Below are 72,089 nucleotides of genomic sequence, written 5' to 3' on the forward strand. Positions count from 1 at the left end.
TGGGAGTTGATCCCAGGACCCTGGGACCATGCCCTGAGCTGAAGGCAGATGCTCAACCAGTGAGCCACCCAGGTGTCCCAATAGCCTTCTTATAGTAATGAGTAGATGTAGGATATCACTAAAGATATAGATTAGTTGAGAAACATTATCAATCAAATTAACCTACTTGATATTTATAGTTTCTTTCCCCCAACAAATGCAAAATGATTATTTTTTTTCAGGTATATCCAGAGAATTTACCATTATAAATTATATCCTGGGTCATAAAATAAGAGTCAACTAACTTAAAAGATTTAGTATTGTACAAAATATATCACAGATCAAAAAGGAAATTATCTCTTTGGCCTAAGTTAGGTAAAGGTGAGTTTCTGTCACTTGCACCCAAAAAATTCTGGAATAATAAAGTGCCACCCATGGTGTCTCTGAGCTGTGATTGGAACATAGGCTTATTATTCCTTAGGAGCTTACATCTCACTGTGACTACAGATGTTTGATAGTATTATTTAGTTTTCTTACATTGATCTTCCCATCTCAACTTCAGTTTTTTTCTTTTTGTTTTTCAAGTTTTTTAATATTTACTGCTTTTAACAATATTTTACCCACAGTTCAATGTGGGGAGAATTAGGAGAATACCTTTCTCAGTGTTGTGGTGCTAGAAGTCATATAACTATCATTTTTAACTAATCTCATAATATTCCCTCTATTTCACATCCTGAAAGAAGAAAGCAGGTATTGCATAACCTAATTGTTCCAAATTTGTAGAATAATAAACTTCATGCTTGAATGAATTGAATTAAACCTATAGATCTTCCATAGAAATGGTCAGACATACACACACAGCAACACATAATTTTCAGAATTTCATGGATTCCAAGTCAAGAATCTCTCTTATTAGCAGAAAGGTCTCATTCTAATTCAAAATGATTTTATCATCCATTATTGTATTTTTATATTTTATTTATTTTGACAAAATATAATACCAAAACTACTAGGAATTAAGAAATACTTTAATATTTTTATTGTAATGTTTACATAACACCTACATAAATTTTCAAAATACCAAAAGTCTAAGTCCACACTGTTTTGTTTATTCACCTGTTGGTCTTACAAGGTACATACATAGATTCTCTGCTGTAACCAAGTGGCTTTACCAGACATCACTGTGGTAAAATGAGCCACTGAATCACTGGTGTATACCTCTTTCAGATTCCTCTTATGTTTCTAAAATACTGAGTTACAGAATACAGAAGCCTTTCTAACCATCATACTTCTCATTATAAAATGAAACCTGACACCTTCGTTGGGCATCATGAAAAAGAAAAGCCAGATAGGATTAGCTGAACATTGTGAACAACTGTATATGCAAATAATGATGATCACTATGTATGCCAGGCTTCAATATAAAAGAGGAAAATTACAATAAAAATAGTCTTTTCCCATTTTCATATGTTTTCAGTAAGATTTGCTCATTTGACTCACAACAGCCCTAGGAAGAATGTAGAGAGTTAATATTATTATTGTTGTTATATTTAAAAAGTAACAGTGATCCAAAAGAGACAATTAGCTCCCACTGTAGTTATGCAGCTATGATTTGCTCATATAAGCCCTAGTCATAAACCCTCACATTTGAAACAAAAAGCATTTATAAATCTAAATTTTATTTGCTAGTACATAGATGGCATAAAGAATTGTTCAAAAAAAGCCCAAACAGAATTTAGAACATAGAGATCCTTAGATTATTCTTAAAATGATAAATAAAGCAAATGCTCTTGGTAGAAAAGCATATAGACACAATTTTTTTATCAAATAAACTGTCTCCGCTAAGCTATCTGTCTTTTTACTATCACTTGCAGTGAGGGAGTCTTGGCACATCTGAGAAATCATAAAATAAATCCACAAATATAAAATTTAATGAGAAATCAAATAACATAAACCAATCTCATAAAAAACGAATGAGGAAATGAAATAAAAAAACAGTCAGGAAAAAAATTTGACTTTAGTACACTTGATGGTTTGCCAGTTCACAGCCTCCTATAAAAAATCACTATTATTAATGGATACAGGAGCAAAATATCTGGAGAATGGAAGGAGAGATTGCCACAGTTATTATTTTTGCTGAGTTGATTATATAATTTATGACAAGAAGTATATGGAAATACCAGCATCATCACGTAAAGATTGACCAGATTTTCAATTATTTTTGAATTTTTCATTACTGAAAATAAAATGCAATGTAGTAATGATACAAATTCTGACTGAAAGGATGTTTCATGTGATATACCAGAGAAGCCTCTAGATAGCAGTCAGATAGCTTGGGCGTTTATCTCAACTTTTCAGCTGATTAGCCCTGGTGTGATCTCAGCAAGGTCATTTCACCTTTCTGGCCCTGTCTTTCCTTATCTAAATGAAGAAGCTTATACTAATAAACCAAACACACCAAGTAAAAAAATTAGAAGGCAAAATATGAAAAGTTCCTTAAAGAAGTACTTCAAAGAAATATAGTACAAGTTTTGATTGTATGTGAGAGTAATGAGGTAACAATAGTGATGAATATTTATTCAGCGAATCTTTATTGAGAAACTACCATGCTATCTGTGTTAGGGACTAGAGAATATCATCAGATAATCTGAAAAGGGAAAGATATAAAAATACATGTATATGCAATTTACAGAATATTCATTCAGTTTACAACATGGAAATAAATATTGTTATGTCATTTTAAAGTATGGCTCTGACTACATGAGCACTAGAAATTTTGTCCTCATCACAAAAGCAGTAATTATCTCTTTCCAAACTTAAAAATATTCTTAGAAGAAGTATCTGAGATACTGAGACATAGCCCTTATTAACATATTTCCAAAAAGTTATTAATGTGATTCTATATATACCCAGACAATTAAAAGTCAAATAATATTAAAAGTCTTCCAATGAATAGCAGTCATGAGCTCCAGCTAGAACTTCCTATCACCCAAGTTTTGATCTTTTGAGACAGTCACTTTTAACACATTTAATTTGTTTCTGAAATTTATTTCCACATATCTAGATAATAAGATTCGTGGTATTTATTGATTTATCAGTATATTATATATTGATTTTATTTCATTTTACATCAGGATTTAAGTATTTTATACTCACCTTCCCCATCCTTCTTTTTTTCCATACATTGTTGGTTTGCTTTTCTATAGCCACAAAAAATTACAAAACTTAGTGTCTCAAAAAGCACAACTTTAACATTTCACTTTTCTGTGAGTCAAAATCTGGTAGATCAGCTAGTTTCTTTGTCTGGTTCGCAAGACATCAAATCAAGATTTGGTGAGCCCGGGCTCCCATCTGGAGCCTCTTGAGGAGAAACCATTCCTAGGCTCTTTCAGGTGGTTTATACACTCAGCTTATTCAGCTGTAATCTGAGGTCATCATTTCTTTCTTGGATGTCAGCTGGAGGTGTTCTTAACTTCTAAATGCTTTTCTCCGGTCCTTTCACACCGCCCCCTACATCTCAGAACCAGAAAAACAAAGGTGTGAACATTAGGAGGTGGGAGCTATCCTGGGTTACCATGGAAGCTGTCTGCCATAGGCTACCATCCAGCCTCCAGTGATTCACCATCTTCCCACATGCAAAAGATTTACACGCTCCCAAAGTTCTTTACAGGCCCGCCCCCTTAGAACATTCCTCAAAGTCTGTGATCTTGTCATATAGATCACATCCACATTCAGATGAGGTTTCTGGGTATAACCCATTAAGTACAGCTCTTAGGAGACAATACCCCTCCACTGTGGATCTGTGAAACTAAAGAAAAAATATATCTTTCTAACACACCCAATAAATGTTAGAGAAGCAGAGGATAAAAGTTATTGTTTTTCCCCCCTCTGGTCAAAAATAGAGAAATATAAGGTCGAAAAGGAGTCACAGGTCCATAGCAGTTCTGGCATCCAGCCAGCAAACTCCAGCCGTAGTTCCTTGATTAGGTTTGGAAGTCTGGGAATAATTCTTCCCGGCTTCTAGCTCTGTGTGGGCCATCGGTAGTGCCCTCTGAGCCATACTTCCTTTTTAAATGAAAGATGGTATGTGTTTGCAAGGAATTTTATTAGCCTATTCGCTTCCAGTACAATTTGGGGGCTTCAGGATCTTTCTGCACTTTGCACCCTTTCTGTCCAAGTGGCCAGTTTTTGCTGAAATAAAGTTCTCAGAAATTCTGTACGTCTCCCACAGATGTCATTGAGGTTTACTCCATTAGACAAAAGCCATACCTACAATTTTTCTAGGTATTGTCTCTATTTTGGACTTCTGCTGGGATGGCTGAAGAACAGTGCCCCAAAGCTTGCTCAGGGTGCTATCATTTGATTGAGAGGATCTGGGAGATACACACTCAATCTTATGAAAGAGCCCTTTATGTGACAATTCTGACCTTTTTATCTTTTTTAAGGTTTTCATAAAATGCTGTGCAGTTAACATCCTGGCCTTTCCTTTAGAGCATGCTTCCCTAACAGCAAATTTCTTTGTGTTGGCATCTTTCACCATCTGGAGAAACTGAAAATTTTCAAAACTATTGACTCCTATTTCGTTTTTTGTTTAATAGTCTTCCCTCTACTTACCCTAAGCATCGAGGAGAAACCAGGTATTTCCTTCAACAACGTCCGTGGAAATCTCCTTTGCTATATAACCAAATATATCCCGATTAAATGTCCTGATTTTCATATAACTGCAGGAGATAATGTTGCTAAGCTTTCTGCTACCATATAACAAGGATTTCCCCCATACCTTAAATTTCTAATAATCTATCCCTCACTTCCTTCTGAGCCTCCCCCCCCCAACACACACACACACACACACACACACACACACATTGCATTTCCTTTAAGTCTAGATTTCTACTAGAAATCTGGTCAGAGCAATTTAGGCTTTCCAGTATGCTCTCCCAAATTCTTCGGGCCTCAGTTCATCACTTGGTTCCAAAATCATTCACATTTCTAGGGCTTTGTACCATAGCACCTCACTTCTGATACCAAAATCTGTTATTTTTTTTAATCTTGGTGCATAGCAAATTATCACAAACTTAGGGACTTTAAGCAACACGCATTTATTATTTCACAATTTCCATAGGCTTCAGGTATATCTCAGCTAGGTCATCCTCTTCAAATTTCATTAAGACCGCAATCAACATATTAGTCAAAGGTGTTTTTAGCTTTTGGGCACTGATTGCTCAGAATTTTTAAACTACAAAAATTGCTGGGGCACTAATTTGTCTATATTTGAAGTACATGAATCCATGTGGAGTCACTGTTTTATGATGCTATGCTTTTGTTATTAAACCTCTTGATCTGATGACTTGAGAGTAAAGCAAATTGGTTTTGTTTTGTTTTAAGTAGGCTCCAATTCCAGCGTGGAGCCCAGTGTGGGGCATGAACTCACAACCCTGAGATCAAGACCTGTGCTGAAATCAAGAGTTGGACACTTAACCAACTGAGATACTCAGTTGCCCCAAAGCAAATGGTTCTTTAAAATTGACCTTAGAGAGCTTGTATTTAATATTATGGTTGGTAAAGTTTATCTTTTCATGAGTCATACTTCATTCTGAAAGATGTGATTCCTGTCTCATTTTTTAAAATGGGTCAGCATAATATTCTCTGGAATAACAACAAGGTAGGATAAGAATATGATGGAAACCAGGATGATAGTTCTGGCTAAAGAAGCTAAAGCTAAATGGTTGGCTTTTCTATATGACTTCAACTTTTTTATTTTTCTTTGTGATAGGAATCAAAAAGACAAATAAATGTATATTCTAAATCAATATTAGAATACAATGTGTCAGGGACAGTATTGATTTATTTATTTATTTATTTATTTATTTTTCAGTATTGATTTTTTCTGATGAAGTTATACCATATCTAGAACCACCGATATAATTGATATGAACAGCTGCATTAGTTTTTTTTCTGCTATTATTTTCCATATCCTTTTTTTTAGACTGACCAAACAGGCAAGTTAAATATGAATATGGTAGGAATCACCCCATTTCTTAGGTTATAGGCAATAGTCTCAGGGATGCACTATTGCTTTTAGTTTACCATCTTGGCAGGGTACGCTCATATTGAATGCTTTCATATCCTTCTCACCATAGTAACAATTTCCTGCTCTTCCCATCCTGACTATAATGCTTAATGACAAGGGCAGAGTTCTGCCAGTAACTAAGTTCATTTATTCCCCACTTTCTGGGACTGGACAAATAACCTCAGGATGCATCCATGACCCATGTAAACTTCAGCTAGACTGACTTAGGTCAATTCTTCCATTGTCACTTGACTACACTTACTCATGGCTTGTGGCATCTGGGGTCTACGAAGTTAAGCATGAAAGCAATGTCAATAATAAGTAATTCCAAGAATACCTGGCAATTTTCTTTCACCAGTGCATAACCAGTATCCCCTTGGGAAAGTTTTGGATGAAGATTAATGGCCTAATCCTGTGGCTATATACTAGGGTCCTTCCATAAAGGAACTCTGCCTCCTTCTCTATGTAGCACCAGACCTGTGAACTGTCATGTGCCTAAACAAAAATAAGAGTATTCCTACAGTATTAGCTACATTTGATTTCTGAACAAAAGAGCTAGCTTTATCACCTTGTATATGTTAGGTACAACCATATATAGCTGCTCATTTATTTTATCTTAAGGATGCCAATCCATTAGTAGTTGTCATCAATCTCTGTGTCAGAATAACCTAGTTCCCATGGAGTCCTTGTGGCTTATTTTATTACTTGCTTCTACCTTGTCTATGGTATTTAAGCAATTACATTAAGGTCTGGTCTGTATCATTCAGCTCTATTATTCTCTTTTTTCCCATTGAAATCATATAATTCAGTTCCAATATAGCACCATTTTTACTTTCTTCCTCACTTTATTTCTGACCTACATATGAAAACCACCAGAGATCTCCTTTAGTGTTGTTGATACTCCCTGATCAATATATTTCTGAATTCTTAAATGAAGAGCATGGCCTTGCTTATTGACAGAAAGTACGGTTTAGGAGTAGCTGAACAGATTTCTTATAATAGGTCCATTTCAATGTGCTTATTTCTGAGAGTTCTCAGACACCTTCCTCTACAGTTATGACAAGAAACTTCTGGCATTATGGCTTCATTAACTAAAGACCACCATTCCATTCCATCCAGGCTTCAATTATCCAACCAAGTTAACCATTAATGCTAGTCCCCAGTGCTGAAGCTGCCAATTAAATACAAATCCTTGGTGGATGCTGTCCTGTCAGTGATGGGCCTAGAGGTAATGTGAAGTACTGAGCTGGGTCTTATGGAGAAATGCTTGCTCTCACATGCAATGTATCTATTAAAATGCTTTTTAAATATAAAAAACATTCCTTCACAGAGAGATGTTGTCTGCAATGACCAAAGACATTCAAGGAAACACTGAGGTTCAAAGTTCTTAGCCTCATTCATGAATGTACATGTGTAACAATTCCATGTCTCAAGTTCCTGCTATTCTAGTCATACATGAGTATAAGAGACTTGGTGGGATTAAGCATTTAATTGGTATTGCAGAGTCTTTAGCATTTCAATCATTTCTTGGACATGGTCTTCATGTGAGTGAGAACAGATTCGTTTAAAGCTGCCATTGAGGCATTCCGATTTTTGACACATACTCTTAATTACATGTTAATAGTTTTTTACTTGTATTTGTACTTCTATGTGATCTCTAAGACCAATCCAGTAAGTGATGTGATTGCATAATTTTTATAATCACTAATATTGCCACTATGTTTAATTGCTACAGCCATGTGATTTCCCAAAGCCTGCCCCTTTACTTGTACTTTGTACCTTTACTTATACTTCATGCCATGTTATAAGCAGAAATAAAGATTAGACATGCCTCATTTTTTCTAGGCAAGACAATTATTCTTCTGTTACTAGAAAGTATGGACTAGTATAATCTCCAAATACGTATTCAATTAATTATTTTTTCTGGTCACTTGCAGGACCAATTACTTAACAATTAGGATTCCATTAAGAAACAGATGGGACACTTAAAACAAAATCATTTGTGGAGGGTTTTCTTGTACATTTATAAAAGTAGCAATGTAAGGAAACCAGAAGGGATAGTAGGTTAATCAGAAGTATAGCTGTTACCACTCTTGGGCCCAAAGAGATATGGGAAGGAAGAAGTTACTGAAATTCTGATGGAGATAGTGGTTGCATTAGTTTTCTAGGGTTGACAAAAAAGCATGAACTGGATGACATAAAACAACAGAAGTATATATTTTCTCACAGTTTGGGAGGCAAGATGTCTAAAATCAAGATGTCAGCAGAGCCATGACTTTCTGATGGCTAAAAAAGAGGATCCATCCTTGCCTCTTTCTAGATTTTGGAGTTTACTGGCAATCCTGATGTTCCTTGGTTTAAAGATACATCTCTCTAATTTTTGTCTCCATCTTCACATGCCCATCTTCTCTGTGTATCTTTCTGTCTTTATGTCACTTTACCTCTTCTTAAAGGACACTAGTCATTAGATTTAAGGTGCACTCTACTCCAGTATGACCTCATCTTAACTGATTACATCTCAAAGACCCTACATGCAAATCAGGGCACATCTGAGGTCCTGGGGATTATGTCAATTTGGGGGGCAACACTGTTGAGCTCAGTACAATTTATATAGAGATATCTTGAGAAAGGCTTTATCTTTAAATAGAGTGAAACAACTAGCTTGAATTCACCTAGTAATGAGAGCTAAGAAAATAAATATGTTGATTCCACTGATTTCTCTCCATCTAAATCTCCTGCTAGGTTCCCCACTGGCCAGCACCAACTGGAATCTAAAAGCCATGGGACAAAAATACTTGGTTGGCTTAGTGGGTAAAGTATCTGACTTGATTTTTGGCTCAGGTCATGATCTCAGGGTCGTGGGTTCAAGCCTGGTATCCGGTTCACAGTGGGCTAGGAACCTGCTTAAGATTCTCCCTCTTCCTCTCCCTCTGTCCCTCCACACCATTTGTGTGCATGCAATGTGTGCATGTGTGCACTCTCTCATTCTCTAAAAAATAATAAATAAATAAATAAATAAATAAATAAATAAATAAATAAAATGGAATATTACTCAATTGCTTATCCAGAGAGCTAGGTGGAAAGAAAACAAACGTTGTAGAGCAAAAAATATTTAGCATGCCCCTTACAGGATTCACAGAAATCTAAATAAGCTTACTAGGTTTTTAAACAGAGTATTATGGAAAGTAGACCAAAAATTAAATATTTGGTGGGATAGAATGATGAAAAAAGAAGGTTATAACCTAACTTTCATAAGCAAAGCAATAAAAAGCTTATGTTGATAGAATTTTTCAATGTTTACTCTGGAGTTTTATTTGTTCTTTAACTTCTCAAGAGTCAGAAACTCTTGGATACATGAGAGAAATTAAAAATGTTTGAAAGAAAACTATTAAATTCAAATATTTTGAAAATCTAATCCTATGGAAGGAAAACCAGTAAGTTTATATGCTGAGCTATATAAAGGCAATTAATTTCCTGAAAATGCTTGGGAATAGAAAAGTACCTATTACTTCACTTTAGAAATAGTAGAGGCCAGGTACTCAAACACTGGTTATGAGAATATCTGCATGAGTTCTGATCTTCCAGTCAAATAAATATGTAAACAAATTTTTTTTGAGATTTTTTTGAAAATTATGATTGATGTAACTAGGAAAAAAACAAAAACAACCTTCCATTACCCAAAGTAAATAAGCATTTTTCATCCAAAAAACTCATTAAATTCATTCTGTTTTTTAAAAAAATGAATTCTTCTTTAAAAGGAAAAATGGTAGAGGCAACTCTGTGGCTCAGTGGTTGAGCATCTGCCTTTGGCTCAATTTGTGGTCCTGGGGTCCTGGGATGGAGTACTGTATAAGGCTTCCCAAGAGAGCCTGCTTTTCCCTCTGCCTATGTCTCTGCCTCTCTCTCTGTGTCTCTCATGAATAAAGAAATAAAATATTAAAAAAAGGAAAAATGACAGTACATCTAGGTTAAGATAATGTAAACACAGCATTCTCAAATGTACCATCTCTGTATGCCATACCAGAATGTTTTAGGTATACTAAACAATGAAATGCATTAGCACTGAAAACTTAGGCTAGCAGTTATTATTTCATTAGTGTCAGTAAAGAATGTTCATTAGAGGCAAGATTTAGTGGCATCTTTTTGTATACTTCAGCTTCTGATCTTGAACACTAATCACGAAAGAGGTAAACTTTGGTTTTACTCGCCTTAACTCTCTTACTCTAGCTAAAACACATGTTTCTATATCAACTAGGTGCTCTGTATAAGAATACTCTTTTCTCAAGCAGTCATTGTCCCACATCCCACCTCATGACCTTTCTACATACAATCTTACACTACCCACCTGATGAGTGGGAGAAAAAGAAAAAGAAAACAAGATATTGAAACTTGGCATTCTCTTGGGGTATCTGGATGGCTCAGTTTGTTAAGCATCTGCCTTCAGCTCTGGTCATGATCTGGAGTCCTAGGGTCCTGGGATTGAGCCCTACATCAGGCTCCCTGCTCAGCTGAGAGTCTGCTTCTCCCTCTCCCTCTGCAACACCCCCCTTGTGTTCTCTTTCCCTTGCAATCGCTCACACACACACTCTCTCTCTCAAGTAAATAAATAAAACACTAAAATAGAAAGGAAGAAAGAGAAAGAAAGAAAGAAAGAAAGAAAGAAAGAAAGAAAGAAAGAAAGAAAGAAGAAAGAAAGAAAGAAAGAAAGAAAGAAAGAAAGAAAGAAAGAAGAAAGAAAGAAAGAAGAAAGAAAGAAAGAAAGAAAGAAAGAAAGAAAGAAAGAAAGAAAGAAAGAAAAAGAAACTTGACATTCTTGTGTAGAATCCTCTCACCTAAAGCACTGCACTGCAGCTGAAAGAGAGACAAGAAGAAAGGTAATTCTTGTAGAAGTCTGTGTGTGTGTCTATGTTCATTTTAATGTTCTGCAAATGATCAAAGAAAACCTATGTTATGAGGGACATTGTTTTTTTTTGTCTTTTTTAGAAACTATGTAATATCCCCAGTTTATAAGGAAACATATCAAACAATTACAAAGGTTGGTGAAATGCATAATTACAGGTTATTTTTAATTTCCTTGTCACAAATTTCTGGATTTTCTATATTTTCTACACCATGTCTATATAATTTTTTGTAATTAATAGGAATAAAACAAATTTTAAAAATAAAGAAAAGGTCAAGAAAGGAAAAAAGGGAAAAGCAAAAGGAAAAATAAAAAGATAAGACCTCTTGTCTGAATGATGTTATCAGTTTTTGTAGCAGTGGCTGAAAAAAAACAATGAATGAAGAACAATGTTCATTGAACAGATGATGATTTTTGAGTTTCTCAGTTTGATTCTTGAGCCTTAATTTAATTTTTTTATATTCGTATCTTAATTCTGTGATGTTTTTCTCACAACATAGTAAGTGGATGTTCCCTAATACACTGGTATAGTTTCCTAGCAACACCACATGGTTATTTTAGCTTGTAGTTGGGTTTTCTCCTCTTGAGTTTTTGTTTTTGTTTATTTGTACCAACCTATTACGAAATACTTACCTACAATTCAGTTGTTTCTTCCATGCCTCAAGATCTAGCTCAAATATTTTAAGAAATTTTCCTGAAATTTATACTCTGTGCTTATCTCTCTTTTCCTTTAATTACTATTAAACTGATCTGGCTTTTAAATAAATATGCTCTTTTTTAGTACATTATTTTTTATGTTAAACTTTATCTTTTCAATAGGCTGGGATAAAAATTAAATTTGGCATTGTATTTGCATCCAGCTGTACCATAGCTGATATATTTTTATTTCTTCAACTCTGAGGAAGAGCCAATAAAAATTTAATCTTCCTGACAAAATTATTCTAGATAGATACAGAGATATATTTAAGCTAAAAAATGACAAGGAATTAATTTGCATGCTGATTATCTTAAAAGTGATCTATTTATAATATGGTTTATGTGACAAAACTAAATTTTCCATTACAAACATATTTTCTTTTAAGATAGTATTTATTTATTTCTGTGTGAGAGAGAAAGAATGCTTGCACATGATGGGGTAGGGGAAAGAAAGGATGAATAAAGGGGGAGGGAGAGGGACAGGCCGACTCCAGGCTGAGCACAGAGCCCAATGTAGGACTCCATCCCAGACCCTGAGATCATGACCTGAGCTAAAACTAAGAGTCCAGTGCTAAACCAACTGAGCCACCCAGGTGCCTCTACAAAAATATTTTTATATTCTCAGTGAAAATTTTTGACTTTTGGTCATCATTAGTATTACAGGAAAGTTTGCATCATTGGGAAATTAAACATACAAATGAACAGTTTCCCTTTTCCTCTGTCGATACATCTAACTACCTAGAACAAAATTGCTAGTAATGAACACTGAATCTATGATCATGTTCATAAAGAATAAATATGTAGATTCAAATTTAATTACAACCTTTGCCTATTTGGCTAGACATTATGTTTACTGCACATGTGTAGTCACTCAGTCATAAATATTCTCTAAATTTCTCTAATATACCTGAGGATGTATTAACCAGTACTTGAGTATTTTTATATCAATAAGCATATTCTTTCAAAGATTTTTAGTATTGTTGAAACATACATTTTAAAAACAATTTTCTTTCAAGTTTCCAGAATGCTTCTAAGTATCAGGTCAACAGATATTACACCTTACTAGAAGTGCTTTCTAAATGCTTATTGATTGAACATTTTTTTCCTACTTGAACTACTTAAGAGGAATTTCTCTCAGAGATGAGATACATATGAATATAAATAAGTCAAGAGTACCCACTCTTAAGGAATTTATAATCTAGATGAAGGAGACTAGTTTATAGTTTATCAATACAAGGTAATGAATACTATTCTGGATATATGAACTATGATCAACAAAAACACAGATAAAGAAATGTTTAACCCTGCCTCTGAAGGGAAAAGAAAGATTTAACCAATGAAATACTATTAAATTTGAAGAATTTATCCACTCATTTATTTATATATCCACCCTTTTGTTGTCGTTCTTGAGAAACTTTATGTTCCAGGCACTGGCCTAGGTAATAGTGATGTAATTTTTAGCAATATATTCAACCCCAGATATATTATAACTAATACAGGATACAGAAATGATTTAAATAATTTCCTTAATGGATATATAATTGCAAACTGAAGTGTATTATATAAAGACAAAGAATAAGGGTCTGTAAAAGCATATAAGACAGTACTCAAATTTACCCTAAGGAAATGTGGCTTAAGCTTGGTGGAATTGATTAGGCAAAGTAAAGAATGAGATCAAGAAAGATCATTGCATACACAAAGATCATCTAAAAGAAAATAGAACACATGGGAAGTGATTTTTAAAACACACAACCACAACCACCAAAAACCTTGTAGTAAAGCAGAGTATTGAAGAAGGATAAAGTAAGATGGCATGAAACCCTAGTCAGGGTCACATAGGCAAGACTCCTAGGCCATGTTTAAGACTGTATACTAATGCTTAAGAGCAGTGAAAACCAATGGAAAATTTTGAATAGAATTCTACCATTCAAAGAAAAGGATTTGGTACAATGCCAGCATTAAAATAAGAGAGCATTTGGCATACTCAGAAAATGGTAACTTGTTGAGTTTAATTAATGCAAAATGGATATAGAGAGCTCTCCATGACAGCCTTAATAGCCCCTGACCTCCTTTTTCTTAGAGTACTTTTTTTTTTTTTTTTAGTGGAGAGATTGAATGTTTGTTTATTAAAAGATTTGGACTCCATTATAATTGGCAACTATTTTTGTTTGATTTCTATTCTTGTTTTAAAGTTTTTATTTGAATTCCTATTAGTTAACACAGTATAATATTAGTTTCAGGTGTACAATATGGTGATTCAACACTTCTGTGCAACACTTGGTGCTCATCACAAGTGCGCTCCTTTATCCCCATCAAGTATTTCACCATACACCTCCCCTCTGGTAACCATCAGTTTGTGCTCTATAGTGAAGAGCCTGTTTCTTGGTTTGCCAGTTTCTTATTTTTCCCTCCTTTGCTCATTTTCTTTGCTTCTTAAATTCCACATATGAGTGAAATCATATGGTATCTGTCTTTCTCTGACTTACTTCACCTAGCATAATACTTTCTAGCTCCATCCATGTCACTGCAAATGGCAAGATTTCATTCCTTTTTATGGCTGAGTAATATTTCATTTTATATATATATATAAAGTAATATTTCATTTTATAATCACATCTTCTTTATCCATTCATCAGTCAGTCAATGGACACCTGAGCTGTTTCCATAATTTGACTATTGTACATAATGCCACTGTGAACATCAAGGTGCATGTATCCCTTTCAGTATTTTTATATTCTTTGGGTAAATAATCTAGTAGTGCAATTGCTTGATTGTAGGGTGGTTAGTTCTATTTTTAATTTTTTAAGGAACCTCCATATTGCTTTCCAGAGTAGCTGTACCAGTTTGCATTACCACCAGTATAAGAGGGTTCTTTTTTCTCCACATCCAATACCTGTTGCTTCCTGTGTTGTTGATTTTGACCATTCTGACTGATGTTAGGTGATATCTTACTGTAGTTTTGATTCGCATTTCCCTGAAGATCAGTGATGTTGAGCATATTTTTATGTGTATGTTGGCCATCTGGATATCCTCTTTGGAAAAATGTCTATTCATGTGTTCCGCCCATTTCTTAATTGGATTATTCATTTTTATAAGTTTTTCGTACGTTTTGGATATTAATCCTTCATCAGAAACGTTATTTGTACCTTCTCCCATTTCACAGGTTGCTTTTTAGTTTTGTTGATTATTTCCTTACCTCTGCAGAAGTTTTTATCTTGATGAAGTTCTAATACTTTATTTTTGCTTTTGTTTCCCTTGTATCCAAAGACAAATTTAGGAAGAAGTTGCTATGGCCAATGTCTAACTACTTGTGTTCTCCTCTGGGATTTTTGTGGTTTCAGGTCTCACCTTTAGGTCCTTAGTACATTTTGAATTTATTTTTGTGTTTTGTGTAAGAAAGGGGTCCAGTTTCATTCTTTTGCATATTGCCGTCCAGTTTTCCCAACACCGTTTGTTGAAGAGATTGTCTTTTTTCCATTGGTTATTCTTTATTGCTTTGTCAAGGATGAATTGATCATACAGCTGGGGGTTTATTTCTGGTTTTCTATTCTGTTCTACTGATCTACGTGCCTATTTCTGGGCCAGTACCATACTGTTTTGATCATGACAGCTTGTAATATAATTTGAAGTCTCTAATTGTGATGCTTCTCACTTTGCTTTTGTTTTTCAAGGTTGCTTTGGCTACTCAGGATCTTTTATAGTTCCCTAAAATTTTAGGAGTGTTTTCTCCCAATCCATAAGTATGAAATGTATTTCCATTTCTCCGTGTTATCTTCTAATTTCTATCATCATTGTAGAGCATTCACTTTACAAACCTGTAATTACAAATTCTTTCTCTACTCATTTGATGTATAACTATTTTTAAAGGCTTTTTGCCAATTTTTCTTAGAGACTGAGAGATGTATCCACCGAGGACCTAGGAGCTATGTCTTTCAAATGTAATCATCAGGGAAGATAGCACCCCTATTTCCCACTCTCTGTGGGAGGGCTGATAGGAGTCTAATTTGGGCAGGTGTCTTATTTTTTTTTTAAGATTTATTTATTTATTTATTCATGAGAAATACACACAGAGAGAGATAGGCAGAGACACAGGCAGAACCAGGCTCCATGCACCGGGAGCCCGACATGGGACTCGATTCCGGGTTTCCAGGATTGCACCCTGGGCCAAAGGCAGGCGCCAAACCGCTGCACCACCCAGGGATCCCCTGGGCAGATGTCTTATTCCAACTTGTAAAAATATTTCCTGTCATGAAGATAAAAGAAACTTTACTTTTCCTTTGTGCCAATTAGTAAACATAGATGGTCAATGACTCCCCACCTAACCCCAGCTCATAAAAACCAGAGTCTTTGCTTCAGTGGAATTGAGCTAAGACTAGCCTTTCTCCCCTATTGAAATGACCTTTGGTACAATTGTTACTTCCACAAAGATCTGACCATAAAACAGGAAACAGTATGCTCAGGAGTTTGCATTCCATTATTAGGCAACGTGGAACCATCAAAGGAAATTGAGGGGAGAAAAATTAGATAATTTACAAAGATGTCTTTTGGGGTAGTGTAGATGAAAACTTGAAGATTAGGTAAGAGATATTTTAAAAGAGCAGCAAGGATCTGATAATAGATTATATGTGAAAGATAAATTAGAGGAATTTTCAAGTCTGAAATCAAGATCTATAATTTAGCTGAATGGATAGATATTAATCCCAATTATTAATTGTCTCAGTTCATGCTTTTCTTGCTTGAAATATTCCATTCCTAACTCTCTATGTGGTAGATTGCTTTAAAAGCTTCTGTATGTGTCAACTTACTTTTGTGTTTTCCTGGTAGAGCTCCCAAGTGGCAACAAGTTATTTCTTCCTATGGATTCTAGAGTACATTTGATGTCATTCTACATTGTGGAGTCTATAACCTTGTTATTTATTTGTTTGTTTGCCACATTTTACAGAGAAGAAAAAGTCTTATTCAGGGTTGAATGTCTACCATTGTACCTGTTACATAAAAGTTAAGGCTCATAGAAATGGGGAAGTAGAAATGATGAGAAAACCCCAAGTGTATATGAGTGAAGATAAAAGGAGGTAGGTTGTCAGGGTGCGTTGTGAGAGAAAGAGCACTGTTGATCATACAAAGTGGACCTAAGGTTTCTATTTAATGTACTAATATAAAGTTTCAAATTATAGAAGTTGCAGAATTTGAGCAAAATCAAACAGAAGCAGGGAAGAGGAAAAGCTAATATAACTAAGAGTTGCACTGTAACTAAGTACAGCAACAAAGCATGCCTCCAGAGAACTGCAAAAATGAGTGGATACACAGATTCCCAGGAGTACATGGAAACAACCCAACTTTTGGAGAAGCGACTATTACAGCCTGGCTTCAGAGTTGCACTAAGAAGCAAGGATATTAAAGGACTTTTAGAGAACGTCGCCTTAGGATAGGAACATTTCTTTTGTTTGGAGTCAGAAACTGGGGTAGAAAGAAGGGCTGCATGAATGGAAGCTCCAACTCCAAAGATGTACTTGAAAAGAGGTGACTTCAACTGCCTATTAAAAAGAAGAAAACCGATTTTTGTGATGGAAGTCTAAGGTTCTTAAATAAATATATCTTAAGATTTACTTGACAATCCTTCCTTACCATACCCTGGAATCCCAAATTATCACTATGTGGGATTTACCTCACTAGAAGGTACTCAATATTGTTTGTTGATTGGAATTGAATTGGTACATAGTCTGTATGTTAGTGTTTTCTATACAGAACTTTAGTCTTGGTAGTATTGTCTAGCTTAATCAACTATCAAAGTAAAATATTTCCTATGAAATTTACTAATTAAACAATTAAAGAATCTGAATATCTATATCCATTAGGAGGCAATTAACTATCATAGTATCTGGTACTTAATAGGTACCCAAAATTTTAGTTTCATTTTCCCGTGTCTTTTCTTTCCCTATCAAAAGCACATAAGGAAACAACCAACATGCTGTAATACTTTAATAAATATTGAAATGGAGGGGTGCTGAATTAATAATTCAGGCATCTGACTCTTGGTTTTAGCTCAGGTCATGGTCTCAGAGTCATGAGATCAAGCCCCATATTGGGCTACATGCTCAGCAGGGAGTCTGCTTAAGATTCTCTTTCTCCCTCTCCCTCTGACCCTCCCCCCATATGCATACACACTCTCTCTAAAATAAATAAATCTAAATAAATAAATAAATATTGAATTGGTATATAGAACTTCTGTTGATATTGTAACTGTATCAACTATAAATGATACCTAATTCAGAGATAAATATTCCTTAAGTAGGTTGAAGTTTTATAAATCTAATTAAATATATGTGAATGTTAAATGACCTCTGAAGTAATATATTTAATAAAAAATTTCTAAATGTATATTTTAAATAATAGATTTTGCAACATTTAAATTTTGTAGACATTTGTAATTAAAAATCATTAGAAATTCTGGGTGGCTGGTACCATAATTGACCTGTCAGAAGAATTGATGCCTGCTCTTCCATGAGTTAGCAGAATCATTTACTCACTCATAAAAAATAAGATGATTTTCTTTAATGACTTGAGACCATGCCTTTATTACTTTGGTGACTTTGCTTTAGTAAAAGGAATTCCATGAAATTTGTTAAGTCATTTAAAGTTGTTTATTTGCCTCTTTGATTTCCTTTTATGAAAATAAAATAGTCATGGTACACAATAAATATCTCAAGTATTTTAGTTGAAAAGATACCATAAAATAAAAGTTCTTTTCATTACCCTATAGGTGTAGGGCAATAGATAATGAAGACTAATGATGTATTTAATGATATTGTACTTATGCTGAACATGTCCACTGTTATAAATTCAGCACAGTAGGAGATATTTCAGTATGTGTATAGTGACAATTAGGATATGAGAATTTTGAAATTGAAATGGTACCTCAAAGTGACTCAATTAAATTATTCTTGTCAAAGATCCGTGTATTGTAACCTTTAGAGATTAAGTGATAAGTGCAAATTTTCAAAGCTAGTAAGGGACATATCCACACTATACCACGGGATACCATCCTACCCAACAAGCTTATTACCATCACTGAGCTCTAATTTTCTCAACTATAAAAATAGGATAAAAATACCTTAAAGTATTCTTTAAAAGGATGAAATGAGATAATGCCGTAAGTACTCAATAGATTATTGTTGTTGCCAATGCTATTATGCCACCTGTCTCAAGTTAATATTATTGCTTCCCAACCTCAACTAGGAAATATTAACAATAATAGAGTGTAATAATCTGAATTTAAGAGCAATCTATCTTAATAATGATTAAATGAAGGTAATCAAGGCATTTCTCATAAACGTATTTTTTCTAAAAGCTGCAATAAAGGCTGAGTACAATTACCTTTTGTAATATGATAAAATTGGGACACTAAGGCTGCAATTTCTTACCTCATAACAAATTAGTATGCAAGATGAAACCAAAGTTATTATCTATGCCAGAATTTCCTGAATTTTCAACACATTAGGTAGTTCTATTTGTCTAAGGAGCAGAGTAGGTGAAAATACTAAAATATTTCTTTAATATTAAAACTGATTTTACCTTTTGCTATTTTTACTTCTTTATTTCTATGTTAAATACTTTCCAGGAAGGAAGAAGAAAAATAGATGCCAAAATCAAATTTGTTCTGCCATAATGGATTAAAACTCTGAAAACCCCACAAAGGATGAGACTCATGTTTGAAAATACTCATCTCAATTGGTCAATCATATATACAACATTTAAGTTTAATAATTCTCTTTACCATCAGAAAATTATAAAATTCAAGAAGTTACACTTTAATAGCCCTAATCTTGAAAGAAGAAAATGATTTAAGTGAAACACCAGTTACATTCTAGCTTCTTCTTTTTGGTCAGACTGACCAAGGATCTCCTCTGTCCAGACCAAGAATCAGGTCCTCAAAAAGCTCAAAATGCTACCACAGGATTAGTGGAAATCACTAGGTCCAACAGGGTGATGTTATCAGCAAATCTAGGAAAAGCCAATGGAAATGTTGGGGGTGGGGGGGAGTGGGTGAAATAAGATGATTTTATTTTTTTTTTTTGTTTTTTGTTTTTTTTTTGTTTTTTTTTGTTTTTTTTTTTAATAATAAGATGATTTTAAAAATGAAAGTAGAATAATTGGAAAAGAAAGAAAGGAAAGAATCAAACAGATGACCTAGTACACTGAGCAACCACTCAGTCATGCCCAGAAATTGTCTTCTCTTTAGTTCTTATTAGTGGTGCATTCTCTCCTTCCAAATGCATTTAAAAGAAATGGAAAAAGACTGAAAAATTGTGCCATAAGTAAGACCTTATTCTAAATTTAATTTCTTTCTAATTTTTAAAATTTTAATTTGAGCTCAAAGGGTTGAAAAAGTGTATTAGTTGTATGAACAAACAAAATCACTTTGAAGAAACTTCAACTTTCCTTAATTGCTTGCTAGTTTTACTTTATAAATATTGATAAATTACTCACTGAGAGTCTGGGCAGAATGGAATTGGCACACCTAAACAAAATACTGTGTACAGGGTTTGATATGGAAACTATTTGTAAAACTATAGGTGCAATTAGAAAATTTAGTAAGGTATAGCAATAACAGGGAGCTATTACTACCAACAGACTTTAGTGGGCAAGGGTGGTAGTTACCCAACAAATGATAAAAGACACTATTTTGTGGGTTACAATGACAACAAATAAGGTATTTTGTAAGTCCACAAGGGGTGGTGCTGGCACAACCAGAGAGGATAATAAGGAAATTCTATATAGTAAGAATATAGGTGTATTTTGAAGAAAATTGATTTCTATCTTTTCTCCATCTGCTACTTGTGAAAGATGGGCTCGAACAATCTGCCTATTGGCTGTTCATTCCTCCAGGGAATGATGGGGCATTAGTATAGGCCTCTGCTGTTGGCAAGTTGAGCACTCAACACTGTTAAAAATCAGATCACCCTTAATAAGATGAATTTGATGTTGTCAGCCTACTCCCTGCTATCATAGCACTTTTTAAGTGGACTTATTGAATAAGCATTGGAGTGGCTAGAAGTATTCTGACATCCACAAGATAGGTCATTTCATCTCAGCAAATCACGATGGACATTTATATCGAATGTGAATATTTTGACACTCTATTTCAAGAATCACCAACATACCTCTCATAAAATCATTGTCACCAATATTTGTGGTGGTTAATTTTATGTATCAACTTAACTGGGCTAAGTAATGCCCAGATAGCCAGTAAAACATTATTTCTGGGTATGTCTGTGAGGGTGTTTCCAGAAGAGGTTAGCACTAATTCAGTAGACTGGGTAACGATATTAGCCCTCACCAATGTGGGTGGGGATCATCTAGCCTGTTGAGGGCCTGAATGGAACAAAATGCAAAAGAAGGACAAATTCCCTCTCTCAATTCTTGAGCTGAGACATCAATATTTTCCTCTTCTAAGACATTAGAACTGCTGGGCATTCTCCAGAATTTATACAAGCAGACTGCCCTGGTTCTCATGCCTTCAGACTTGAGTTGAATTATACCACTGCTTTCCTGTTCTCCAACCTGAAGATACCAGATTGTGGAACTTCTCTGTCTCCATAAATATGTGAGCCAATTCCTATAATAAACCTTCTCTTATCCATATCTATATATCTATATCTGTCTATATTCTATTGGTTCTGTTTTTCAGGGGAACAGCAACACAATATTCTAATCCTGTTCTAAATCACTAACAGGATGGCCAATCTATCAGAAACATCTGAATTCATATAGATTAGTACTTAAGTCATGTCTTCTTCATACAAAGTAGATATAGGCATACGATTCACATAATTGCCTTGAACCCCTAAGCAGGTACAGAGGCCATCCGCATCCAGTTGGTGCTGGCATACCAGAAGTTGTAGGGAAATACCCTTGAGGCAATACATATGTGTTGAGATAGAAATAAGCTGCAAGACTATATAGCATGAAAGAATGAGCCCCCTACTTAAGCAGTTTATTTGTACTTTCTGGGCTTGCTGAGCCTAAACTTATATATACAATTTTCTAATTTCCAAGGGAATGCTACTGCATACATCCAATTTTATTATTTAGTAGATAGGATAATGCCTCATATATGATGGATGACTCAGGTCATCTAGTTTCTTGTGTCCTCTGAACAGGCTTTTAGTTATCTGGAGGGCTCAATAGCAAGCCACAAACTGATTTTCAAATGGAATATAGTTATTGGCTAAATAAAGCATAGACTTAAATGGAAAAATTGAAAGATCTGCACTGTGATTATCCTATTCTGGCTTGCTGAATGCTCCCTATAGCATTTCTTTATGCTATAGGCACTTCCAATTTCATTAGGTATGCTGAGTCATAAAGTCCGAGTGGTTGTGCACCTCACATCACAGCTTGACCTGATTCAAGGTTCTTTCTTGCTCTCATCCTACTTAAAGCTAGCAGTCTTTAGGTGACCAGGAAAATGAAGCACAACAAAGAACCCATATGATGTATATTGCTTCCAAAAACCCAGAAAGGCATACCAAAAGAAATTTTCCTCCTCCATTATATTTTGAGGTAGGAGGTTCATCAACATGACTTATTTTAAGATAAATATGCAAATATACACCAGGCCACCAAACCCATTTAAATTATACCAACATAGCTGGCTCCTAAACTTCTGTAGGCTACATCTTAGACCTTAGACGTATATTTTTCTTATTAATACAATGAGGTGGTTAATATTTTCTACTCCTCAGGTTCAATTACTGTTATCAATATAATGGATTAGTATAATCTGTGAAATATCAAGGTGATCAAGATCTCTCTGGAATCTGTTATGACAGAGAAAATGAATGTTGACATGGTCTTGAAACAACGTGTAATACCTTTGCTTTTGCTGTATAAAAGGAAACTGGCTCTGATTATCTTTGTTGATAGATGGGGGAGGGGTGGCATTTTCTAGATCAATACCTGTATCCCAGATACCAGGAGGTTTATTGATTTATTTCAGTAACAAAATCACATTTAAGAGCGCATGGCAATTAGCATCACCACATGTTTAATTTTGTGAAAAATCATTCTTCAGGTGAGTGGAATCTGAATGTTGAAGGATTCCCCAGTCTACAGCTTTCAAATCTTTGAAGGTGGCACAAAATAAAATATATCCCCTTCTCCCCACTGCCACTACAGTTGTGCCAATTCTTTACTACTTTATAGGGGAGGGAACGATTCCAGATGCTTCCACTTGGCCTCCCCTATCATTCTCACTGCATAGACCAGGAAACCAGTGTGAGGGTACTGCCAATTATCCCTATAAGAATTCTGGGAATAAGAAAATAACCAAAGAATGTATTCACAGTCCCACTGAGCCAACTGTAGGATAGACTTGGTCCAGGACTCATCACTGGAACTTTATAAGCATTTACTATGTGGCATTGGGAATTTTCATCAATTCAAAACTAATATTTACTAAGCCCTGAAAATTCTAGAAATTTTAGTTAATTCCAGAATTTTATGAGTACACCGCCACTCTGGTAAATGCAGATTCTTTTGGGGAAACGTTATGTGAAGAGTCATAGTTTACAGTGATTTTCTTCAAATGAACCTATCTTCCACATCAACTGATGCCTCCAATATGTGGAATACCTTAATTTTAAGATACGGGAAGGAGGGACACCTGGGTGGCTGAGAGGTTGAGCATCTGCCTTCAGCTCAGGGCGTCATACCGCTGTCCTGTGATCGAGTACCACATCAGGCTCCCTGCATGGAGCCTGCTTCTCCCTCTGCCTGTGTCTCTGCCTCTCTCTGTGTGTGTCTTTCATGAATAAGTAAATAAAATCTTAAAAAAAAATTATAGGTAGGAGAGCGAATCCCAACTATGACAAAGTGAATTAGGATTCTTCCCATAAGACCTAAAATAGTGTGTGTGTATACATATATACAGTCAATTCTCATTATTCACAGATTCCATACCTTTGAATTCATCTACTTGCTAAAATTTATCTGTAACCTCAAAGTCCATACTCATTGGCTTTCTCAGTAATTTATAAATATGTACAGAGTGAAGAAAATATTGAAATCACCTAAAGCCTGCGTTCCCAGCTGAGTTTGGATGAGGTGATTCCCTGCCTTCGTGTTTCAGCTTACAAGTAAACAAGGGTCATTCAGAGTTATTTAATGCCACACTTTCTACATTTTTATGCTTTGTGTTGGTGATTTTACTGTTTAAAATGTCCCCCAAGCATAGACCTAAGTAATGTTCTTAAGCACGATAAAGCTTAGGGAGAAAACACATGTGTTAGGGAAGTTTCATACAAATTATGTTAGAAATTTCATAGTAATTATGGTGATGTTGGCCAGGTGTCCAATGTTAATAATGAATCAATATGTATTAAATAAAGTGTCTTTAAACAAAAACACACATAAAACAAAGTTAATATATTGATCAGTTGATGAAAATGCTGTGGACAGAGGCTTTGGGGAACGTAGCCCTGTATTTCCCTTTTGGAGTAGTGGTTCAGTGCTTCAGTTTTCCCTAATTGAGTGGTTTGGTAGCTTTGTAGAATATAAATACCACACAAATAATGAGTACAGCCAGAATTGGCTGCCTATATACATATATATCAAGAAGCTTGTTAGTTATCTGCTTATTAATTTCATTCCTAAAGACGGTATGATCAATTCATCAATATGGCAGATCTTTCTGGGTGAAACATTCTAATTACCTGTTCAATGTAGTTATTGTGGTAACTATGCCCACCTATCCCTTTGAGTTAAGTGATACATCTGGTCTCTCCATTCCCAAATCCTATTATTGTCAATGAAATCAGGAAGCCTGATACCATTGTATCAACCCCAGTGACAGCTCCGAATTACAGAGGTCAATCTCAATAGAGGTTTTGAGGAAACTAATGTCACTGGCTGTGTGCACCAGTTTTGATTACTTCAGCCTGATCAAACCTCATATTTCATTTCCCTTGGCCTAACACCCTTACAATCCACTCGTATATATCTTCCTAGACTCGTAGTGATATAAATTGGTAAGGTCCTATAAGTCTTTCAGTGTGTAATGTATCTCTTTCTATACCAGGCCTTGGGTGTCACTACCTGAACTATGTTGGCTCTAACTCTTACATGTGGAGAGTCAGTGAGGAGTGGGGCAAGCTAGATGTCCTGAGGAGTATGAGTATGCCATTGTGAAGTAACCATCCCAGATCAAATCACTGCAAGGCTATTATGAGACTTGAAAAACTGGTTCACTCAAAAACCATCTTTTTCTTTTCTTTTCTTTTTCTTTTTTGGCAGGTTAAGGAGAGAATTGTTGCTTCCCCTACCTAGGAATATTCATTGAAATTTGTGACATAAAATTCATCAGTCTTATCTGTGCTTACCAAAATATGCATTTACCATCTCTCAGGGTCTCTCTACTCCCACATCAGTTCTTTAATCTTTACTTAAGAGGCCTGATTGGGTTGATTAATTAGTGTTTCAATGCTGTAAGGCCCTGGGCTTTATCTTCTCTCATATCTATCTTGTGACTGCAAGAAATAGGAGACCCCTTCAAAGCTTCCATAACAGATTTTTTAAAAAAATTTCCCACTGGTTTCTTCTGATTTGGGCAGTGGAAGTCTGCAACTTATCTTTCTCCCCTCTATGCTCTCAGATTTTCAGCATTAGCTCTGGTACAGCAGTCTTTGCAATCACTGTGGTCACCAAGGTTGGTAAATGCAATAGCCACTTGATATCCCAACACCTTGCTCTCTATCTGCACTTCACCCTCTGCTACCACTGGTGGTAGATCCGTAACTGTGACACCTTCAGGAGACACAGACTTCTACTACCCCATTCTGCTTCAGCAAAATGACATTACAGACCCATTTTAAAGGTCTGTTTCTTGGGGCAACTTCCTGTATCACTTACTGTATGAGTCAGGATCTGAAGAAGTGAGGGCACAATTAAAATGGGGTAACTTGGTATAGTGAAGAAACTGTTTACAGATGCATGAGCATTAAGCAAATGTACAGTGTCCTGAGCTAACAACAGTAGGATGGACATTTTGCCACTGAGTGTGGTGAAGCAAACAGAGGGAGTAGGAAGATATCTGTAATGGAGTCCCAGGCAACATGAGCCATGGCCTTCAATAGCTCATCTACAGTGACACCTACAGGGAAGAAAACACAAAATAAAAACCCATACTTAGGGGCACCCTGAGTGGCTCAGTGGTTTAGCACTGCCTTCAGCCCAGGGCGTGATCCTGGAGACCTGGGATCGAGTCCCATGTCGGGCTTCCTGCATGGAGCCTACTTCTCCCTCTGCCTGTGCCTCTCTCCCTGTGTGTCTCTCATGAATAAATAAATAAAATCTTTAAAAAAGATACCCACACTTACAACTGCTGCCACTATTCTTTCATTAATCAGAGGAAACAATGTTAATGTCAGAAAGCAATGGGGCAAATTGATAAAATAAAAGAAGTTCAAGTTCCTGAGACACAGAGCACAGGGAAGAGTGCTAACACAATACATTCCCTTATTCAACGTAAATTAAGGAAGTAATATATATCAAAAGCAGACTCTGTTGTGATGGAGACCAAAAGAAACTACACACAGCTCTTTCCCTATATTGCAATGAGGGAAACATAGAATTGATCTGTGCATAAAAGAGAAGCATATAAAAGATGATATAAATACATTAAAGGAAAAAATGAATTAATTTTGAGTGAAAAGTAGGAAGGTTTCATAGAGTTGGCTTTTTTTTTTTTTTTTTTTTTTTTTTTTTTTATAGAGTTGGCTCTTAAAGGATTTATAGGACTTCTCCATGGAAAGGATTGAAGAAAAAAGGGCATTCTACGTGGAGGATCCACCAGCGTGGATAAAGGTGAAGAGGTGTGATTTTTTTTTTGTATGATGGGAATGAGGGGATGTTGGATGTAGTGGAATTCAAAACTACATAAGTGGGAATTAGTGGGAATGTGATTGAAACAGGCCTACATCTTAAAAAGAATCTTACAAATACATTAAGGATTTTTAATTTTATAGACAATGAGGAAACAATGAAGATTTCTAAGCAGCATCTGCATTTAGGAATTTTTACTTAGACTTTCTCTCTGAAATGTTACTTTTATTAAATTATAGTGCCCTCTTTCAGAATCCCAAAACTCACAGGTGGAGGCTATAAAAAAAATTCTATAAACTACTTCCTTAAGGACAACATTCTGGCAGTGGATTTGTGGATCATAATTTAGCCCAGGTTTGTTACATTTTCTGATAAATCATCACCTGAGAGATTGATCTGTGAGAAACCAAGAATCACAAAAGTCAGTCTAGTCTATTAATGTAGTCTAGAAACATTTCATTAATGCCAAAGCAAATTCAGAATCTGTCTCTCATTTAATGCATTGAAAAGAAGCCAACTTACACAGTACCACATTGTTATTGCTCCTTGCTTCATGATAAGAAAAGAGGTATTATGTCAATATATTGGCAATGGAAAACTACATGTCATATGATTGCCTTGCAAACTGTTCTCCCTTATTTTTATTTTTTTAGAGAAATATCTTACAACAAACTGACATTAATAATAAATATGAAAGTCAAGAGGTTCTACTCACATTACATCTCTAGTAAAATAATTTTTATGCCAAATACACTTCATAATATCATGTCATGAGAAAATTCTTTCATCTTTTCTTGTGGAGTCAATAGTCATTGTTTCGATTTTATAATAAAAAGACTCAATACATAATGGCTTGCATATTTTACTTAAAATCACAAAGATGAATGAATTTAAAAAAACTGTAAACATCACATTTTTCTTAAGGAGAGGCAAACAAAAAGTTAAAACAATCACAATACGTTTCCATAATGAAAACAAAGTGATAGCAAGGAAATCCTAGAACAGAAAACAAGTTCAGTGACAGATATTAGGCAAACTGTATTTATTATACTAGTAGAAAGAAAAAAACTTACATATTAATAGAAAAAGACACTATTGCATTAAAAAACAGATCAACTACATGCAACAGATGAGACATCTGAAAATAGGGATGTAGAAATGTCAAAAATAAAGGGATGGATGGGTAGGAGTACCTGGGTGGCCAATGTTGGTTAAGCATCTGACTCTTGATCTCAACTCAGGACTTGATCTCAGGATTGTGAGTTCAAGCCCCATGTTGGAGCCTACTTAAAAAAGGCTGAAGAAAGGATGGATAAAGACATATCTGAAAAATATAGATAATAAAATTAATAGGAATAAAACTAAGGTTTAAATATTAAAAAGAATTTGAATTTACATAATACATTATTACATGATACAAATAGACAATTTTATTATAACAGTCATTACTGGGAAAGAGGACATAGCTGTGTGGTAGCATAAATGGCTTAATTGTCAAATCAGATTCACATGAATCATATATCTTTCTAATACTCAATTTTCCTAATAAATGATAAGATACAGCAAACACAAGGCACAGGCAAACATTCTTCCTTGGGAGAAGTTTGATGCTGTCAGACTCAATACCCAATTAAATTCCTTCTCATTATCCTACATTCTGATTTCAGAGTTAATCTGGAGTGTTTTTTGAGAAATGTGTGTGGAGATATTGTTTTGTTTATGGTACTTCTCAATTTTATATCTCATTCTCCAGACAGCGGTGCTCCCACAATTCTGTATGTATTTAAAATTAAGCAACAGAGGCAATCCAGGCATGTTAGTTTTCTATTGCTGCCACAACAAATTACCACACAGATGTCAGTTTCAAACAATACAAATGTATTATGTTACAGTTTCTCTGGGTCAGAAGTCAGAGGGTCTTACAAGGTTAAAATCAAGGTGTCAGATAGATAGATTCCTCTCTTAAGGCTCTAAGGAAGAATCTCTCCCAGGCAGAGGAAGAAACAGGCTCCCCGCAAGGAGCCCAATGTGGGACCCAATCCGGGATCCCAGGATCACGCCCTGAGCCACAGGCAGATGCTCAACCACTAAGCCACTCAGGCGTCCCAAGGTCCCCATTTCTTTGCTGGATGTCAGGTAGGGGAGTCCCTTAGCAACTAAAGGCAACTCTCCAGTCATCACACACAGCCTCCATGTTGCAGAACTCTAGCAATGATTTTTCTCACACTTACAGAATCAGCCTAACCTTCCCTTCTGTTGCATCATTTCTACCTTCTTCTGTTGCATCTCATGCCATCTACAAAAAGTTCTGTTTTTAAGGTCTCTTATGACTAGATTGGGCCCACCTAGCTAATCCAGGATAATTGCCTGATTTTAAGTTCCATAACCTTAATTACGCATGCAGAGTCTTTTTTCTCATGTATCAATAACCAAGACAGATTCCAGACATTGAGTCATGGACATCTTCGGAGAGCCGTTATTTGACCTACCACAACAAGTATATCCACTTAAAATTGTTTCATAGATAAGAACTTTGTTATCTTTTCACTAGTATTAGCATTACTATCTGAATCAGATATGATTATTAGCATGCATACAGAAGACTGGCCTGGATCATTCTTCCTTCCTGAACATCCCTGAGAGAAGAAAGAAAGGAATTTTGGCCTGCTGTTGACCTTTCTTATTTTCCCAAACTGGCATAGTACTTCAGGTGAAAAACAATATTCAATCAAAATATATAAAGCACAATTACCAGAAATTCATAGAATTAATACCTTTAAATATGTAATAAGGGTGAGCAATTTATGCTTATTTAAAGCTTCATTAGTAAAAGACTATACTTGTCTTTGAAGAGTGTATCAAACATTTATAAACATTACCAAATGTGACACAATGAAGAAAAACTCAACAAATCCTAAAAAATAGAAGTAGTAGATTCCAGTTGAATAAAAATGAAGAAAAAGGGAAGAATTACGTAAATATGAAAGAGGAGGAAAAGAAGAGATATTTGTTAATCATTTCCTATGTGCCAGGAACAGTTTTAAGTACACTTTCATCCTCTAAAACCCAGTAAGGTAGGGACTGTTATTTTTTTGTTGACGTATGATTAACATACAGTGTTGTATCAGTTCCAGGTGTACAATATAATGATTTAATAATTCTATAGTCTTGCTCATAATAAGTGTACTCTTGGTTCCCTTTATTTCACCCTCCCCCCATACTCTCCTCTGTTATTTTGCAGTTAAGGAGACCAAATACAGGGGTATTAAGTGAAATGCTCAAGTGAAATTCACAAGCGGGAAGTGGCATCAAAGTAAAGTGACTCAGAGTTTGTCTTTATTTTTTGTAAGATTTTATTTATTTACTCATGAGAGACATAGAGAGAGGGAGAGAGAGAAAGAGAGAGGCAGAGACACAGGCAGAGGGAGAAGGAATCTCCATGCAGGGAGCCTGATGTGGGACTCGATCCTGGGACTCCAGGATCATGCCCTGAGCCGAAGGCAGGCACTAAACCACTGAGCCACCCAGGGATCCCCCAGAATTTGTCTTTTTAACTGCCACACTATGGTTAGCCTGAAAAAAAATCTAGAAATTAATAATAATATAAATTAGAATTTAAAAAATGTTTTGGTTTGAATGTTTATGCCCCTCAAATTCATATGCCAAAGCTCTAACCCCCAATGTAGCTATATTTGGAGATGAGGCCTTTAAGGAAAAAATTAAGTTTAAATGAAGTTATAAGAGTGGGTCCTGATTTAATAGAATTAGTGTCCTCATAAGAAGAGACACCAGAGAGCTCCCTTGTTCTCTTGTTCTCTCCACATGTACCACACACACCAAGGAAAAATCATAGAAGCACAAGAGATAAGGTGGCCATCTGCCACCCAAGGTGAGAGCCTTCACCAGATACCAGTCCTGCTGGTACATTGATCTTCAGTTTCCAATCTCCAGAACAGTAAGAAAATTAATTTTCGTTGTTTTGGCCGCTCAGTCTGTGGTATTTTGTTAGTAATCTAAGCAAACTAATATATACCACTACTTGGATATTTTAAAACTCTATAAATAGTTTTTGTATTATAAGAAACCAAAACCAAAAGTACAGAACATATTGAAAGTAATAAAATTAAAATATAGCTTAATAAAAATGTGTAAGATAGAACCTTCATGAAAAGATGTTCTTTTGGCCATTGAATCTATATTTCTTCTGGCGATTGCCATCATTTTCATATTTTCAGCCAAGGACTTCTGAGGAAATTGTCCTCTACCATGACCCCAGATTTGGGCCCTACTTTATTTATTTATTTATTTATTTAGAAATGTCAGGTTTTTTTTTTAATTTGTTTATTGGAGTTCAATTTGCCAACATATAGCATAACACCCATGCTCATCCCATCAAGTGCCCCCCTCAGTGCCTGTCACCCAGTCACCCCAACCCCCCACTCACCTCCCTTTCCACTACCCCTTGTTCATTTCCCAGAGTTAGGAGTCTCTCATGTTCTGTCACCCTCACTGATATTTTCACTGTGGTTTTGATTTGTATTTCCCTGATGGCCAATGATGCAGAACATTTTCTCATGTGCTTATTGGCCATGTCTATGTCTTCCTCTGTGAAATTTTGGTTCGTGTCCTTTGCCCATTTCATGATTGGATTGTTTGTTTCTTTGCTGTTGAGTTTAAGAAGTTCTTTATAGATCTTGGAGACTAGCCCTTTATCTGATAGGTCATTTGCAAATATCTGGCCCTAGTCAATTTAAACCCATCCATGCTTTGTGTTCTCTTGGCCACAGCAGTTGTTTCAAGGATGTATATATGACCCAGTCAAGAAACCTAAGACCAAGAAGACTTTGGCTGAAACTCATGAGGTAAAAGCACACATTATTTCCTACAGGACTTGAGTGAAGTGGATATAGAGTTGGTGTGACATATGCCACCACTGGCAGAATAAGAAAGTCCACATAAAGAAGTGAGCCAGAGAAGCAACAAAGAAAGGCTAGGTTCTCTGGGAAGATTTTGAGTTCAGTCAGAATCCTTTGATGCAACACCACCCTTGAGACTTAACAGTTACATAAGCCAAAAGACTAACTTTTTGCTTAAAACACTTGCGGTTGGATTTTCTGTCACATTAATACTAAAGAGCTCTAAATAATATAAAACTGAAGTTGTGCTCAGGGAAAATTCTATGACTTTTTGACAAACTATTATGTCATCAGACCTTTCATTCGGCCTTGGTTAAAAGTAAAGTAAAAAACAGAAGTCAGGAGTGTTAGTGAAAGGAAGAGAAATGGTCCAGTATATGTTGGAGAATGCAATTCACACAAGCAACTCCCTTTGGTAAAATGGATGAAAACCTGAGTGAAGTTGATATAGTCCCTTTGGTCTTGAAAAATAAATATATATTTTTATTCAGAAGTCTAAACGTTATGCTAATTATTATTGCTAAGTAATCATGCACAATATATACATTCTGAAGATACAACTATTATTTATGTAATTCTTCACCCACAGGCAAAAGGTAAAGGTGACCTCAAAACCATAGCTAAAATTGAATCAAATATATAAACCAAAATCAAACAAATGATTTTACATTATGAGGAAATTTTTTTTTTTAAATCTGAATGAGTTCCCCAAAGCCTTGGTTTGATTGCCTTAGGGAATGTTCCATGGCAAGACATCCTAAGAGTTTTAAGAACATTAACTCAGAAATATAAAACTCTGACATAAGAAATGCTATTTCAGAGCAAGATTTTGGGTGAATATTTTAAATGTAGACTTTGTAGAAATAACAGTAAGATGAGGAAATACATTTACACTCATCATTCCCTATTTTAACTTTTGATAGGCTACAAAATAGAATAGGCCTTCACTGAGAAGTGCTAAATGTTCTTGGAATATTATCAATGTCTACAGCTCTATTCGTCAGTTATTTTGTACATTAGGCATTTGCTAATTTCAAGTGTAAAGACATATGCTTAAAATTATAACAAGATGAATAAATACTCAAAACTAGGCTCATCTGACATTATTCTTAAATTTATTTTTTAATTTGAAGACCATTTTCAAGATATCCATCTTCATGTTGTACTGTCTCTCTCTCTCTCTTTTTTTTGCTTTAGGCAATCTCCATGTTAAGCAACTCTGAGCATATAAATTTAACTGAAAAAAGTTTCTTACATTCCCCAAAATTGCTGAAAATTGAAACTGCAGATTTGATATACATTTGCAAAGAAACTCATTTTTTATTATGAGCTGAAAAAGCTTGTCTCCTGAATGCTTGAGGCCACTCAGTCAACCAGCTTGCATAATTCAAATACTTGGAAACCCACAAATAATCTAAGGCCAAACTCCCAACTGCAGAAAATAGCACAGGAAAATCCTTTTTTGCATATTTCCAATACCATATGTTGAATTGCATTTTCTCCTGGTGGAGAACATTTTAACTCTGATGAATTTGTAATTTTATCCAACTAATTAGTGTTTGTTGGGTTGTTTTTTTTTAACAATGCTGCCCTTTCTTTTAAGAGGAAGAAAATTTCTGCATCTTCTTGCAGTGATTATCACTTTTACTTTTATGTGTAATTGTTATGGGGGAAGGAATTTAAAGCAGGCAACTAATCAATGTTCATGAAATAGGGATTGAAAAGGGTGGTGCCAAAACTGCTTTAGCCATAGAATCAGAATCCACAAGTTGGTGAAATATTTTCTATTTGACACTTTGGTTGTGCATGGGCTCAAGTCTGTTTCAAAGTTAGTCCAACTCCGGGAGTTTGAATGTGGGGACAAATCAGGGGAGGAGTTGTTTTTCTTTTTCAACTTCTCCTCTATTCTGTCAGTCAATCTGAATTTTAATACATCCCTTGAAAACGAGTTTCTGGGGTTTCTGCTGTTGCATTTCTATTCTCTCAGCAAAGCCAGTGCTGAGTACCTGCATTGTGGAAAGGGCACAATAGACAGGGTGCATCTGCCTACTTCCTGGTTGGGTCTACTGAAAACAGCAGCTAAAACCATTCTGGTTAGTTAATGGCTCTACATCAGTTCTTCAAAATGCATTGACATCACACTGACTAGGCAACAAGCTTCCCTGAATGGTCTCCCTTTTCCTGACCTTGTCTTCTCTGGGGAGTGATGGGCAGGGAGAAGCGGCTGCTACTCTATCCAAGGCATAGTATCCTCATCCTCTGTGCCCTACCTTTCTTCATCAAAATTTGTTCTCAGGAAAAATTCATTATGAATCACTTAGGTGTATCCCTGTGTAATCTCCTTTTAAAAAAAATTATTGGAGTACAATTTGCCAACATATAGCATAACACTCATGCTCATCTGGTCAAGTGTCCCCCCCCCCCCGCCCCCAGCGCCCATCACCCAGTCAGTCCAACCCCCCACCCACCTCCCTTTCCACCACATCTTGTTCATTTCCCAGAGTTAGGAGTCTCTCATGTCCTGTCACCCTCACTGATATTTCCCACTCATTTCCTCTCCTTTCCCCTTTATTCCCTTTAACTAATTTTTATATTCCCCAAATGAATGAGACCATATAATGTTTGTCCTTCTCCGACTGACTTACTTCACTCAGCATAATACCCTCCAGTTCCATCCACGTCAAAGCAAATGGTGGGTATTTGTCGTTTCTAATGGCTGAGTAATATTCCATTGTATACATAGACCACATCTTCTTTATCCATTCATCTTTCGATGGACACCGAGGCTCCTTCCACAGTTTGGCTATTGTGGCCATTGCTGCTATAAACATCGGGGTGCAGGTGTCCCGGCGTTTCACTGCATCTGTATCTTTGGGGTAAATCCCCAGCAGTGCAATTGCTGGGTCATAGGGCAGGTCTATTTTTTAAGTCTTTGAGGAACCTCCACACAGTTTTCCAGAGTGGCTGCACTAGTTCACATTCCCACCAACAGTGCAGGGGGGTTCCCTGTTCTCCACATCCTCTCCAACATTTGTTGTTTACTGTCTTGTTAATTTTCACCATTCTCACTGGTGTGAGGTGGTATTTCACTGTGGTTTTGATTTGTATTTCCCTGATGGCCAGTGATGCGGAGCATTTTCTCATGTGCTTGTTGGCCATGTCTATGTCTTCCTCTGTGAGATTTCAGTTTGTGTCCTTTGCCCATTTCATGATTGGAGATTGTTTGTTTCTTTACTGTTGAGTTTAATAAGTTCTTTATAGATCTTGGATACTAGCCCTATATCTGATATGTCATTTGCAAATATCTTCTCCCATTCTGTAGATTGTCTTTTAGTTTTGTTGACTGTTTCTTTTGCTGTGCAAAAGCTTTTTATCTTGATGAAGTCCCAACAATTCATTTTTGCTTTTGTTTCCCTTGCCTTCATAGATGTATCTTGCAAGAAGTTGCTGTGGCCAAGTCCAAAAAGGGTGTTGCCTGTGTTCTCTAGGATTTTGATGGATTCTTGTCTTAAATTTATATCTTTCATCCATTTTGAGTTTATCTTTGTGTATGGTGTAAGAGAATGGTCTAGTTTCATTCTTCTGCATGTGCTTAATGTGCTTAATTTTCCCAGCACCATTTACTGAAGAGACTGTTCTTTTTCCAGTGGATACTCTTTCCTGATTTGTCAAATATTAATTGACCATAGAGTTGAGGGGTCATTTATGGCTTCTCTTCTGTTCCATTGGTCTATGTGTCTGTTTTTGTGCCAGTACCACACTGTTTTGATGATCACAGCTTCGTAGTACAAAACCTGAAATCTGGCATTGCAATGCCCCCAGCTATGGTTTTCTTTTTTAATATTCCTCAGGCTATTCGGGATCTTTACTGATTCCACACAAATCTTGAGATGATTTGTTCCAACTCTCTGAAGAAAGTCCATGGTATTTTGAAAGGGATTGCATTAAATGTATAAATTTCCCTGGGTAGCATTGACGTTTTCACAATATTAATTCTTCCAATCCATGAGCATGGAATATTTTTCCATCTCTTTGTGTCTTCCTCAATTTCTTTCAGAAGTGTTCTGTGGTTTTTAGGGTATAGATCCTTTTCCTTTTTGGTTAGGTTTATTCCTAGGTATTTTATGCTTTTGGGTGTAATTGTAAATGGGATTGACTCCTTAATTTCTCTTTCTTCAGTCTCATTGTTAGTGTATAGAAATACCACTGACTTCTGGGCATTGATTTTGTATCCTGCCACACTGCCAAATTGCTGTATGAGTTCCAGCAATCTTGGGGTAGAGTCTTTTGGGTTTTCTATGTACAATATCATGCCATCTGCGAAGAGGGATAGTTTGGCTTCTTCTTTGCCAATTTGAATGTCTTTTATTTCTTTTTGTTGCCTGATTGCTGAGGCTAGGACTTCTAGTACTATGTTGAATAGCAGTGGTGAGAGTGGACATCTCTGTCGTGTTCCTGATCTTAGAGAAAAGGCTCCTAGTGTTTCCCCATTTAGAATGATATTTGCTGTGGGCTTTTCAAAAATGGTTTTTAAGATGCTGAGGAATGTTCCCTCTATCCCTACACTTGGAAGAGTTTTGATCAGGAATGGATGCTGTATTTTGTCAAATGCTTTCTCTGCATCTATTGAGAGGATCCTATGGTTCTTGTTTTTTCTCTTGTTGATATGATCTATCACATTGATTGCTTTACGAGTGTTGAACCAGCCTTGCATCCTGGGGATAAACCCCACTTGGTCATGGTGAATAATCTTCTTAATGTACTGTTGGATCCTATTGGCTAGTATCTTGTTGAGAATTTTTGCATCTGTGTCCATCAGGGATATTGGTCTATCATTCTCCTTTTTGGTGGGGTCTTTGTCTGGTTTTGGAGTTAAGGTGATGCTGGCCTCATAGAATGAGTTTGGAAGTATTCCATCCCTTTCTATCTTTCAGAACAGCTTTAGTAGAATAGATATTGTTTCTTCTTTAAACGTTTGATAGAATACCCCTGGGAAGCCATCTGGCCCTGGACTTTTGTGTCTTGGGAGGTTTTGAAGACTGCTTCAATTTCCTCCCTGGTTATTGGCCTGTTCAGGTTTTCTATTTCTTCCTGTTCCAGTTTTGGTAGTTTGTGGTTTTCCAGAAATGCATCCATTTCTTCTAGATTGTGTAATTTATTGGCATATAGCTGCTCATAATATGTTTTTAAAATCGTTTGTATTTCCTTAGTGTTGGTGGTGATCTCTCCTTTTTCATTCATGATTATACTAATTAGAGTCTTTTCTCTTTTGTTTTTAATAAGGCTGGCTAATGGTTATCTACCTTATTAATTCTTTCAAAGAAAAAACTCCTGGTTTTGTTGATCTGTTCTACAGTTCTTCTGGTCTCTAATTCATTGAGTTCTGCTCGAATCTTCATTAACTCTCTTCTGCTGGGTATAGCCTTTATTTGCTGTTCCTTCTCCAGTTCCTTTAGGTACAAAGTTAGCTTGTGTATTTGAGTTTTTTCCAGTTTTTTGAGGGATGCTTGTATTGTGGTGTATTTCCCTCTCAGGACTGCTTTTGCTGTATCCCAAAGATTTTGAATGGTTGTATCTTAATTTTCATTAGTTTTCATGAATCTTTTTAATCCTTCTCTAATTTCCTGGTTGACCCTTTCATCTTTAAGCAGAGTGGTCTTTAACCTCCATGTGTTTGAGTTTCTTCCAAATTTCTTCTTGTGATTGAGTTCTAGTTTCAAAGCATTATGGTCTGAAAATATGCAGGGGACAATTCCAATCTTTTGGTATGATTAAGACCTGATTTGTGACCCTATTATATGTGGTCTATTCTGGAGAAAGTTCCACATGCACTTGAGAAGAATGTGTATTCAGTTGTGTTTGGATGCAAAGTTCTGTAAATATCTGTGATATCCATCTGATCCAGTGTATCATTTAAAGTTCTTGTTTCTTTGGAGATGTTGTGCCTAGAAGACCTGTTATTTGTAGAAAGTGCCGTGTTCAAGTCTCCCAGTATAACTGTATTATTATCTAAGTATGTCTTAACTTTGGTTATTAATTGATTGATATACTTGGCAGCTCCCACATTAGGGGCATAAATATTCATGATTGTTAGGTCCTCTTGTTGGATAGATCCTTTAAGGATGATATAGTGTCCCTCTTCATCTCTTACTACAGTCTTTGAGATAAACTTTAATTGATCTGGTATGAGGATTGCTACCCCAGCTTTCTTTTGAGGACCAATTTGAATGGTAAATGGTTCTCCAACCTTTCATTTTTAGGCTGTAGGTGTCCTTAAGTCTCAAATGAGTCTCTTGTAGACAGCAAATAGATGGGTCTTGCTTTTTTATCCAATCTGAAACCTTGCACCTTTTGATGGGATCATTAAGCCCATTCACATTCAGAGTTACTATTGAAAGATATTAATTTAGTGTCATCATAATACCCATTCAGTCCCTGTTTTTGTGGGTTATCTTTGGGTGTCCTCTTTCTTTTACAGAGTCCCCCTTAATATTTCTTGCAGAGCTGGTTTGGTGGTCACATATTCTTTCAGTTTCTGCCTATCTTGGAAGCTCTTTGTCTCTCCTTCCATTTTGAATGAGAGCCTTGCTGGATAAAGTATTCTTGGGTGCATGTTCTTCTCATTTAGGACCCTGAATATATCCTGCCAGCCATATCTGGCCTGCCAGGTCTCTGTGGAGAGGTCTGCTGTTAATCTAATATTTCTCCCCGTATAAGTTAGAAATCTCTTGTCACTTGCTGCTTTAAGGATTTTCTCTTTATCTTTGGAATTTGCAAGTTTCACTATTAGATGTCGAGGTGTTGAATGGTTTTCATTGATTTTAGGGGGAGGTCTCTCTATCTCCTGGATCTGAATGCCTGTTTCCCTCCTTGAGTTAGGGAAGTTCTCAGCTATGTTTTGCTCAAATACACTTTCTGGACCTCTGTCCCATTTGGCACCCTCTGGAACCCCAATGAAATGTAGATTTTTTTCCTTCTTAGGCTGTCATTTATTTACCTTAACCTCTCCTCGTGGTCTTTTAATTGTTTTTCTTTTCTTTCCTCAGCTCCCTTCATTGCCATCAACTTGTCCTCTATGTCACTCACTCTTTCTTCTACCTCATTAACCCTCGCTGTTAGGACCTCCTGTTTGGATAGCATCTCATTTAATTGTTTTTTAATTTTTGCAAATCAGATCTAAACTCTGCAGTCATGAAGTCTTTTGAATCCTTTATGCTTTTTTCCAGAGCCACCAGTAGCTTTATAATTGTGCTCCTGAATTGGCTTTTTGACATCGAATTGTAATCCAAATTCTGTAACTCTGTGGGAGAGAGTACTGTTTCTGATTCTTTTTTTTTTTGTGGTGAGTTCTTCTTTCTAGTCATTTTGCTCAGTGCAGAGTGGCTAAAAACAAGTTGTACCAGAAAAAGGAAGAAAAAAGAAGAGAAAAAAAAAAAAGGAGGGGTATCCTCTGGTTCTATATATTGTAAACCCCTTGACTTCCCCTGGAGCTTTCCAGTGCTGCTGGGTCAAGAACTTGCTCTTCCCCTGTCCTTCTAACTGGTCTTCTGGGGGAGGGGCCTGCTATGCTAGTTCTCAGGTGTGTGTACCCGGGGGAGCTGCCCCGTCCCATGCCAGGTGCTCAGCTCAGTGGGAGCTGTTTACCCTAGAGGCCTCTGTTCCCTGGTGGCCCGCTCCATCCCAGGCACAGGATGACAGCAGGAGGAACAACCACACTGGCGGTGGCCAGCTCTCCAGCCCTGGAGTCAGCTCCCGCAGTAATTACCTCAGCTCCCAGTCCGCGCTGGCCTGGATGCTCATGGGGGCCGGGGAAGCTGACCTGCACAGCTGGGGGACACCTGGGGAAGGCGTCCTTGCTGTCCTGGGCCCTCCCAGCCTCTGCCTGTCCCTGGGGGATCCCAGGCTGTGTCCCCCGGCACCCTGGGATATGGGGCCTGCACTGTTGGAATCGTGTTCCGGGCCATAGCCCTCTCTGTGCGGAGCCGGTGCCTGAGCTTCTCCCGAGGCCCCACCGGGTGTGCACTCCAGCTCTTTCCTGTGCTCAGCCTGAGAGGTGGGGAGACTTCCCCTTATTGACCCTGGGAACCTGGGGGCTCCACTGCCCCTCCTGGGATCCTGCCCGAGTTCCCTGAGAACATCTTTCCCTCCGGGAAGAATCCGGTGCAGATTTTTAAAAGTTCCTGCTTCTCCGCGGCTGGGTTTTCCTGTTCTGGAGGCTCTTGCCACCTGGCCTTAGCCGGCTCTTTGCAGGGGCTCCTCCCCACTTGATTTTTTTCTTTTCTTTTTTTCCGCCTTCTTACCTTGTTAGAAGCACAAACTCTTCTCTCTGTAGCATTCCAGCTGTTCTCTCTTTAAATCTCAGGCCGAATTTGTAGGTTTTCAGGATTATTTTAAAGTTATCTAGGTAATTTGGTGGGGACAGGTGTCTTGGGGACCCTACTCTTCTGCCATCTTGCCGCGCCCCCTCTCTTATATCTAAGCTTTCGGATGGAAGGGCCTAGTCTCTTGTGAAAGGAACATCAGAAAGTGATGGGGAAATTTCCTCAGAAAAAGGCTATTCAAACTCTTCTTGGTGTCCTTGTAATCATTTCTGGGCACAAAATCTACTAAACTGGATTAAGGCTTGCAGCAGCAGGCATATCATAATATTTGCAATGACATCTATTGAGGATCAAAAATAGTATGTACACATGGTACACTACATATGCTCCACTTCATCTAATTTAATCCTCACAGTCATCCTCATTTTATAAGTGAGGAAATTTATAGGTGAATTCTTAATCCATAAATTCTATGTTTAACATTCTGTCATTTAAAAAAATGGGAACAGAGTCTAAGAAGCTTTTAGTCTAAATTGACATGGGTTTCTTACTGAAACTCAAATGTCAGTCATTTATCATTTTGATGCTGCCTTTTCTCTTATTAAATGGTCCCATTCCCCTTGCAAAAGAATGGAAGTCAATTTTGACTTTGTGTATTAAGCAAGTCAGATTATTTTCCAGCCTCCAAATTTGTTATTTTCCTCCATCAACCTGCAGTAACTTTCCTGTTTGCGTAAGGAAACCATGGCTCAAAGAATCTAAGTCACTTGCTCACATGGTTCTTCTGGTCAATGTAGCAATAAGAGCTTACCTGCTGACTCCAAAGCCTGGGCTGTAACCATGACCACCAATTAGCCTTGTGTCCCTTCCAGAAAATCTATGTGCCTTCCCAGGTTGAAATATGAGAAATTTCTAGACTCAAGAAAGAAAGAAAAAAAAAAAAAGAAAAAGAAAAAGAAGAAAAGGAACCGAAGGGAAGAAAGGGGAGGTACAGGGAGGGAAGGAAGAAATTCCCAGACTCTACTGGTCTTTTAAGGTTTGTTTGGTTTGGTTTTGTTTATCTGTTTTGTCCCAAATGAATTCATCTGGCTTTTTGTTTTGTTTTGTTTTTTACATGGGTTAATACATGGAACAAACCTAAACTCCAGTGAAGAAATCTGCACAAATGTCCATGCAATCATCTCTTGCCATGGTACATTGCTGTCTTTTCCCATAGCTTTTTAACAATATTTGGTAAAGATTTAATGACTATATCCTTGGCAAGAGATCCATCCAAAGTTTATTTTAAAAAATGAAATTGAATGTTGGCCTAGAAGGTAGGATAGGTTTAAAAAAGAAAGAAAGAAAGAAAGAAACTGGTAAAATGAGCTGCATAAAAGGGTATAGATAAAATCTCTCCCGGGACGTGGGTTCCTTTATAAATAAAACAAACATAATAACTTTAAAGAGCCTTGACACTGATAAATTTCTGTTTCCTCCTGGGATATCCCCAGGGTATCCACAGCCCGTTGCCCACAGCAAATACCCACATTCCTCTCAAACTCCCCGTTGCACTTGCATGCCCCAGCAGAGTTCCAGCCCACTTTTAGAAGACCACAATGTCCACATTGGGCAGATCAATGAGCTACTTTTCACAACTGCCTAAAAGTAGTACCTAACTTTGCATGTGTTCATTCACTTCTTACTTGTCTCAGAAAAAGGATTATTCTCATATTTACTTAAGTTTAATCTCTTTTTGTACTTTCTTCTTTTTTTGTTAATCTTTTTGATGAATGTTTATTGAGTATCTTTTATATGTATTATGCTGGTTTGGGTCTCAAGCTATGGCAGGTATCCTGTGTCTGGCAGAAAAGTGGTTTCTTTAGCCTGAAATATTGAATGAAAATGTTCTGTAATCTCTAAAGTACAATATTATTGTGACATCAGCAGGAACATTTTTATTCTTTTTTCTATCTTTTCTTGTTCTCTCCCTGCATTTCTTCTTTTCTCTTTCTTTCTTTTCTTTTTTATATTTCATTATAGACATTATAAAACATATACAAATGGAGACAGGATCATAAAAGCAACCTTTAGAACCATTATCACTCAACTTCAACTTCAGCACTTATCAGCTCATAGCCAATCTTTTTTTTTTTTTTCTGTATCCTAGACCCAGTTCCCCATTTCCAAATTGTTTTGAAGCATATCCAGAACACCAATCACATAGTTCCATTTATGGGTAATCTGGTGTCTATCCCCAAATGAAAAAACTTAAACCATCGTTATCACTTAAAAAAAATTGCCATGTCTTGTCATGAAATATTTAGGTAGTGATCAAATTTCCCATGGTCTCTTAAACATTTTTTTCATTTGTATGCTTGAATCAGGATCCAAACAAGGTTTGCACATTGAAATGTATCCTTTATGTCTCTCTTTTTACTTATAGTTTCCTTCCATCTTTTTTTTGTTCCTCCCTCCCCTTATAGTTTACTTTTGAAAAACTATAGAGTTTCCACAGTCTGGATTTTGCTGATTTTATCTACAAAGTGTATTTTATAATATGTTCTTCTATCTGCCACATTTTCCCAAAAATTGGGTTAGTTGCATATAAAGTCTTGATTTGATTTCACTTTTTCTTTTTTTCTGGCAAAATTACTGCATAGAGGATGTGTATTCCTCAGGAAGAGGCTATATTTTGTGTCTCTCCTTATGTGATGTCAGAGGCCATTGATGACCAATGACTAGATCTCTAAAAATGGCAAAATAGTATTATTCTATCTTATTTTGTATATTTATTAGCTGGAATAGGTTCATGAAGAGAAATTTTCCTATCAACAACTATTTATTTGGTTTCCAAGTGATATGCTTCACCAGTTATCAAAATAATTAGTCATATCCCTGGATACACCGATGACAACCAAGTAGCGTTGTTTTTGAAGGACAGGGAGTCAGGCTTATTGAGGTAAAATTTACATACAGTAAAGTTCACACCTTTAATCATACAGTTCCATGAATTTTGACAAATGCATATAGTTATGCAATCACCTCTGCAATGAAAATATGAAACATTTCCATCATCCAAAAAATTCCCTGTTGTAGGGCATACCTGTTATAGTCAATACCTTTCCATCCTCAGCCTTTGGCAACTACTAATTTGTTTTCCATTTACATATTTTGCCTTTTCCAGAATGTCATATAAATGGAATCATATCCTATGCAGCCTTATGTGTCTATTTTCTTTTATTTAATGCAATTCATTTGAAATTCATCCATGTTGTATATATCAGTCTGTTCTGTTTATTCCTGAATAGTATTCCATTCTATGATGTATCTGAGTTTATTCATTCACCAGGGAAGGAACTTGAATTATTTCCAATTTTCCATAAACATTCATGTGCAAGTTTTTGGATGATCACAGTTTTTCATTTCTTTTGGATAAATACCTAGGAGTGAGGTTGCTGGGAATTATGGTGAATACATGCATAACTTTAGAAGAAACTGCCAACCTATTTTCTAAAGTAGCTGTAACATTTTTTTTTCAAGTTCACAAAAGAACTCTTTATTATTTCAGGCAAGAGGTCTGGATGAAAGGGTTACCATTCCTGGTAGCCAAAATCCAGGTGTTAGTGGCACTATTTCAACTTTGTGGATTCAACTTAGTCAGAAAAGGGTGCCAGGGTCCTACGTTCCCGAGCTGGACAAGAAGAAGGGCAAAACTGGAAGAGACTCTAACCTACTGATACTGCTGTTGAGACCCAACACCTCACGGGCCCATCAGCAGGTCACAGACCCACCACCGAGGGGCAGAGGCCACACTACACTACTTACGGGAGGAGGGACGTGGGGCACCTGGGCGGACAGGCACCAACAGCTTCAGAACTCCTCAGTTAATGGATAGTCCTTGTGGGAGGCACAGCTCACCAAGGCACAGACCCTCCAGTTCTGGTTGTAGCTGAGTAAGGTGGTCATGTCCACGGTGCTCAGCTCAAAGTCAAAGACCTGAAGGTTCTTAGCAATGCGTTCGGGTATTATGGACTTGGGAATCATGACCAAATTCCTCTGCATGGGGAACCGGATCAGAACCCGGGCTGTAGTTTTATTGTGCTTGGCTGCGATCGCTTTGATCCGGGGATGCTCCAACAGGGAAGGGTCCTCAGGCTTGGCCCAGGCCTGTCGGGGGAGCCAAGGGGACTATAGGCAGTCACCACAATGCCTTTGGCTTGGCAGTACTGGATTAACTTCTCCTGAGTGAGGTATGTGTGGCACTCGATCTGGTTAACAGCAGGCTTATATTGTAAGCCAGGTTTGTTTAAGATCTCAATTTGGAGATGGTTGAAGTTGGAGACTCCGAAGGCTTTCACCAGCCCTTCATCCACCAGCTGTTCCATGGCCTCTCACGTGTCCACAAAACTGGTGTCACTGGGAATCACATTGCCTTCCCCATCCAGTTGGAAATACTCCTTCCCGGCCTTGAAGCCTGTGGGCCAGTGAATAAGGTAGAGGTCCAGGTAGTGGAGCTTCAGGTCTCTGAGTGTCTTCTAGCAGGCCCCCTTCACCATGCTCTTCTTGTGGTGTGTGCACCACAGCTTGCTGACGATGAAGAGGTCCTCTCGCTTCACCACCTGCCCCTTGAGCTTCTTCTGGATGGCCAAGCCCACTTCATTCTCATTCTGGTACACGTGAGCCCAGTCGATGTGGCGGTTCCCAAGGTCGATCGCGAGTTTCACAGCATTGGTCACTTTGCCGGGAGGGGACTTCCAGGTGCCCAGCCCCAAGATGGGCATCTTGGCGCCATTACAGAGCACGAGGTGGCTGGCCATGTCCGCTAAGCTCCACAGACCGCGCCCGAGGACCAAGTAGCTGTAACATTTTATATTCACACCAATAGTGTGTGAGACTCCTATCTGTTCTGCATCTTCATCATCACTATGTAATGTTAGATGTTTCTATTTTTTTCCAATTGGTATGTAAGGATATCTCATTAGGGTTTTAATTTGCATTTCTCTAATGACTGAGTGTATTGAGTATTATTTTTAATGTGCTTATTAACCATATGTGTATTGTTTTTTGTAAAATGCCTGTTTATAGACTTGGCCATTCTTTATTGTGTCTTGTTGTTCATTTTCTTTTTTAAAATAAGATTTTAATTATTTATTCATGAGAGACACAGAGAGAGAGAGAGAGAGGCAGAGACACAGGCAGAAGGAGAAGCAGGCTCCATGCAAGGAGTCTGACATGGGACTCGATCCTGGGTCTCCAGTATCACACCCCGGGCTGAAGGTGGTGCTAAACTGCTGAGCCCCGCGGGCTGTCCTGTTGTTCATTTTCTTATTGAGTTTCAGAGTTACCTATATATTCTGCAGCCTTATCAATTTGAGTTGTACAAATATTTTCTCTTTATCTGGGGCTTGCCTTTTTTACTTTCTTGGCAGTATCTTTTGATGAGTAGATTTTTCCCCTTTGATGAAGGCTAATTTTTTTTTTCTTTCATGGATAATGCTTTTGCTGTTGTATCTAATAAATCTTTATCTTAGTTAGATACACAGAGATTTTTCTCCTTTTCTTCTACGATATTTATAATTTTAAAGTTTTAAACCTAGGTTTATGATACTTCATATTTTATGGTAACTTTTAATATGGTATGTGATACATGCAGAAGAATGAAACTAGACCACTCTCTTTCACCATACACAAAGATAAACTCAAAATGGATGAAAGATCTAAATGTGAGACAAGATTCCATCAAAATCCTAGAGGAGAACACAGGCAACACCCTTTTTGAACTCAGCCACAGTAACTTCTTGCAAGATACATCCACGAAGGCAAAAGAAACAAAAGCAAAAATGAACTATTGGGACTTCATCAAGATAAGAAGCTTTTGCACAGCAAAAGAAACAGTCAACAAAACTAAAAGACAACCTACAGAATGGGAGAAGATATTTACAAATGACGTATCAGATAAAGGACTAGTATCCAAGATCTATAAAGAACTTATTAAACTCAACAGCAAAGAAACAAACAATCCAATCATGAAATGGGCAAAAGACATGAACAGAAATTTCACAAAGACATAGACACGGACAACAAGCACATGAGAAAATGCTCCGCATCACTGGCCATCAGGGAAATACAAATCAAAACCACAATGAGATACCACCTCACACCAGTGAGAATGGGGAAAATTAACAAGGCAGGAAACCACAAATGTTGGAGAGGATGTGGAGAAAGGAGAACCCTCTTGCACTGTTGGTGGAAATGTGAACTGGTGCAGTCACTCTGGAAAACTGTGTGGAGGTTCCTCAAAGAGTTAAAAATAGACCTGCCCTACGACCCAGCAATTGCACTGCTGGGGATTTACCCCAAAGATTCAGATGCAATAAAACGCCAGGACACCTGCACCCTGATGTTTCTAGCAGCAATGTCCACAATAGCCAAACTGTGGAAGGAGCCTCGGTGTCCATCGAAAGATGAATGGATAAAGAAGATGTGGTCTATGTATACAATGGAATATTACTCAGCCATTAGAAATGACAAATACCCACCATTTGCTTTGACGTGGATGGAACTGGAGGGTATTATGCTGAGTGAAGTAAGTCAATCGGAGAAGGACAGTGTATGTTCTCATTCATTTGGGGAATATAAATAATAGTGAAAGGGAATATAAGGGAAGGGAGAAGAAATGTGTGGGAAATATCAGAAAGAGAGACAGAACATAAAGACTCCTAACTCTGAGAAACGAACTAGGGGTGGTGGAAGGGAAGGAGGGCAGGGGGTGGGGGTGAATGGGTGACGGGCACTGAGGGGGGCACTTGACGGGATGAGCACTGGGTGTTATTCTGTGTGTTGGTAAATTGAACACCAATAAAAAATAAATTTATTTAAAAAATAAAAAATAAAAAATAAAAATCCAGCTGGTCCAAAAAATATATATATATGGTATGTGATAAAGGTCAAGGTTCATTTTTTGCATATGGTTGTCCAATTTTTCCAGCACCATTTGTTGAAAGTTTAATGATACACTTGATTTTATTCTATTCCATCACCACCATGACCTTATTCCACATATTAACTTATAATTATTTTACATTTACTTTTTTATTATTATTCAATTGCTTATGAGTTACAACAAAACTCTTCAAAAATTTTATATATATTCCCTGTCACCATTTCCTCTTTTACTATTGTTTCCTAAATATAGAATAGTCAACTACCATAGATGATTTTTGAAAACAGTCACCTCTCTGATAGTACTAAGTTCCTTAAAGGTATATCATATATAGTGTACATCCCAATCTGGGAACCCTATGCAATATTTTACACAATATTCAGAAAAATATGGTACATAAAAAATTGTGAAAGAATACATAAAAAATTACAGCTTAACATAGTTATTATCATGAAAATATAGTAAAATATAAATGTTGAGATGTCAGTTGATGGAGTCCAGAAGTATGTACACATTTTTTCATATTTGAGTTGAAAATTTCCTTTTAAATCAGTACTTTACTAGGAGAAAAATAACTTCCTGTGTGAGTATGTATACATGAAGTAAAAGTACTATGAGCACTTATGAATAATGATCTGGTTAGGTATAGTATTTCATGTCTGTCACTTCTTGATAATAGATATTCTCATTTCTCAAAGAAAAGCTATCAAAATATTTTTTATCAATTTCTCAAAAATATTTCTTGCCCAGTTTTATTTCAAAACTAAGTTCCTACAATAAATTCTCTAGCACAGCATAAACTCAACGACTAATCAATCCTTGTTATTTTTCAGATTAAATGTGTACATGTGAAAGCAGCTCTTCTGAAAACCTCCAATGTAACAAGGTAAAATTGGATATTTTATACTCATTTTTACTTATTTTAAACAAATTTGTATGTATATTATTATCAATTTCAAAGACTTCTTACTCTTCCATATAATTAGCAACTACAATATTCCATGAAACTTGGAATGTTTTAATTGTGGTTTTCTGGCAAAACTACAAGACCAGAAGGGATCCTTATGGTATGATAACTTTTAAATAATGGTCTCTTAGTATGACTTAATATGATTTGTTACTCTACAGTAAGTACTATAAAATTCTCTGACATTTGTTTAAATTAAATAACCATTGCATTTCCCTATTCAAATATCATATATCCTCATCTCATAGGTCTTTAGATATATTGTTCACAGTTTTGTGGCAGTGTATCACTTAAATGTGATAAAGGGTATCTAATAAACCATATGAAATAAAACAAAAAAAGAAAGAAAATTTTATTCTAAGTATTTATTTTAGTGTCTGAGTATTTTTCAATCAAAATTTAGAGAGTACTGCCCCAAAATGCTTTTCGTTTGTTTCTAAAATAGATCTCCATATATGTAATTTATCTCACAATGACACAAACATAATTTCCATGAATTAAGCTCCCAACTGTATCATTTAACGACATTTAAACTAAAACACTCATTTTTATTGCTCTCATTTCATTGTCATCACACAAAATCAGAACATTGTAGAGACCAATGCACCAGACACAACAATGACATTGGGGTGATTGCAATCTCATTGGGCTGAGAAAATGGACCTAAAACATACAGCAAGAAAAGGTAATAATTCATGGTAAACCTTAAGACAGCCATCATTTCTAAAGAGGAAACTTGAGGAGATAACTCTCTTCTTAATGAATATTTCTCATTTTTAAGTTGAATTTCTGTAAATGTTGAATCCATACTATAGAAATCCCAGGAGAACTCAATTGTATCTTACCTACCCAGCTAACTACATTATTTGTCTATGGAGAATTCAACTAACCAGAGAAGGGGGTGGGGAAGAGCAAAATAATTCAAAAGAAGTACACTCACCATGAAAATTCTCTAGAGACTATAAATCCCTCAATAAATACATAACAAACTTATCTGGATTTATAAGACAGCTGCCAAGTAAGATTTGTCCTTTGTGTATCTTATAATCTAAACACTCCTGCAATGGAAGTAACAGAAATATATTTATCTACTAATGTAGATTAAACAGAATACCTTTCTTTTGCTTCACTTAATTTAATCTTCACATTGTCCTTTATTACTTTATTATTACTTTATTATTACACGGTGTTCCTACTTTGGAGATGAAGAAAGTGGATGATAGAGTTTAAGGGGATGAGCTAGAGAAAGAGACAGAGAGATAAAGATGCAGGGGTGGAGATGTAGATCCAGGTAAGATTAATCTAAAGGCATATTTTGGAAAGTGATAACGTGAAGAGAATACCAAATTTTTTTTCTTCTATGGCTACATGTTAATTGTATAAGCATATCTTCCAAGAAATGGAAATATTCCTTCAGTTCATAAATACAGTAATAGCCTCTACTAAGTTTAACTCATTAATTCAACTCATTAAGTTTATTCTTTTTTTTTTTTTTTGACGTATACTCCCGAACATTTTAATTCTAAAGAGCTTAGTACATGAAAAGCCCCATAGTTTCCAAATGCCCATCAAAAAGGGAATGAATAATCAGTCCCATCAGAGCTGGGAAAATTTTTTCTAAATGAGGTGGAGGGATGGAGGTTGACAACCATTCTCTTCCAAAAAGATAAACATTGGGCAGCCCGGGTGGCTCAGCGGTTTAGCGCCGACTTCAGTCCAGAGCGTGATCCCAGAGACCCGGGATCGAGTCCCATGTTGGGCTCCCTGCCTGGCGCCTGCTTCTCCCTCTGCCTCTGTCTCTCTGCCTCTGTCTCTGTCTCTGTCTCTGTATCTCTGTCTCTTTCTCTGTGTCTTTCATGAATAAATAAAATCTTAAAAAAAAAAAAGAATGACTTGCTAAAACTCTGAAAAAATGAAAGACTTCATACTTGTCATAGGTGGCCACTTCAGGAGAACATTCATGCACATGCCCAGGTGATAGTTTATTTCCACTTGTGCCTCTGTTAGCTCTGCAGCATCTTCATAGTTAGACCTTATCATCTTATGACCTCGCCTTTTCTTCCTGTTTTCTGGGATTTTGTATCCTAGAACCTCCTTTTTGTTGACAGAACAATTCATCACAAACACTGCTCTATACTGTCTTGTATGATTCATGCCTTTGGCAATCAAGACATAGGGTGGTCATGCAGGCAAGGCAATTCAAGACAGCATCACTATACGAAACAGGCTGTTGTGGTGGATGTGGTCTCTGTGTTCCAAAACCATGGTAGCCTCTTCTTTGTGCATCAACCGAGGCCCGATCTCTGTTATCTTTTTCAGGATCACATAATAACTCATCATTTGTTGAAATCCTGTGTCATTTTTTTCTTTTTCTTCTTCATTACCTGTGCTGTTTTGTCTTCATCTTCAGAATCAGAATCAAAATATATATCATTATAGTACTTTGTCAGAGATGTTCCAACATTTCTAGTTCCTGAGGAAGACTGTTTCCAGAAAGGATAACTTGTCCTCCATTGTTTTTATGGTAGAATTTAATTCAGCTTCCATTTCTTTTTCAAATTCGTCTTCACTAGATGATTCACTTTCTCCAGTAAGACATTCTCTGATGAGTTTTCCATTTTGGTCAGGAGTTCCATGTAAAAGCACATCCACTTCATCTTCAGAACTTCTTCAAAGCAGGTTCCTTGTCACCAGGCTCTTCCACTGTGTAAGGGTGGTACTCATCCTGGAGCCGGCTCATAAACCTACACTCTTAGACACTGACTACAAGCATCTGCACAGCATCCAAGTTTATTTTTAATAAACTTAATCCTCCTACTACCAATTCTATTTTAATTTTATGTTTGGTGGTATTTTTTCAAGTGGGTGGGATCAATAGAAGAGAAAAAAGGAACATTATTGTGGTTTGACTCACCAAAAAATGTAAGCTTTTGTGTTAAGTGACTTATGGTGAGAAAAATAATATGCACTCGAGCCAAAGGAAAATTAATTCATTCTTTTTTATTTTTAGATTCCAATGAATAAATGTAATTTCAGTAAAGAGAAGTTGAACAGTTGTGTTTAATAATTTATGGCTTGATAAGAGGTGAGAAGAGACCAAAAAAAAAAAAAAAGTCACTGAACAAAGAAGCAGAAGAAAGTATAAAGAAAGAAGTGTTGAGACCCTGAGGTTTTCATAAGGACTATGAAGGTTCTGGTATAAATTGACTATTTAAATTTATTCTGTAGACCTTAACAGTCAAGAGACCAAATAGACCATAACATTATGTACCTAATCCTGTGCAAAGTGCTAGGGAATAAAGAAATGAGATATGGTTCATACCCTACCAGGCTACCATGTTCATAAATGATGATAATGCATGACATTCAATGAGTGAACCAATAAACTAAGTTCTACAAAACAGTTATTCCACGTTCAATGCTTTAAAAGGCTAAGGACATCAGGCTCAATGTTATTATTGGATTTCTCTCATCAAGTTGGAAAAGACATACTGGAAATGTATGTATATTCGTGTCTTGTTAAGGTGTCCAGGTCAATCTCCTCACTTAATAACCCATCAAGAAAACATTACTTTGTAAAACACTGAGCTATAACTTTCTGGCCTTAAAAATATCACAGGCTATGGGTAGAAATTTAGCTGTTTAAATTAGAAAATGACAGTTGTTTTGAATCAGAGATCAATACCGTGTTCTGAGGAGCTTTTTACTGTAATTTTTAAAAAGCTGTACCAGGTTACTTTTGCTTTTGCAAATGGTCATCTCTACAATCAACAGGGTGCATAAGATTTGATAACTGTTGAAACAGGAAAGCATCAGACAATGGGATACTATGCAATGTCACTGTTGTTGGAAACTCGGAAACAAGATGACAGAAGTTGTCATCCTTCTTGAGGACCAGTCTTTGAGACCTGGAGGTTTCAGGTCTTTGGAACAACTCAACTCACTCCTCTTTGACATTGGTATACACCAAATCCTATCTATTTCAACTATGAATTCCCCTCTTCGGTTAAAGTTGCTTCTTTTTCTTCCCTACTATTCTAAGAAGATTAAAAATATGTTTACTTTGTCTCTGCTGTGTGAACAGATGTACTCATTTGTATGGTGAAAAATCTTGGAACCTTTACTTCCAGACTAGAAAATACAACTATTGTCAGGAAATCAGACATTGAGTAAATTTCCATGGAGACACAGGTAATCAGGAAATTGTATCATGTTTATAAATGGAGAGAATACTAATATGATAACTAGATTATGGAGTTATTATTACATGATAATTGTGGTATAGTATTGTGTTATACAGTAATACTCATGGAAATTTAAGTATAAACTGTCTATACTGTGCAAGAAAACAGGAGCACACCTGAATAGTGAGGTCATACCCTATACCAGCATCCTGAAAATGAAGCAGTTCTCCCAGGCAAGAACCCAAACCTGAAAGAGAAGGCCCAAGTAACAAAGAATAGCTTTGTATTCTCTTAGTATTGACCAGGAAGCTGTCAAGATATTTTGAAAAAGTTCCTGAGCAATATATATAATGTTGTCCTCCAAAAGTTGGAATTAATAAATGCAAACTTTTTTTGATCAAAATAGAGTGCCCTGGTCATGACTAAAGAGATGTTTCTTAGTCACTGCATATTTTTAGAGCATCTGCTAAAGGAATTAGCACAGCTGTCAATAATGAGAGAATTTGAGAACACGGATGATGAAAAATTATGCATGTGGAAGGGAAAAGACAAAACCTCATTGCTCTTTTCTTCCATGCTCTGAAGTAACCTTACCTATGTTTAGTGTTTGCATACAGAAAATATTTCATACATAATTTGTGTGCATGTCTCTTTTCCTCATCAGAATGTAAGTTTCTAGAAGACAGCCATGCAGAGTTCCTGGCACAGGGCCTCATACTTGGAAGACTCTCAGTAGCTGTTAATGAATGAATAAACAGTACCTGAAACTAAAGCATCTTCCTATTGATGGATGAAATTAAATCATATATTGGCAAACTAGTGATTATTTGCATTACTACCATTGAGTTAAGGTAGAAAATAAATGTTATTGGGGTATAAGATTAATAATTACTAGAGATCTGATACTATAAAGAGAACTAACTTCCTGTTCCTAACTAACCTGTTTGTTGAAACTCCTTTAAGGTAGAAGAACTTGAATAGTTTAAGATCTCATTTAGGCCTTAAACTATTCCTTCAAATGCCACTATGTATCTTACTTTTCACTGTTATGGGCCTTTTTGGAATCACATATGTACTTCTAGTCAGTACTCCCCAAACACACAAGATACCAAACACCTAAAACAAGATGCTGATCTATTGTAGACAGAAAGGGCTGAAATGTCAAGAGATGTTGGAATCCTTATTTTCACGTGGATAAGTAATTATGTAGGAGTACTGGCAACAAGAGCAATTGACAGGAGACTTGGAATGTTATTAATTTTTGAAACTCATAAAACTTTTGGGAAAAATTCTCCAAGTCTCTCTTTGTAGGAAGGAAGAAAGAGACCAGAAGTTAGCAGAGAGCTTCTAGTCATTCTTAGTTAAGGCTGAGGAGAAGGCGAAAGATATTCCTGCAAGGCAAATGTTATGTTAGGCACTCCCACACTAGCAGAAAATGAATAGATAGTTTATATCTGAATAGCACATTACAGCTTAAAAAGTGCTATAAATGGTTCAGTCAGTTAAGCATTTGACTCTTGATTTTAGTTCATGTCGTGATCTCAGGGTCATGAAATCAAGTCCCAAGTTGGGTTCCCTGGAGTTATGGAGCCTGCTTAAAGTTCTCTCTCTGCTCCTCTCCCTATATTGTCCCCCGTCTTCGCTCACGCACACACACTCTCTCTCTCTCTCTAAAAAAAAAAAGAAAAAAAAAGAAACAGATAAGTTTTATCACATTTAACCACATGTATAATCAGAAAAGTCATTATAAACCCCAATTGGTAGATGAGAAACCAATTTTAAAGAAGCTAAGTAAATAAAGCTAAGTGATTGTCTAAGTAGCAAACTGGGACTACAACCCAGCTTTTTTATCCTAAAGTCAATATATATATTAAAAACACACAAACAAAACCAAAAACAAAATACCCTTTATCTTTCATGAAAAATTTTATTGACTAGTGGAGTCTATCTAGAGTTCTGTTTTAGAAAGGATTTGAAGCCAAGCCCTGACTCATTGGAAAAGACCACTGTGGTTGATTATTAATGTGTGCCCTGGACAAAAAATAAAGAGCAGAATGTCAACCATTCCTGCACTTTTCACCCATGCTGAGGTCCCGAATAAGTATGTCTACCATGACAGTGACACTGATTATAGGATCATTGATCAATGGAAGGTAAGAATTGCTTCCAGCTGCAAGGAATTAGAGCAAATTGCAGGTGCCCCCTCCTAACCCAAGAGGCCAGCTAGGACTTCATTGACTAGATTTTACTCAAAGGCATATTCAGAGATGACCAGAGAAAGAGTAGGAAGGTAGTTATGCCCAGGAAGTGAATTGTGCCTTGGAAGACTGTGTTGTGTCTTCATTAGACAAAGCATGCTATCTGTATGTAACTGAAGTGAAGAGAAATCTTGCATCCAATTTACAGAGTTTAAAATATTTGCCTGGGATCCCTGGGTGGCTCAGCGGTTTGGCGCCTGCCTTCAACCCGGGGTGTGATCCTGGAGACCCGGGTTCGAGTCCCACTTTGGGATCCCTGCGTGGAGCCTGCTTCTGCCTCTGCCTGTGTCTCTGCCTCTCTCTCCCTCTCTCTGTGTCTCTCATGAATGAATGAATGAATAAATAAATAAATAAATAAAATATTTGCCTAAGTCCAGTAATTTTAAGAAGAGTGAAATTTAAGGAATATTATCATAGCCTTTTATATACATCACTTCCACCTAAATAAAGTACCTTTATCTTTGCCTTTCATAATAACAGGAAGATTTGCCATTTGAATAATGAGTATTCTTCCCAAACATAAGACAAGTAATTTTCCTCAGGTAAATAAGATATTTGTCTTTTTTAGGAGACCAGTTAAGTGGGCTCGATCAAGAGTGAGAAGACTGTACTTTTTATATTACTATACTTAATGTACTTACTGACATATTCTCTAAGGTAAAAAAAAACTATATATAAAGAAGGCATTGTAGTAAAATGAGGTAATTGTTATCTAAATATGTAGGAAAAGATTTATGCTTTAAGATGCTGCATCAACTGTTAATGGTCTTTGGGCCACTTGTTCCATATTAGACTTTTGCATGCTCTTCAGTCTTTTTGTCCCTGAATGATCTTGCTGCCCATTACCTTTCTTCTGGCTGAAAAGGCAGAAGTACAGAGAGCCTTCCTCAGTGCCCAGTGCATTTCAAATCTATTCTCATTTTCAATGCCTGATTCTGTGTGAAAAGGTGTAACTTAAATTTAATTTTAGGATAATTTTAATAGAACATTTGCATAATACAATTCTTGCTTCTCATAATTCAAGTCTGCTTACTCCAAATAGGCTTCTCCTTGGGCACACTTCGACCGTGCTCTAAATGCTAATATATTTGGCTTCCCTCAGATGAGGGTAAGGAAGCAAAAAGGAGCAAAGCCTATGGGAAGAAGGTTGAGGTGGGATTTCATGAAGCTATTAATTAATAATACTAGAGACCTTGAATTTTCACAGAATCACACATTGCTAAACAAGCACACCTGTTATCTAATCCTTCCCTTCTAGTCTCCATTGGGCAACATCAGACTCACACAACTGCCTCAGGCAATATATCTGCATTTGAAGGGGTAGATGTCATCGACAAATTTCTTGATTTGTGGTAAAAGCAAAACTGAAGTTAAAAGAGCTTCTCTCAGTCTCAGCTAGCAGAGGCCTACAACTGCCCCTACCTATTCTTAAGTCTCCTTATTTTCTCATTTCTAATGGTTGAGTGGCTGTATTTTTTTTTTCTAAAACTTATTTTGCCTATATTTTAAAAATATCTCCTCTCTCTCATAAATCCTTTCTGTAAATTATTCTCAGAAGTAAAGCAGAAGAGATGCTAGCATGCTCAACAATGTTCACTTCCTATTTACTGCAAAGAAAAAAAATTTAAGAAATATAATCACATATAGTGGCTGTTATCATATCAAGGAATGACACTTCATACACTGACTTTTATATCATCACTCTTTATATTTGATATAAAGCTTCTCTTTTTTTTCATTCTGTGGGTATGTTAAGTGTGTATCATTTAAAATTCTTAGTCTTCTATTAAGATATATTTAGCTAATCAATCTTCACCTTTAGTTCATATTTCTTTTCTGTTTCCAGATATTCAGCCTACATAAATTTAAATGGGTGGTTTTAAAGAGACTTGCACCTTCAAAGTGGCAGCTAGTACAAAAAAGAGACTCTGTCACAATAATTTTTTTTTCTAAAATAGTCTTCTAACTTGATGCTCTAACTTGGGTTTCTCACCTCTCGGAAACAGTTTTCAAGGGGCTGCCAAACTCAACTTTCTAAAATAGCTATTCTGGTTCCCCAGTCCTCGCATCAAGCCTACAATGTATTACCACAGCTTTCAAGATTTTGTATGGTGAGAACTCTCCAAGATTTAACAATGGACTCATTATTACCAATATTGCAAAGCCACCTTCAACTTCCTTGCCTTAACTCGTGGTGGTCCTTATGTTAGTACATAACATAACATAGTCCCCTCCACCATTTATATTCTTTGCTTATTGGAACACACTGTTACCTTAATGTTCCAAATCCTATATGGCCTCTTCTTTAGAAGCCTTCTACAATGAAATAATCACAAATATTTCTTCCTTTATGTTTCTATAACATGTTATTTTTTCCATTTATTTAGTGTGTATATCCTTCCACCTTGTATCAAAAGTAATTGCCTCTTTCTTAACTCACCTCATTAAATTATATGTTCCTTCAGAGACAGCATTAAGGTTTATCCTGCTCTCCTCCCCACAATCCCCCATCACCAACATGCTGCATAAATAAACGCTTTATAAATCTGCATTGACTTGAATTTAATTTCTAAAACTCATTAACATAAACAAGTAATTCCAGTACTATTTAGCTTTCACTCTCCATAGCAGCTTTTATGATTATCTTTCTTTAGTTCAATGACACCTCATTTAATTTTTCCCTGACCTTTTGACCTACAGCCTAGGAATCTGGTCTCCAGTGTGTTACACTTTCACCTGATCAATTTTGTGCCTATAATAATTTAATTAAATTATTGATTATTCACTGGTCTTTTATGTCTTTATGCATTTAATAGCATAAATAACATTCTTGTTCTGTATATGTGCTTGAGCCCTGCTTCTACAGCAAACATCCCAAGGAAAAGAAAGGAAGAGAAAGAAGAAAAATGTAATCTGAAGTGAAATGACTTTATTGTCTTCTCAAACCGTGTTTGATTTCATTGGTAATTGACTTTCAAAATGAGTCTGATCAATGTGCATTGCTCTTAGTATGCCCCTCGATTTTATGCTTATAGCCTATGTCCAAGCAGTCTTTCCCAATCAAAGGAAAAAGAAGAAGAAAGAAAAGAAAAAGAAAAATCCAAGAAGTAGGTTGATTTAAAGAGGCTTATACAAAGTGTCAATATAGAAACAAAAGAGAAGACTCAACAGGGAAATGGTACTTGTAACACTAGGCAACTTGCCCACTGAAAAGCATTCTTAATTAGCATTATTACCCCCAAAGAAAATGGCACACTACCTTATAAGTAGGCATGCTTCCATCTAACAGATGGATCTGCACATGCGACGCCAAGAAACCACATATGAACATCAGACATGGCTCCTAACCATGTTATTTTCAGCTTATGGTATTTAAATGACTGTTGTCCTGTAATGCTGTGGTTATAGTCAAGAAGAGCAAATAACAGCAATTACAATCACAGCAACTGTCCAAGATCAAACAAAATGGAGTTCCTATTTCAACATATCTCTTGGGTTCTTATTCTGACTTTTGGTCAGTGAATGGAAAGGTATAAAGTTGTATTGCTCTGCTAACAAGTACAGAAAGTGTGTGTGTGTGTGTGTGTGTGTGTGCGTGAGTGTCTGTGTGTGTGGAGAGAGAGAGGGGAAGAGAAATATTAAATAGACTAAAGACTAAAATTATTAAATGAAATCCTCTCTTTTCGCATTCTTATTATAGCCCTCTATGAACCCTGTTGCATAGTAACCACTCAATTAAACTGTCGCTAATCCTAAAATAAAATTATTATTAAATAATTATGTTTATAACTTATAAATTCTATTTTATAAATATAGTATTAATAGATTATTTGCAAAATGTAGTATTCGACTTTTAGCCTTCTATAGAAAATAAGTCATGTGCAAATATTAGACACTAAATACAGGTTCACCCTTTATTCATTTTTTCAACAAATACTAGATACTCCATCAGTCAGGATTGGTGAGGTTATGTTGTAGTAATAAACAGCCTGAAGATTTAATGGTATAAAACAATAAAGTACGTCTTTTATTCATACTATATGTCTATCACAGGTTCATAAGAGGACTCTGCTCACTGTGGTCACTCACTGATCCAGTATGACAGAAATTTCATTTCACTTTGTTCTTCCACAATCATAGAGTATTTTGAGCTGAATACTGGTTCTAAAAGCTTTTTCATGGAATAACACATATCATATCTGCCAAAATGTTATTGACCAAAGAGAGTCACATGTCTACTCTTGGTTTAAATGGGCAAATATATATAATCCTCTCATGTTTTGAGGCATACATGAGATAAATCAGGATATATAGTGACTAGGAATACCATATTTCATAAGCATTGAGTAAATGTAACATTTGATGCATTAAGATACAAAGTGAGAAAGATGAGCTTGAGCCCAGGGTTGATTCTATTATCTATTAACCTCCTAAAGGTTGGCAACTATTACTTTATTTTTTGTGTCCTCCCTACATGAAAAAAAAATACGTGTTCAATCTATGACTGTGGATGATGATTATGATTGTCTTTACTCCTTAGAAGTAAAAACAAAATGAATGATAGCCTTTTACAATGAATTGAATAAACACTTTGGATGACTAAGGCATGAATGTTGAGCCTATGACGATTTCCTCCTGTTCACTTTATCCCACCAAGGCCCACTGTGAGCAATTATGCAGGAGACAAATTGCCCTTTCAATTGCCCATGCCATGCCCCTAACCCCGCCTGTTGTCTTCATCCTTTCTGCCATTCTTGCTAATACTCTTAATATGTCCGGATGCCTACAAGAAAAAAGTCTCAGTTACCTGCCAATCTTGCCTCTGAGGATTGCTACTGGAGTCAAAAGAACTAATAGATATAAATATGTCTCATAAAGTATAAAGTGCTACATTAATTTAAGAATGACTGCTATTATAAACCCAATGACCTTAGTGAGGTCTGTGGGGATAGAAGAAAAGAAAAGGGAAACAAAACTTAGGGAAGCCCTGGTCTGATAGTTGTAAAAGGAAATATCTAGTCTGTTTTTTTCTTAATCTTTAGGTCTAATTTTAAATTTTTACTCATTTTTTCAAAGTTTGAGTTCCCATTTCCTTTTAGTAATGGTCTTTTAATAAGAGTTGCTGGTTTGTTTTAGACTAACAAATGGTCTATAAATTTATGTTGGGACTAGAACTTGGGTGGAGCAGCAAGGTGGGGCTTAGCCAGAACTGCTCATTAGGAACCTAATCTTGGCTGAAGACCTGATGATATAATGGGATCACCATGGGAAGTCAAACTAACATAATTTTAAATACAGACTTGATTGCTCATTTCCAGATTTCTCATTGAGCCTCAGATCTTTTTTCAAAATGGATATAATGTCACTTACCTCATAACATTGTCATAGGCTTAAAGAAAAACAAAAAAGATAATGCAATACCATGGGAAAGTGCCAAACACAGAGCTTCTTCCTCTGTCCTTTGGTGTTCCGTATGTAGCCTTCTTTCTGCAAGGTTTTCTTCCTTAGGATATGTGGTATATTCCATCTTTATCTACAGTTTCTAACTTTATCTGAAATGTGAAAGTTATGACTATCTCAGGAAATGTTTTAGTGAGTCTATAAACAGTAATACTAAATTATAACTAAGTAGAATAAGATGTTATAACTCTCTAAGGTAATTTGAATTTTGAAAGGGGATAAAATCTTAAGGAAAAGAATCTTAATCTTATATAAGCACTGTACTCTTAGTCTTTTGACTTTCAATTTGTATGACCCTAAACTAATCACTATGGAATTACCCCCCATGCTAAGCCTCAAGTTTTTGTTTTATCTGGTTTGGTTTTTGTTGCTTTTAACTTTAACACAATGAACTAAACCTCGGTTATCTTTAAAGATATGCTCATACCAGCCCTTAACATTCTGTAGTTTTTATTGTTGAATTCTCAAGTATTAATAAAATAAAAAATAAAAATAGTATTTACTAGATGCAAAATAGTTGGGCTGTGTGCTCTAAACAGTCTTTAATTCTCAAAGAATTTCTAAGGGTCATTATTCTCCCTGCTTTAAAAATGAGGACATCGAAGCTCAGTGAGACTTAGGAGGCTTGCATCAAACTGGTTGGCTGACAAATGAATGAGCCAAACTTCAAATTCAAGCTTGCCTGACTCCAAAGTAATGAAATTTTGGAATTATAGGTGAGGTCTGGAGCCAATGACCAAGAAAGAATTCTTGAGACTTCTTTAGTGCAAAATGGTGGTTTTGTTAAAGCACAGGGACAGGACCCATGGGCAGCAAGAGCAGCTGCCTGGGTCCTGTGAGAGGTGGCTGACTATATACCGGGAGTTGGGAGGGGTGTGAGGATAACGTATTCTCCAAGGAATTTTGGAAGCAAGGTTTCCAGGACCTTGAGGAGGCTAGCTATTGTTGAGAAAAGGTCACTTAGTACCATCTAATAAAACCTGAGTCATGAGACCCTTCAGATGTATATCGGTGGGTCATGTGCTTGGAGGATGTTGCCAACATGTATCTTGGGCGGTAGAGATAAAGGAAACTTCTAAAGGAATTTTTATATGTTAAAGTAGACTTATAGGATCCTGAGGGTTGGGCTAAGATTGCCATTTGCCTTTAGCAAAATATTAACATTGAGGCAGTTGAGTCAATAGAGGAATGTCCCTTTGCCTATTTCAAGGACTCGTCAATGTGCTGCTGTTCCTCAATCAAAAGCATTTGTTTTTTCACCAGGAAGGCCTTTTTTTTTTTTTTTTTTTTTTTTTTTTGCAACAGGAAGACCATTTTTGCCACCCATGAAACTATACCATAAAAGAGGCCACTGTTATTTAGGTTGTTTTATTGTGGTTATCTTTATAGCAACACTTGTAAGCTCCTAGAGAGAAAGGTATGCATAATTTACTTTATTTTTTTAAGTTCTAGCACCTAAGAAAATTAAGCAAGCAAGTATGTTTTCAATAAGAGTTTGCAAAGAACAGAAGACAGAAAAAGGAAGAGGAAGAGAGGGAGAAAAGAAGGAAGATAAAGGAAACATTTTATGTCTTACCCATTCTGAACTTTAGATCTTGGTTCAACAGGCTGGAATAAGAGCTATCTGAGGTATATTTATAGATAGCCATTTTCTACAGTAAATAAGATATTGTGAAAATAATTTTTTTTCAAAGGTTTTATTTATTTGAGAGAGAGAGCATGAGCACAAGCAGGGGGAGGTACAGAAGAAGAGGGAGAAGTAGATTCCCTACTGAGCAGGGAGCCCGATGTGGGGCTCAATCCCAGGACCCTGGGATCATGACCTGAGAATCATCAAGGCAGATGCTTCACTAACTGAGCCACCCAGGCACCACAATAAACTTTATTTTAGGGCATCCCGGGTGGGTCCGCAGTTTAGCTCTTTCTGGTATAGGAAGGTATCCTTAAAATGGAGATAATCCTCATACATGTAAATGTCTCTTATAAAAGAGTAACTTCTACTCATTTTTTGAAGCTTCTCTTGTGTCTGCAGTTTCTTAAAAATAGCCAGCTTAAAATAATAAATATTCCAAAGAGACAAAAATAAATTGTCTTGGGGTTTAAAAATCTATTCTCCTATACCTGTGTCTTGAACTTCTTTTGGGCATAATTCATTTCAACTCTGAGGCATATATTGACTTAAAATGTAGCAATGTTATTTATTAACTTCATCTATTTTTGTAGAAGATTTTATACAAGTAAACATATTTAGAACCACCCCCTCAAGAAACATGTTATTTTTAAGAGGACACAAATCTTCTGGGCAATTTTAAATTGATTCAAAGTAATTTACCTTTTAATAATTAAACAATATTTTGATTAAAATTAATTTTAAGTTTTGACCTAGTCTCTGAAGGAATATCACCAGAGGAACTTGATTAAAGACAACTTATTTCCTATATATCTTATATCATTAGAGAATCAATCCCTATTTTGGGCTCAAAAGGATTGAGTCAAAAACATTTAAAAACACTTATCTTAAAAAGTTATTGTAAAAGTTGTTGCCTTATAATCACCAGAAAACTACATTTTTAAATCTCTTTCTGTATAAATTATCAAAATAACACTGTGTAGGGCATTAATGCTTCAGTATTATATTATATTATATTATGTTATATTATATTATATTATATTATGTATATATATGTTTTATATTTATGTTACATGTGTCAATTTTACGTTATTACAATACTGCAAAGTATTATTGTTGGGTATTATTGTTGTTATTTAGAGATAAAGAAATTAAGATCAAATGAGATCAAGAAGTTACCCAACATCAGCCAGTACAAGTGACAGAGCTAGAGTCTCTAGTATGAAATGAATGGTCTTCCTATTATATAAATATGACTGATGAAAGTCTACCCCAGAGAGTCACAGGATGAGAAATTAGTGTGGACAGGACTCCACAATATATGATCCAAGCAATAATATATAGATTGTGATTCATTGTCACTGTGTTTAGAGTTACAGATTCAATCATAGGATCCCTTGGTCTGTGCCCAACACAACTTAACTACCTTGAAATACTTGTTCATTTGATTTCTTGATTCCCCCCCCCATTTTCCATCTATTGAGTCTCTAAGTGTTCAAATATTGTCAGAATTATGTCTCTCAATATAACCAGCTTCCTAACTCCTTTGTAGGATGAAACTTCAAATGCCATATCTCTTTTTAGTTAACTTTTATCTCCATTCAGTTATTTCTTTCCGCACAGATCCCTTCCGAAGAACACTAGTTTCCCATGTGTTTTAAACCTGGCAGTGATTTTGAGCAGGAGGAGAGATGGTACTTTCTTTTGAAAAATATATACAAATATTGTGTTTGTGTGTGTAGATTTATTTTTTTTATTTATTGTGTGTGTGTGTGTGTGTGTAGATTTAAAAATAGATTTAGATTTTTAAAATTTCCTGAAGGAAAATTGACCTTTATATTATTCCACGAAACATACAATTCCAACTAAATTTCAAGTCTGTGTTCCCCATAGTAGGAATATTGGGGAGCTTGAGAGAAAGTGTTACTCAATATGTGAAGGAAAGAAAGGGCTATTCAACAAATATATGAAAGAGAAATGGAGAACAAATATAAGAAGTAGAATAAGGAAGGAGAGAGGACTAATTTTCCACTTTTCCAAAAATATTTCTTGATCACCCATTGTGTGAGATACCAAGCGTTACCTTACAGAACACGTAAAAGCATTCAAACTATTTTCAAAAATGTATCTAATTCAAAAGTAATTAATATTTTTAGATTGAATATTTATTAATGAATATAGTCTTTTAATGTGACTTTGATTAGTTTAAAATTGATATAGGGAAAAAAATAAATTTTAACAAACAATGACTTAAGTTTGCAAAAGTTGATAGTTAAAAATGAGCTCCTAGAAACTGGATTCTGGCAAACAATTCTCAGAGGTATAAGGTGCAGCTGTGCATTCATGCCTAAAATCACTACAGCAGCTAATTTTAGACTGTACTTATCAGTAATGATGGTATCTCATTGTTCTCATTTCTTTAATTCTATATTATCCATGATTCCTGCTGTGACAGTTAAATTGTTCTCAAATTTACCATAGTCAAAAAAGTTTAAAATTACACATGTGTATAATTTTGTTTCTAGAACTTTGGAAAATTGATGATGGTGATGATGGAAAGCTTACTTCTGACTTTTGACAAGTTTAGATTGGACCACAGCCAAAAAAGATTTTCAAAGCACATAATACCAGTATTTTTATGTATTCAAGGAAACAATTTTATCATATTTCATGAAGTTCTCAATATACTGAGAATAAATTAGATATTAATTCTTATGTTAATGCTGTTACTTTTATTTTATTACTGTCAGAGGCTGTTTTAATGAGCATAGCAAAATAGTAACCTAAAAGACTCAAATTTCCCATCTTACCATGTTTCATCCAGTGTGGTTAGCCAATACTAGGACTAGTTCCACTCACTTTTATAAATGTTTGGCTAATTGTTTGTTTTGCCTACCAGGCTGCACACTGTGCACACTACTTGAGGATAATATATATGTTATTAGTTCTCACATTTTCACCATCCTAGTTCATTGTCTATTATATATTTGGTACCCCTAAAACATCTATTGAATAAGTTAGTGCTTCAGTGTCTTTGTTCTGTAGATAGTTCTATGATAAATATGCCTTTAAAATCTCTAGAAAAGGGATCCCTAGGTGGCACAGCGGTTTAGCGTCTGCCTTTGGCCCAGGACGCGATCCTGGAGACCCAGAATCGAATCCCACGTCAGGCTCCCGGTGCATGGAGCCTGCTTCTCCCTCTGCCTATGTCTCTGCCTCTCTCTCTCTCTCTCTCCCTCTGAGTGACTATCATAAATAAATTAAAAATTTAAAAAAATCTCTAGAAAAATGTCAGCTGTGTCTATAGTTAGATATCTCTATAAAGTCATAATTTTACATAAAGAAAATTTGCTTTAAAAAAAAAGCTTCTATTATGTAGTTAAACTTCAGTTAATAAGACATCTTTCCCCCACCCACTAGAATTTAGAATGCATGGGAGTATGTACTTTTGTCTTTTATCTAATGCTTTATCCTCAGTACCTAGGCATGCTTAGCACATAGTAGAAGCTTAATAAATATTTGTTGAATTTATTAATGGGTAAATATCAAGAAGATTATTATCTGGCTCCCTTAGGCATGCCATCATAAGCAGGTATTACCTATAAAATTTATTATGTCCATATTTATGTATTTATTTATTTATTTTGCATTTTTCTTTTATTTTTAATTTTTTTTAAACTTTATTTCTTTATTCATGAGAGACACAGAGAGGCAGAGACTTAGCAAGAGGGAGAAGCAGGCTCCCCATGGGGAGCCTGATGTGGGACTTAATCTCAGGACCCAAGGATCATGACCTGAGCTGAAGGCAGATGCTCAACCACTGAGCCACCCATGCATGCCAATATCCATATATATTAAGAACATGCCAAGTACTTCACTAAATCATGGAAGTACATTTTTACATCCAAAATTTCATTTCTATTTTTTAGGATCAAGTCAGTTGTATTATTAGAGTTGGCCAAGTTCAGTTATAGACACAATTCAAGAGAGGAGACTGATAGTTACAACAGAGTCAATCTTAATTTATAATGATATAAATGTTACCGAGCAATTAAAGATTCATACCAACTTCCCAGAAGATATTATCCCTAGAAAATTTTCCAACTTGAACTCATTACCATAAGAAGATTATTTTCAAGTCAATAGAATCAGAGTGATCTTGTTTGCTATAATCAAACTATGATAGATGGATGTACCTATGTCTTCTATAAAGGGAAAGAAACAGGAGAAATGAGTTAGAATTTAGGTGGGTTTAGGGAGAGAGAGAGAGAGAGAGAGAGTGAGGGCCTCTCACTCTCAGAGGAAGAGAGTGAGGGAGAATCTTAAGCAAGCTCTATAAGTGCAAGGCCTGACTCAGGGCTTGATCTCACAACACTGAGATCATGACCTGCACCAAAATCAAGAGTTGGACACTTAATCAACTGAGCCATCTAGGCACCACTAGAATTTAAATATTCTTATGTGCCATATCTTATATCTTTTAATGCTTATAATAACCCTCAAATAGGAATTATTATCTCCACTTTTTTAAGGATACTGAGATGTGGATTCAATATCAAAGCTACTTATTTCCAAAGATCCCACTCTTTCCATGATGCCTTGCTGCTTCTGTCCCATAGGAACTGGAATACTTATGTTAGCCCATTGAAATAACTTTATTCCTAAACAACATTTGAATCTTACTTTAGGATTCTTACCTCGGGTTGCCTTTTTGAAGCTATACCCAAGTTGTACTTTAAATTTTCTAAATCAGAAGATTTACATGAATTCTCATTAAGGATATATTAAAGTGAGAAATGTAGGTAGAAAATATCTATTTGACATAATCTGTTTGCTTGGGCATTTATTTTTTTTTAACTTCATAAGGTCATGTATAAGTTTTTAATTTTAAAATCTTTATTTAGAATATAGAATACTATCCTTGGCAGAGATGTCCATAAAATACATTTAGTATATGCTATGTACCAGGCATATACATTTTCTGATTCATTAAATTCTTACAATACCTACATTTTATAGATGAATTAAAAGGTTAAGTAACTTGCCCAAAATCACACAGCAAGTAGGAAATAAAGACAGGATTGTAGATGAAGTCCAATTGGTCATGTTCTTTCCTCCATCCCATGCTACCTCACAGTAAATATCTAGTTTATTTGATCTTATTTAATTGATAAGAAATAAGACATAATTAATAATATATAAATATTATATTCATTGTGATTAAATATATATAAAGTATTTACTTAATCTTCCTAATAATCCTTACAAATAGGGAGTGATTTTTTTGTTTGTTTTTCATGAAAAGAAAAGAAACTTAAGCCTGAAGAAATTAAGTTTTTGACAAAGAGACAGAGGACTAGGCTTCAATATTGGTCCATTTGACCTAAAATCTATCCTCCTTCCAAAATGTTAGTCTTAATTTGGACACAATGATATTAACCAGGAAGGTAGTATAATAATTTAGATGTAAAAGTAAAAGTGGCTAGACTACACCAGTGGGGTTAGAAAAAAAAAGAGGGGGGGAATAAAAGAACGATGATGCTTATCATGTGAGTTTTCTCAAAATGTTTTAATATGACTCAAAGTAGGGTAAGGCCACTACCCAAAGGTCTATAATGCAATTTTATTTTAAAAATGTACTTGCTAATTATTGTTCTAATCCCATTTGCCAATCCTAATTACAGCCTAAAATGAACTCCAAAGCTTGTTGCATACAATGTGCCTGTTTAAGTTCCTTACTGGATATTATTGCCTTTTTCATTCTCAAAACACAATATTTTAAATAAGCCTATAAGGGTAGTATACACATTATATCATCGACTGATAAATAGTAACAAAATCTACTATCTTACCATTTATTTCAGGTATGCTTTGGGAATGTTTCCTGAGGTAAAAATCCTTGCTCTTAATTTGATCTCTCTCATACTTACTCCAAACTTACTCTCAATTTCACAAGAGTTATGCCTGAATGTTCTGTTAAAACAATAGCAATTTTTAAGCCCGAAACAATTTATGGTGTAGTACTATTCATCATGTACCTAGTACTGTTTTAACCTCTGGAGAAACAAAAGTAAGTAAGCCATGATTGGTGCCCATGGGAAACAGTCTTTTAGAGATGCAGGTAAATAGATTCAATACAAGGAGGTGAGGTTTTTGTGGGAGTACTCAGGGGACAAAATAAAAGAGAAAGGAGGGAGAGGCCTGTTTCTTCTTATCCTTGTAATCTTTTTTCTTAAATCTAGAATTGGCTTTTGACTAGTCGTGTATTATATGTTCTAAGCTAAAATGATTTTGCATGTAGATTTGATCATATCTTCCTTGGTTTAAATTTTATTGAAGGTTTCCTCATCATATAAATTTGGAAATCTAGCCAGGATAGAAAGTTCAATATGAACTCTGGCCCCTGCCTAGCTCTCATTTCTCAATACACTAAAATATATACTAAAATTTAAGCTACATTACAAAAATATACAGTTGAACAGTGTCACAGTCTTGCCTCTGTGACTTCATACTGGGTTTTCTTTCTCTCTGAAATGCTACTCCTCATTCCTCTGGCCAAGTCCAAGTTAAATTTTCCTGTACCTCTTCTAGGTAAAATTCATCTAATTTTACCTCAGGAATCACATTTTCCAGAAATTCTTCCTGGTCCTAGAATGTGGGTTTAGTGTGCATACCCTGTGCTCCACAAATAGTGTAATTATAAGATTAACACTGAACCATTGAATTAGTGTTCTGTGCTGCATGATAAATTACCCAAACTTACCAGCTTAAAATGACATGCATTTATGTAACAGTTTGTGTGGGTCTGGATTCTGGGCACAGCTAAGCTGTGTGACTATGTAAAAATTCAATCAAGGTGTCATTAAAGGATGGGTTTTCATCAGGAGGCTCCAGGATGAAAGATCAGCTTCCAAGATCACTCAATTTGTTCATATAATTTATTCACTTAAAGCTGTACAATTTGTGGCTGCTTGCTCTTCAAAGGCAACAAGGGGAGGAAGGTTCTAGAGCAAGTCTACTAACTGAAAAAGAGTCTTATATAACATAATGGAATCACAGGTGTCACATCCTATAACTTTTGCCATATTTTATTAGTTAAAAGTAATTCACAGGTCCTACCCACACGGCAAGTGATTTATACAAGGGTGTGAACACTAAGATATGGATATCATGAGAGTCACCTTAAAGTTTGTCTACCACATTTATCATCACTGATTTATAAGCCTGTTTTCCCAATTAGGCCACAGGCAACTTAATGGCAAGGAAGCTGACTTTGTGTGGCCAGTAACTAGCATGCTATGTTTGGCATATGACACACTTTATTTTTTTTTAATTTTTTATTTATTTATGATAGTCACACAGAGAGAGAGAGAGGCAGAGACACAGGCAGAGGGAGAAGCAGGCTCCATGCGCTGGGAGCCTGCCGTGGGATTCGATCCCGGGTCTCCAGGATCACGCCCTGGGCCAAAGGCAGGTGCCAAACGGCTGCACCACCCAGGGATCCCATATGACACACTTTAAATTTGATTCGCTAACTGCTGCCGAAAACAAAAATATTGAGGCTATATTAACAAAAGGCAATTCCTTTTCCATAAAAATACTCAAAAACTGTAGCACCTAGAAACCAATGAATACAAAATTATAATAATAAATAGCAAAATATCAGAGATAATATTAACCTTTTAACCTCATTCCTTGGTTACCACTATAATGATGTTGTTATGTATAGGATTTTTAAAAATAGAATATTGGTGTGTTACATAAACTAGGATGGTGGCAACTTTATGCCACTTTCTTATTGACTATCTAAAAAGGAAAAAAGATGCTGTAGATTTATTATCAGATTAGCTACCTGTAGAATATTTTGTTGCCACAGCAATTTAATTAATTAACAGCTTGGTTTGTATTACACAACTGCTAAAGGAGATTCACGTTTTCTGGGAACACAGAAATTTAAGTTGTACTCTGAGGCTATCCTATATGCTCCAGAGAAAGAAACAGTATTTTGCAGAATCCTTCTCTGATAATTTAGCTAATTAAAAGTTGTGTTGTGGCTTTCAAATGCTTATAGCTACACCTCAGGCAGAAATAATACCTTTTAAGAGAACAGAGAGTCTACATTCTGAACTTGCATTTACAGTATAATAAAAAAGTTCAGGTTTGCAATGTAGTTACAATGAAATGTTAGAGTAGATATAGTTAATATGAGAAAATAATTTCCTTGATTTGTTATAAAAATTGCACAATGATATCTGTGAGGTCCACTGACTTTACTTCTAGGCAGCAGAGCTGAATGCACTTTGGTTCTAGGGATTTCTTTTATAGTTCATGAGACCACCTAAAAAATATTCTCACAAAGCTGAAAACATCAAATAATTGGCTACAATTCACCATACTTTTGCTATACAGAAAGATCCACATCTTAAAAAATCAACAGAAGTGGTTGTATTGTTAAGATCCCATTAATTTTTATTAATGAACATTTATTGAATTATGTCCCGTGTTAGGCAGTACTTAGTATATACTATATATCAGGTACAAAATTAAGTGTTTTAATGTTACATTAATTTTCACAATAATCCATAAATTAGGCTGCTGTTATCATGCCCATTTGGCAGATAAGAAAATCTAGGCTTACAAACAATAAGTTAAACAACTTATTGAGGGTACTATGTCTTGTAAATGATGGAACCAGAATCTAAACGCTGGTCCTCTGACTACAGGACACATATTTCTAAGTTTTATGTAGGAATACCCTGCAACAAATGACATATCATGGAACTAATAAATTTAGTTTCATTGCTTTGGTCTGTTTTGAGGCAGTTTCCCCGACTTTTAAACTTGACTTTCTACTCTTTGTTTCTCTACTCTTCCCATTGCTTTGTAATCTCTTAACTTCAATATTAAGTCTTTAATACTTAGAATAAGTACAGTGTCTTCTGCTTTCCTTGATTAAAAAGTTTAGTCAATATGTATCCCCAGAATCTTTTAAATGAAAAGCATGAGGAGTCCTATCCAGATTTCCAACTCATCCTGGAAGACTTAGGGACCTCTGACTGTATCAGCATTTAATATTTAAATAGCCAACTACATGGACAATGAAATTATGGAACAAAGTTGAAAAAACCAGCGATAACATATGAATTATTACTTCATCTAATTTAAATCTATCTTATGACACATCTTTAATACCTTAACCCAAAGGATATTCCAGCCATCTTGACAAAAGTGATGGAAGAGGTGTTTGGAGGTAGGAACTATATCTTGTCCCTTGAAATTCACTATCAAAGTAAATAATGCATCAAAGTAACTAGTTCATCAATAGGCAAATATGACCCTACTGACAAGGTATGATTATGAAGAATGTGAGAGTGGTATGAACAAAAGCAACAATGTGTCCTTGATTAGCCATGTGTCAGTAGTTGCTAACTCTTGATTTAGTATGCAAATGGTTAAAGTGTTTTCCAGTGTGTTCATAAAGAATTACTCTGCTCTTTGTCTACAACACAGTAACTAAAAACAAGAATAAACACATCTTTTTCATAAGCAATGATAACAATAGCATCTACTTACTGAACACTTACTATGTACTTGGACATTTTGGAAGCTGATTATAATTATCTACCTCAGTTCTTATCATCATACTGTGATATATTTCTTTATTCCAAATTTACAAATTAAACTTAGTGAATGTTGCAACATTTTTGCTTACAGCCTACCATCCTCCATTCTTCAGATCAGCAGCAGCTGCTAAGACCACAACCTACATTCCTCTAGAGACCTGATAAATCAGTATAAACCTCATTCTCAAATAATCATGGATCACTGTGGTTGTGTATTTTGACCTGTGGTTGTGTATTTTGACCTGATTGGGTTTGCTAAGCAATCAGCTCAGAGGCTGCCTTTGTTTCCCCTTCTTTTAAGACATCTCAGGTCTGGAGTGGCCTTTCAGTAGCATTTTCCAAAAATATTTAAAAACCTATACTACCATAGCCACCTTGGGGCAAGGGACAGCAAATGAAACAGACCTAAATGCCTAGGAAGCCAACAAGAAGCAGATATACCTAAAAGCCTAGGAAGAATAAGGCTAAGGAAAGAGATGGAAGAATGAAAGCTTTTAAGAGATTCTGCATATATTGGGAAACTAGAGGGTCAAATGCAGGCCTAGTGATGAATACATGCTCAGAAAAAAGCTGAGGGGACCCTAGGCAAATTCTGCCTAGGAAAATCCAAAGGCAGAATTGTAGGCATCTTGGCTAAGCATTGAAGAAATTCCATTTGCTTTGTTTTGTCTTTCTTTTTGGCTCCAGGAGTTTAAAGAAATCTCTGTCTGGTCATTGGCTGAATACTAAGCTAATGGATTGGAGATGTCAGTGACCACACATGACAAGAAATACAGTCTTTGCAAATATATGTTGGAAAAGCCACTGAGTAAATGGATGCCTTCAGGCAACAAAAATGCAACAATGCAAACCCAGTGGGAATGTTAGAAAGAGGACCTGATTTTTAGAGTTATCACATATAACATTTAAAATGTTCCATTTTAACAGAAAAAAATCTGAGATTAGGAAAGTAGAGCCCATTAACAGGAAAAAAAAAATTGCAGAAACCATCCTTGAGGAAGCCCAGAAATGGGACTTACTAGACCAAGATTTTAATCAACTGTCTTAAATATGTTCAAAGAACTAAAGGAGACCATTGGCAAAGAATCAAATGAAAGAGGAGAATGATTACAGAATAGATTAATCTATAAAACTAATATATAATATCAATAAATAAGTAGAAAACTTTCAAAACTAACTAAATAGACAATCTCTAGCTGAGAACTACAATACTAAAGTGAAATTTCACTACAAGAGCTCAATAGCAGTTTTGAGTAGTCAAAGAAAAGAAAAAGCAAACT

The 72,089-nt window shown here is 36.0% G+C and overlaps 1 long non-coding RNA gene and 3 pseudogenes across 1 annotated transcript; 1 reads left to right on the top strand and 3 right to left on the bottom strand.

The window, feature by feature from the left end:
* Nucleotides 1-6,142, bottom strand: part of LOC112641927 (hsc70-interacting protein-like) — a 19,294-nt pseudogene extending 13,152 nt beyond the window's left edge.
* A 20,499-nt stretch (nucleotides 6,143-26,641) lies between these two features.
* Nucleotides 26,642-48,334, top strand: LOC112642029 (uncharacterized). The gene is made up of 4 exons (XR_004808036.2): nucleotides 26,642-30,480; nucleotides 31,313-31,387; nucleotides 47,521-47,573; nucleotides 48,240-48,334. It is a non-coding gene; the product is annotated as an uncharacterized LOC112642029 (long non-coding RNA).
* Nucleotides 43,279-44,561, bottom strand: LOC112642025 (aldo-keto reductase family 1 member B1-like; annotated as a pseudogene).
* Nucleotides 48,335-49,545: 1,211 nt separating the features above from the next.
* Nucleotides 49,546-50,394, bottom strand: LOC112642026 (E2F-associated phosphoprotein-like; annotated as a pseudogene).
* Between the last annotated feature and the right edge of the window lie 21,695 nt (nucleotides 50,395-72,089).

The sequence above is a fragment of the Canis lupus genome, chromosome 21 (genome assembly GCF_003254725.2).
Source record: "Canis lupus dingo isolate Sandy chromosome 21, ASM325472v2, whole genome shotgun sequence".
Classification (NCBI taxonomy): domain Eukaryota; kingdom Metazoa; phylum Chordata; class Mammalia; order Carnivora; family Canidae; genus Canis; species Canis lupus.